This window comes from Varroa destructor, unplaced genomic scaffold (genome assembly GCF_002443255.2).
Source record: "Varroa destructor unplaced genomic scaffold, Vdes_3.0 BEIS01000001.1, whole genome shotgun sequence".
NCBI classification, from domain to species: Eukaryota; Metazoa; Arthropoda; class Arachnida; order Mesostigmata; family Varroidae; genus Varroa; species Varroa destructor.
Window position 1 is genome coordinate 17,641,734 of NW_019211454.1, and position 61,510 is coordinate 17,703,243.

The window sequence follows — 61,510 nt, forward strand, 5'->3', positions numbered from 1 at the left end:
TTACGGGTATTCGTACAACTAAAGATGTGCTATTATCGAATATCAGCTAACTGGCCTTATCTTCCAGCCCCGAGTTTAATATGTCATAAGAAGGTTGATGATGATGATCGTAATTATACTGATTATTATTTCTAGTATCAAACTGAGTGATAGGATGGGAAACAAAAACAAGACTATTTCTCTAAGCAATGAGGCAACGTAGCTTTGAAGGCGTTACGACCGGAACACGCTCTTACACTACTACATTTATTTAAGAGGGCTATTGCAGTGCCCGCTGCAATTTGAACTGCTAAGTAAAAACTGAAAAAAAGTTTACGAGCAGTGAGCGTGTATCAAAGGTATGAGATCTGTCATGAGTAAATTTAGATATAATTACAATATTTAGGTTATACATAATACATGCATGCTGTGGTACCCGAGTTTGAACGATAGAGAATTTGTTGATCGATTCCCACAAAGGCAACGCTCCCTATTGGTTTATCTCGAAGGGCTTAAATGCTTATTTGACAGTCCTAACTGTTTCGTTTTTTTGTATTCTCGTTTCACTGTTGGATTGAATATTTCTATCACTAATAGCCAATACCAAACCGAAACAACATGGGTACCCTATATTTTGTGTTTCGCTACATCTGCGGTATTACGTGATGTTATCGGAACCTGTCACTATCGTCGTTATATAGGATTTGAGGAAAACAACATTTATTTCAAATTTTGGTTTGTTTGAAGGATATAAAAAAGTTCCAATAGTGACGATATAAAAAATTAGTCAGCTACCAAATAATGACCTAGTAACATTACGCCTGTCGTCAAAAAGACCCTTGTCATTGTTTAAAAGGTATATCACGATATTGGCATATCGACGAAGTGTACCTATCTACGACGTGTTCGATTACTGAATAGTTAGAGTAGTTGTGAGGAAATCTTTGTGTCTTCCGGATGACTCATATACTGTCAATGTTAGATGCCTATAAACGGGAACTAGAATTGGTTTAGAGCTGTTTAAGAGCTTTTCTTTTTTCACTTCGAAGAACGAAATCGTTTTATATAATGGAACGCAAGATGCCCCTTGATTACAGTCAAGGTAGTACAACAACAACAAATGCTAGCGCTCTTCAGTCTTCAGAGTGGTGCGTTCGAAATAGAGGTTTGTTTCAGAAGAAGCTAATTTTTGTCGGTTTACAATTGTGACTAACCAGTTTGTTTTTTGTTGTGCGTAACCTAAATGAACACTTTTTTTGATATATAGTAATGCAATGCAAAATGTTTTATAAATGAAAAACAAAACGATACGCGAAGTATTTGTCAAATACTTCGCAATATCATACTTGCAATATTGAACCGATTTGATTGAACCTCTCAATACCATTTAATGCGTCGTTTCACGCGTCGGTTGACAAGTTACTGCACACCTCCTGAAACAAAGCGTTTGGCCGAAGTTGGCCAACGCGACAGGGTTGCAGACTTCCAAGTTCCTAGAATATTTTTATCGATGTCAACCGTGTCGTAATCTAAGTGCCTGTTTCGCGTGGCATTAAAAATACTAACAAATGAGCCGGGGGGTGACTATGCCGAATGATCTTAATCACTAGTCGTATACATGGTTCAGTGTGATATCGACCGGCCAATAATATACTAATTAAATAGCTGGGTTGTCATGCGATAAGATGGGCGACAAAATTACTGTGGGATGATTATAACGGAGTTTCGTTCGTGTTTGAGACGCGGTAGGGCAATGGTCTCTGCAGTAGAATTTTGCTGAACAAAAGTCATTCGTAAGTGTATCACTACATCGAGAAAAGAAAAACAAAGACGGCTGCAAACTGCCTGAGTACGAACACTATTTTTAAAATTAAGTTCACCTTAGCGTAATAATCATCGTAGATAAATGACAATTGTAACTTCCAATCAACACGCTTTCGTGATTCGTAACTATCGCAAATATCGTCAAGTTTTTTAACCAAAAATCTAACTTGACTTCAATTATGCAACATACATGATTTATAGTCGAATCATATAACTTACTTCTTTTGAACAAAATGCAGCCAGGCGTTGGACTGTTCGAAGGCAATACTAAACTCGCGTGCACTACAACAATATACAAAATTTCTTATTAAAATACGGACAAGCAAGCAGACATCTTTGAAATACATAGGAACTGTCTGCACTAGACAAAATCCATCAAAGAGAGATAAAACCTGCTTGATGCTCGGTCAACAAATGAAAACTATCAAGCTTATAATTCACCTTTATTTTTTTAGAACATATAGCTAATGTCAGTCACCTATAATAACTTCAATCAACTGGCGAGTCTTGGGACACCTGCGAAACCGCGATACAGCCATAGCATGCCTTTTGAAAAGCTTTATTTTGTAAGCATCTTCAGCCGACATTAAATTCATTGTATTTATTTCATGCACAGAAAGTACTGAAGAGTTTAATTCTTCAGTTAGTAATATGCAAGTGAGTAGCAGCAAGGAAATCATTCAGTTTCTTTTTTCTAAGATCCTTTTTTCAGAAAATAATGACTCAGTTGAATTCCAGGATAGCTCGTACGTGAGATACTATACACTAAATATGCTACAACAACGATGGACAGTTTTTCGGAAAGATTTGTTCGTAAGTATAATTTCACGATAAGTTACAAATGGTACCGATTGTCCAACATACGTACGGAAAAACAACGATGATTCACAATAGAAAGCGTCCGCATATTATATAGGATGTATTACTGAGTTCGTACATCTCCAATCTTACATAAGGTTGTCTCAACCGTGTGCTCGCTAGTGCAGCGGTTGTACATGCGATTGCCGATTTGTCATTTTTTTTACTTGTGCTGAAGATGGTGAATGCCCAAAATGAATTTCATACGGTACTCTCTTCATAGAAAACCTTGTTCAGTGACGAAAAGTTATAGTCCTATTATGAGGCTGTTTACGGAACGGTTTAGCAGGGCGTTACGAACTGTTCACAATCGGCCGCTACACACCTACAATCGATTACAAATATCTGTAAGTCATTCGAGAAATCGCTAATGCATTGCATGTGTAAATAACAGATTGTATGTATAAGTGCGCCATACGGAAAAGGCACGATATCTATTACATTTATCTGATATGAACACGGTTGTCTCTATAATGTTAATTGGCTATGTTAAAGGAAGAACCGTAGGCGTTTGACCCCTAACGGATGGATGGATTGCAGGACGTTAGAGAATACTTATTCACATAAGTTCGCCACGTTTACTTATAATTACCCTATAGGCAAACGTTTTGTGACGCGTAAGTTCGTGCGTTTTGGAACTGTTCTTTTTACATGAAGACTATACGTATAGTTGGAATCAATACTGCCCGTGGTCGGCAGATGAATTTTCTTCTCACAGCTTACCCACATCGATGTTAAACTTTCCTGCAGGCGTTCGTTGTAGATCTTTCTCTTTGAGCAAACCCCGCTGCAGGCAATTTTCCTTCATGTTTGCTAAACAAAAGTTACCATGAAAAATTCACAGCGAATACAGTAGAAGCAACAATTCATACCCGGGGTCTTATCTGTGGAAGGAACAGGCTCACTAGAGTTGCCATCACTGTTCCCTCCTCGCTCTTGATTTCTGTTTGCATCTTCCTTTGCTAATCTCCGAGCCAAGCATAGCCGTAGATACTTCACACTTATGAATAAAGAAGCTCTTGCTGGTGAAATCTAGCCGTGTCAGGCTGATTCCGTCGGATTTCTGCAATCAGGTTCGGTAGGCGGGTTGCCTATACGTTAAGTGAGATGCCTACTATATAACAGCTTACGGCGATATTCGTGTGTTCAAGATTATCATCTTTCGAAGATTGTCATTACGGTCAACCGGCATGGCGGGAATCCGTTTCTTCCAGTTAACGTGTCACTCTCATGTTACTTTATTTTGAAGATTTGTTATTTCTATCACTTGATGACCTTTATTTACTACGCATGGTGCACGTCGATGTTTCAGTTCAATGACAGCTGAATCTAAAGCTTGCCTAGTAATAACATTAACCAAAGCTGTCACCATTGTATTTGCGATGGAAATAAAAAAAATTGCGACATTCATTTGTTTATGCGAGTCGCAAAGGAATACATGTGCCGTTGCATTATCTAATATGATAATCTAATATGAGGTTATGCCTACTGGCTTACACGCAATAATATATTGAGCTATTATTATTATATATAAGCCGTTATTCATTGGTTATAGCAGCTGGAGCGAGCATCCACAGTACAAATGCGACATCTGTATCTAGACAATGCGGTAAACACTCCAGCAATGAGCGGTCTTCAGCCGTTTTATTCTGAAGATTTTCTCTAACACTCGAGCATGAAATGTTTTTCCTCGTTTTCATTTTTTTATGATCTGCTTGAAAGGGTTCTACCCGACAAGTGCGACAAGTAAATAATTGGAAAAACGTCAGCGACAACATGATAGATTCCGACGTGACAAATTTGAAATCGGGGCGAACAACGGTACCAGCTTATCAACCATGTTAGTAAGCTAGTCGTTGTCACTCACTTCATTGATGTTAATTAGCCCACTGTCAGAAAGGAAAAGAAGCTTATTCTTTGAATTATCTATTTCTTGCTGCAGTGTCACTCAGACTAGTGGCAAGAGTAAGTTCACAAGCCACGAATACCACAATAATAACAACGTAAGAAGTTCACTGCATATTATATAATACGTTATCGTATAATTATTGTGTACAACTCCCCCACCCAAGCGATAACTGTTGTTGTCTTCGTAATAGCGGGGTAATCACGTCGGATGGTCTAGGCTTCAAGCTGGGCGTGAACAGACGTTGCCTAGCGCTGGATGAGGGAGCAATCGTCTGAATTAGTGCAGAAACGTAAACATTGGACATAGAACTCGAAGCACTATTTTAGCGTACCGAGCCTGCATTTCAATTGAAGTTTTTTTAAATAGTGCGAGAGTTCGCTGGCCAGTGACCTATACGTATCGGTACCTCCGACATAAGTCAAAACAAAAAACAAAAGGTTTGACTAATAATGCAACCACCCGAAACGCGCGCGAAAAAATGTTAGCATCTACAGGATGTTGAATGCAGAGTAACATCGCCAGACGAATGCTGACACAATTTTTTTTTTTGAAATACGTTACACTATGAAATATGTTGAAATATGTGGGTATAAAATAAGAAGGTGATGATTGTTCTAAACTATTACAGTTAATAGAGAGTGTAACATTGTTTAGGTCACTATTGCAACCGGTTCTTGTCCAACTTAAACGATCATTGAAAATTTATAATATAGTAATCTGAATGAATAGATCTAGCTGTAAAATCAGCTTCCGACCGAAAATTGATATCTGTTCCTTTGCAGGCTTAGACATTTCACTGTGGACGGTGGCCGCTGAACTGTTTTCTACGCGCATGTACCACGTGGTAGGTGATACAGCTCAAAGTTAGGGATGATATAGCGTGATGCCACGACGACTGCATTAAACCGTCAGCCAAGCAGAGCAATTGGAGCAAATAGGTGCATACGGCTCCTGATTATCGCCTAATAGCTAAAATAATCAACGTTCTTATCGGAAAGCAACAAAGCTCGGGGCTCTGGTGGCCTTGTCGATGAAATCTACGGTAAAGGGCACGTGGCCCTTTGTGCATAGTACAATTACATTAATGGTGATTGCGATTAACAAAAAAGTCGATTCATAACATATCTGAACGATCAATACTCAACGTTCGAGTCAACCAAACACTGTAAAATTAGGTTTGCTTTCCTGTGTAACTTAGAGAAGTAAAATTTGAGTTTTCCGAAAATTGTTCGAAGAGCCTTAGAAAACGATTGTCACTTATGTTCCTCGTAAACGATGTCTATTATGGCTAGTACAGGGCGTGTTCCGAGCAAAAGAAAAAAAAAAATGACTATTGTCATCGGAATCTTCCAGGAAGCGTATAAACCGAGTACGCCGATTTAAGCGAAAAAGATAGCGTAAAGTCTCATCAGTGAGTACTGGCAAGTTGAAATAATTTTGCCTGTCCACTGTATATTTTTAGACCTTATGGACCAGTTTTATTTTTAACAGTGTAAGGGTAATACGGCATTATTTTGTAAAATGTAAAAAGTAACTAAGATTTTTTTGAAAATATAATCACTTTAAGCGGAATTAACCCCATTTTCCAACTCGTAAGTAGTAGATATTATATTACAAAGAACAAAAGCAATCCCTAGTAACATACAACGAAATCAAGAGTTGCCACGTACTTATTTTGCAGTGTCAGTCTGTGGCTTGATTTGTAGATATATAGAAAGTTGGGACATTTTTCATTTGACGTAGGTATAATCGTAAATAATTAAATCGAAATAACGGATAGAATAAAGAATAAAGAGGAACTGAGTAACAGGAATAATCAGATTACTAAAAATACGTGAAATCTAGAAGTCGGTTGAATACAATGAAGCACCCGATCTTCTTCTTGTCGATAAGAGCAACAGAAATGGCATTGATATTAGCGGAACGAACTCCTAATCGTTTGTTGCCAAAAGTCGCATGAATTTACAAGCGGGCCTAAATATTCCGATTTCATTCGTATAGGAAAATTATTGATCTAACGACTAGTTTGGTGGTATATTTAAACTGTATCAAGTAGTATATTAAAGCAGTGGCTGCAAACTAAGGACCTCTTCTGTGACTTGAGTGCAAGCAAACACCTTTTCGTGACGATATTATTATTATTTTTATTGGTTTCAAATTAAGTAATTACGATTTTGCCGGTTCGACAACAAACATGACGAATTCCTGAAGTTCAAGTACCGAAATTTATTTTACATCTCAAACTGATCGTTTTATGTTTACATGTCATTCGTATCGATTTAGATCGCAGTTCGTATAGAGTAAAACAAGTTATTTACGAAGGATTTATTCAGCTCTTGGTAAAATCGCCTTGGGTGATAAGAGCTGGATAAAAGCGCATAACTGCTCGAAGCTTTTTTTTTTCTAGGATGAAAGAAGGATATTCAATCGAAGGAAGGCAGCAAAAAATGCTCATTTAGAATTACGGTATATACTAGTGCCTTCTGAATACGGTGCAAATTCTGTTTTTCACGTTTAATATATCCTAACGTCTAACCTTTCGAAAGTCTGCGCAGTCACAAATAGTATATGGTAAATCGCAGCCAATGCTAATCGTACAAAAGCTACTTACGCGCAACTCAAGTGACGTCTTTGTCACTTGGCATATTATATAATACGATGTAGTTAGCATCATTGGCATAATTAAATTGGCTATTCCATTTCGCTAAGACATGGCCTCGACACACCCTGCTCATAACGGTTGTTCTTTCCGGCAATTGGATGGTCTCTCATAGTGCCCAAACTTTAATGCCCTTATGAGACTGTAGTGGTAACACATTTACCTAAAACCTGGGGGCATCTAAGGTGGCTTGGAATCAAAATACCGAGCAGACACCTCATTTCAGTCGTCTGAGACAATGCATAAAACGGCAGTAAAAACATCTGGCCAAAATCTCAACTTATCGAAGCTACTTCTTAAGATTAACAATCGTATTCCTACTGATAAATATGAAATAGAACAAAAAATGTTTAATCTTCTTTGTCACTGTTAAACATACTGCGTGTTTGGGTAGTCAGAACCCTTCTACCCAGCCCTATAATTCCAACCAATAGCACTAAGGTAAGAATCAATAGCATAAGTTTATTTAGTTATAATATATATTCTACTTTATTTCACTTTATTATCGCCACTGTAATGATCGATACCGATCATCTTTTTCATCTAATTTGTCAAAATTCTCCATATATTTGTCATTATCATTCACTCAGCCCTCTTCCGCCATTGCTGTGCTTCCAGTATTTCTACACTGATGCGAAATCTATAGCCCCTGTTGCTTCTGGGTCGCATCTCATTCTCAATTTACTTGGAATAATAATTATTAGTAAATATTAGTATTACTTTAGCATTATTTTCTAGTTTTCGCATCATATAGGCTTTTTCAATGTTACCTAGGCTCGATTCTTTCTTAGAATCAGTTGATCTGCTCCCGAGGAATTAATATCACAAAATATAGACACGCTGCTATATATTGAGTGAGCCAACATCCTTTCTTTGCTCGCCGCCATATAAGAACTAGGTTTTGAAACGCGTTCACGTGATAATCGGCTGCATTCTGTGTTTCTTTAGCATCCTGCTTTTTCTGCAGCTGTAATTATTTTCGCCGAAATTGAGAGCAAATCGGCGATACAAACGTGTCTCGGCGCGCTCACCTTCGACTACAGCAGTCACTGTTTTCAGTCGTGCTATTATTATTAACCGTATCTATATATATGTTCAGGCAGATCTTGTTGAATCGCTCATCAGTATGCGGACTTTTATCAAATTCATTTTTCGTCAAAGCAACTAGCGATTCAGTTTACGAGATTCAGCTAACACTGAAACATTCACTGAAATTTGCCGGTCTACAAATGTTTCGTCGTTTTTATCGTTCGTCCTATCAAGTCAACGCGCCTCTGTTGTAAGATCGACGTAGTTTGATCCTTTTATATTTCGATTTTATTTTATTGCCAACTTTTATTCACTTGCTCTCCAGTTTTCCCTCCTGATTTCACAGTTCTATAAATGTACTATGTATTTCTCCTTTTCCTACTCCATACTCACTCCTGAATTATTTTTATTGTCATATGAACTATTCTCGTACGCCACAACCAGCCACAGTTCTTTTACGACATCTTTCGAGCTCGAACTCCAGTAACGCGCAACCACGCAACTGATTCACGTCAGCTTTCGCAGCCCTCCGTCGACACACAGACAAAACTATCTCATGTGCACCGAAACGCTCAAATTTTTAAAAGACGCTTTCCTTAACCATCCGCAGATTTGATCATTAATACGAATTTCCCTTTATTATACTATATAGCATTATATATGCGTATGTACTTATGCTTCTCTAGGACCATTGTCAAATCGATGGGCTCTGTTAGAATCTCAGTAGAACCTGAATTGTTCATCCAGTTCGAGAAAAATTAACACAATTAATTTTGCTTGATTTTTGAAAGGCAAGCGAGTTTCCATCGCTTATGAATAGATTATAGGCTTTGCTGTTATTTTTGCCTACATTTTCTAAGATACTAGACAAATTTAGCCTTTAGAGGTAGCCCATTATCTTAATAGAATTGTTACTAATTGTCATTCTCCCTAGTAATACATGTTTACAGTAATGAATTTTTGCTTTGTCTTGTATCCTCCTTTCGATGTTCGCTGTAATAACATTGTGCACCGATTGTTATCATCTCATAGGAAATTACCCATGTAACTTCTCGTCTAACTACGGCCATTGTTATCGATATGTGCAAACGAAGCGGGTACGCACCCCACCCCAGCATTGATTACTGATCGGTCGAACGCATCCGGCAACGCTCACATTGTAATCACTGCATCGATTGATTAGCGTGTGATACGTGACAGGTTCCATCGTGTATATATAGTCGTGTTGTCTTTTTATTATTGTTAACATAATTTTCTTTGTCAAACTGCTAACAATACGACTCTCTTTCATAGTATTTATTTACACCGCTCACAGAATAAACCTACATTGATATAGAAATAACAAATGAAATCAAACAACCAGTAGTGGTAGCTTTCGTAGTACAAACACTAGCATAAAAGACCAGGCTGTGAAGACTTGTCAAGAAAACTATTTCGTTGTTGACTGATTGGCAGAATTCGTTCAATCCATGATAAATCTGTCCATATTCGTGAGGATTAGAAATGTGTGCTCGGTGGATTATCAAGGAAAAAGAAATAGCCATAAGATATGATACGCAAAACAAAAAAGTTATTTACCTAGCAGGAGGACAATTCGAACTAATCTACTAAAAATTTCAAGGAGGATCGACAGGTACAATGTCTTGTCATTACAATCATCACCATAATCACAATAATATTCATTATTATTATTATTATTGATTGCTATCATTGTCGCCGTAGCAGTAGTTCATCGCTTGTTTTTCACGCTGGTTTTCAACCGCTCGATCAAGCTATCGTATGAGATATGTGAGCAATCAAGAGTGCGACGTGACTATATTTCAGAGACACTTCTGCTAATACCGCGCGTGCATTTCGATTACTACAACGAAACTTAGCCGTGTCGCAAAATACATGCCGAATTTCTCTGCCAATATGCAACCGCTGAAGAGGGCCTGTTAAGTTGCATTTGATTTAAACGTAAGAAATTTATTTATCGGCGCCAAAGATTCAAGCTATTTTCAAGGAACACTAAAATAAGCAATCACAGTAAAGAATTCGCGTCAACTTAATAATGGCTTTTTTTTTTACTCTGCAGTTTGAATCTTGTCTTCGAAAACAGATCTATACGGTTTGGCTTTTGTTGCCGTTTTTAGAAATGCATCTGTAAAGTAATACAGTTATTTATCATAATTTATGTTTTTAACATACAGCCATTAGATATAAGCAAATGACGGGGTTGTCTCGAACACCTGCCACCGTTCGTGTTACGAAGCGTCTTTTTGCGATTTTTTGATACATTATCCATTTAAATACATTGCTGTTATCCGCTATAGTCCCGCATGTAGCCGACGTTGCAAATAATACTACCGCACGTAGTCGTATATAACTTATATATCCATTTCTTTGTGAGTGGTGATGATGCAGGTTCCAACTACGACGACTTGCCTGCTTTGCCTACTCGTCATATTTAATATTTTGTTCTCCCTGTGCCTGCTTTATATTTAGTAAGAACAATAAAATATGATAATCACAATAATATCACCTACGACGTACTACATTGCTTGTTCTTTGTTTTTGCTGTTGTGCCCACTTGTAACATTGCATCCCTAATTACACGAGTCTTAGGTCTGGTGTCATGAGGTAATAAAATGTTATGGTTCGCCTTACCACAGGCTTTTCTGCTTTTGTCGTTTCTTTTCCTTTCCCCTTCTGCTCATCCTTCATCAATATCGATCAATAAATCGCCTTACAACGCCACTTCCCCTTCTGATTAACTATTCTTGCAACAGCCTCCCGACTGTGTCGCAGGTACGATCTTGATGATAACCTACTTAGTTCACGGCACGCAATTCAACCCATCCTTCGCAGGTCCATGTGTTTCGTCCCGTCGAAATCGTGACAGGCACAGCCGGAGCCCTGGGGGACGCCTGACTCGTTCCTTAATCGGCCCGCGCTGGCTGTTCGAGCTTGCGTTCGTGGCATTGTGATGGTGCCCGGCATCGATATGAGTTTTCGTCTGTAAAATCCCAGCACGGACGGATCGATGAACGCATAGCAGCATACGCAACTTATAAGATCCTTTGTTCGTGCGTACATTAACCGTTAACGGTTCTCATGCGGCTACTTCACACGCATTAGTCGACGAAGTCTGAGCATCAGTTGTATCATGCGGCGTAATCATAACCTGTGCGATGCAAATTTCAATAGAAACATTGACAAATCATTACTGACCAATACTATTAATTACTGGAATTAACGAACGCAGCATTGACGACGAGTATAGCTAAACGAAATAGGTGAGTTCGCAAACTAAGTTACTCATTAGACTGATATTATCGTTTAGTTAGCACATTAACTGTACTAGTTAGTGTACCAGCTCAGTCACAGTTTATAAAATCGTGCTTGCAGGTCAACAACGTACCGGTGTTTGCAAGCGTTGGCTAACTATTACTTGCAGGGACTGTTGTGCCAGCCGGCCGCCAATGTCAAAGCTGCAGTTCATGCTGAAGCGGTCGACAGCGTTGGATGCCACTCGGCGAACATCAGGATCCTTGTCGCCCCAAAGTTTGTCGAATGCGTCGGGCAGGTACGAGATACCGAGGACGGCTAGAAGTTGACGACGTTCGGCCTCATGGGCGCTCGAATCGCTGTCCTCAGACCCGCCCCGGTCGGTGTGACCGTGTTTTAGGCTTGTACCATTGCTCCCTTGATTTTCACCACTACTACAGATGTTTCTGTCAGCACCTGTGGTCTCATCGGTCTTTTCCTGCTTGTTTCCATCCGGCTGGATGTTCACACGAATCGGACATTCAGCGGGAGCAGACGACACCTGCTTAGCAGACACGATAATGGTTTCTGCCGATGTAGAAGACGTGTCCGTTGCTGTTGTGAGGGTTTTTAGGGAGGCGGTCGAGGAAGACTCTTTTGTTCCTTCGGTAAATTTACCTGTCATCTTGCTGGTATCTCCTATCTTCTGAAGACGGTCACGAATTTTCGTGCGCGGCGCAGGCTTGACTTCGGTCGCGTTTACACAGTTGTGGCCCACAAGCAAAGGTTCTTTTTCCGTTTTGACAAGCTTTGTCGACACTGTGTCGTTCTGAACGGTGCTGCTATCGTCTTCATTGCTCGCTTGCTCGCGTGCGGCATCTGTCCCAATTACTGGCTTTTCGCTTTTCACATTGTTGTTATTATTCTTGCTGTCTATCGCCGGCTGTTGCGTGTCGTCATCATACTCAACATCACCGTCATCATCAACGTTGTCATCTGTATTATCCGTTATGCTGAGCTGCGCCCCACACCCGAATGCGCCAGATAAGTTTGACGCTGCCGAACCCAATTCGGGATCGCCTTCCCGATTTTGTGGATCGCTGAACTGATTGGGAATGACGTCGGCTCTCCGTCTGCGTCGCTTTCGACGCCGTAGACGCACGCTGTCAAACGACTTGACCGCGTCGCTAAGTCGGGCTCGGCAGGGTTCGCACGTCCTCCGATGTTCCATGAGCACATCGGCGCAGCGCGCCGCCGTGTTCGACAGCAGCGCCGCTACCTCGAGTCGAACGTTGGGGACGCGATGGTCAAGCAGCGCCTCAACTTCCGGCCTAATCAGCTTCATCACCAATGCCATATTCCGCAGTCCCACACTTTGACTGCACAATAGGGTTAACCCTTCAGTGGCGCGGGCCATCGTTTGCTCGTCAGCGCCCGCCAAAATATCAATAGAATCAGGAACCTGCTCGACGATCGAGCTCAGAAGTCGTGCGAACGCCTGCCGATGTTGCCATTTTGCCCACTGGACATCCATGTTCAGCTTGCGAAATACCAGCTCCATTGCGTCAAAGTAGCTGGGTATATCTCCAGGATTACGATAACGTTGATACTGCTGCTGTTGTTGTTGCTGCTGCCCCTGTGTTTGTTGTGCCTGCAGCTGCACATCGCTCTTGATACTAGAAGTAGACAAAGATACCGAAATCGCCGAAGCATTCATCACTGAAGACGAATCACCAATTCCCGTAGTTACCGTTGCTCCGTTTGTCACGAATGGATTTTCACACCAGATAATAGGGCCAAAACAGACTGCCGCCGAACTTCTTACCTGGGCGACTTTGTCTTGCAGTAACTTCTCCAGGATCGGAACAAAATAACGCAGGCGATCGCCAAAGGAGAAACAGCCTGCAACAAGGGCAATTTGTCGCGCAAGTTCGTCCCGTAGCCGCCACACACGTTCATTTTCATTGCGCGCAAACTCATGGAGAGCTTCTAGCAGCAGGCGGCGCGATTGCGGTTCAAGATGTATACACATTTGGTGAAAGTTCCGCAACAACGGAAGTCGCACCTCATCGACGTCGCGGCATAGCGTATGGAACAGCGGAACCAACAGTTCGACCGAGTCTCTATCGCCAACGATGATCACCAGGCTGTGCAAACTCGACGCCACCGAATGGCGTACCTTCCACTGGACACACTGGCTCAACTGCGTAATCAAGCGACGCAGGTGACGCTTCCAGTTTCGAGGGCCCAGGGCAAGTGCGACGGCTGGCAGCGAGTAGGCACAGTTACGCGGCAGATCAATACAATCAACCTGTCGAGCGAGCTGGGGATCAAGCATCCGCTGAAAGTGTTGTAAAAGTTCAGCTGGCACGCCGCAGACGTTTGTCTCGTACAAAAGCATATCGCGCTCCGTAGGCGAATCAGTATTTTTATTATTGCTGATGATATTATTTTGTTGCTGCTGTTGTTGTTGTTCCTGTTGCTGCTGTTGTTCTTGCTGCTGCTGCTGCTGCTGCGGAGGCCACGACGCATTTTTCTGCGCGCGATACCGCGGCGACGTCGTCGAGTCCGTAGCAGCGTCGAACATAACACTAGCCCCGCTTGGGCCGGTAGCAAATGTAACGGACTTTTTCTTTGGGGAGTCATTGTCCAACTTTAAATTTGCTAGACCTACAAGCGTTTCGTCTAAATCCCCATCATTACAAGCGGCAACCTGACACCCCTCGGCTGCGTCGCATGCAGAAGTTTTTTCGCCTTGGCCGTGTTCTACTACGACGCCGGCGTCATCGTCATTGTTATCGTCAACATCCGTTCCTATGGGAGCGACGCCGCCTCGCTCGATTACGGCGCCAGCGGTCACAACATCTTCAACTTCACCGTCGACCTGGAGCTCGTCAACGTCAGGTAACGGTGAACGCCAAAACATAAAGCTGTTGAAGTTCACATCGGTCGAGTTCAGATCGCCGGCAGCGTTGCCTTGGCCTAGTGGTAAGCCCCTACGTGGCGGAGAGCGCTGCTGTCCAAATACCAACCTTCCAGATGAGGCGATCGTTGTTGCCGAGCTGAAGCCGGCTGTGCCCGCTGTAGTCGATGAACCATCAATAAGAACACTGTTATTATTCGTGGCATCGTCGTAGCATCTACCATCCGCTGCCATTGTCGATGAGGACAACTGTGCTGCGTAGATCGATGCCCGATCGCTTCCACTAGACATTCTTTCTTCAATACTGATTTCTCTTCGACACTGAAATCCGTTGTCGGGACTGCTGATGTTGCGCATGAAGTTCTCGTGCACGACGCCAGGTTCATGTAAGGGTGCTTCGTAGTCGGGCGTACGCCGGACAGCAGCCTCCTGGTTGACCCCTTCCGGCCGAACGAGCTCGAGACCTGTCCGTTTTGGGTCGGCGAACGTTGATATAAATGGGCCCAGGTTTTGGTAGGCGGCGGCAGCCACCCATTTCGCGGGATCGGTTAGTAGCGATACGAAGCGCGGGGCTAATGCCTCCAGCCGAAGTCGAGGTTCGACCACGCAAGAAATTGCCATAAACGATTCAGTGCAAGCCTTTCGAACAGACCAGGCGTCGTCCTCGCAGAGGGACAGGAACGTAGCTAACTAATGGATCAAAACAAAGAAAAAACACGTCAATGACTGTGAAGTGGAAGCAAGAAAAAACCACGTGGTACACCAATGCATTATCTTCATTCGTGCCGTGCATGGGCCTGGAAGCACGAGGGTCCCTACACACTATAGGGTATATCTTGTGCCAAGCGGAAAGGGATGTGTCTAAATTCATTTAAATGTAACTGACCAGTGAGCTAGGTCGAGTATGATTATTGCCGCTAAATGTGAGCTTACTCACATTTCTGGCGCAAATAGAAAGCTAACACATTCGTGTGTCCCCAATTACTAGCTACCTAATAACGCAATCACTCTTACCAAACTGTTCTGGATGCACTGAGCGTCGAGCACTTGGCACAACTCGACCATCGCGACAGCGCACGCCCTCCGTACGTGGAACGATGGATCGTTGCAAAGCTCGAGAAACGGAGGAAGTAGCTCAGCTTGAGCTTGTTCGCGGTCCACGTACGCTATCAACTTCGGCAGCAACTATTCGAATCGGTAGGGCCCAGCGTCGAGCAGTGGCATCATAAGGCAAAATTTAAAATTGGAATGGCACAGCGGAGTAGATGCACCGCAGAGGAATTGAACCACACAGTGATAAAAAAAGAAACAAGAAACATACAGAAATGTTTACGTTAGGTAGGTACAAAACTCGTTGTCGTTACTTGTTGTTGATGTTATAAGGAATATATCTCAAAAATGCACTCATACAAATCATGTTCATGTGTCTGGTCGTACGTCCATCTAGATTATACGTTCCGCTGCAAGGACACATGCAATGTCCGACCACACAATTGACATAATTAACTATTTCGAAATAATTCATTCGCTGCATGCCACACAACTCAATTTCAACGCGGAAAACTCCTGTAACCCCGTCAAAGACAGGCTAGTGAGACGAACTGATCCTTATAAAACATCTCACTACCCTTGTCTTTCACAGCGTTAGCAAGTGCCATTCATCATAGTACTCTTCATAGACAAATCGGCATTAATAAACTGACAAGGGCGAAAACATCTAGCTCATTGTCGGGCACACCAGGCTAACTGTGCAGCCTTTTCTGGCGTGTCTTATAAAGCACAAGGCAATGATGTCATTCGAGCCGTCCACCTCATCAAAGCTGGCTGTGATACGAATCTTTGATTTAGACGTCTGCACAGCCACTTTGGTGAGACAGACACGGGCTGCGATCTTATAGAAGCAGCGGGCGACGTTTTGTTTGTTGATCGGAGCTTCTGCAGTTGGGATATCCTATGCCAATTTCTCTCTCTCTCCTAACGCAGCCCCTAATCCGTGGACAGGTACCTAATTATCGGTGAGGAACAACACCGATTTTAACAGAAAGGAACTTCAGGATAAAATTTAGTGGATATGAATGCTTGGATTATACCTGTTTGAAATATAGTTCACTGGTCGTGTTCGCAGCTTACCAGACAAACGTATACTCTACGCGCTCTTCCGTAAGTAAAATTAAAATGTTGAAATATATCAAGCAATAGAAACTGCATGTCAAAGGTTTGCTGTTTCACCTAAGGGAAATAGCTAACAAAAATGTTAATTGTGCTGCTAAAGCCGTAGATGACTGACTTCTTTCGGAGAATGCAACCACCTCCCAAGTCATCAAAGATGGCTGTGATATGAACGGTTCTATAGGTACAGACCACAGCCAACTCGATGATTAGGCGACAGTCCAGAAACTTTTCATCATAATCATCCTTGACTACTAAAAAACAATGTTATACGCAATAAATGAAAATATCCGTTATTACTATCACTGTATTACCACAAGGCTCAACTTAGTTCATGCTATCAAATTCCACTGGCTAATATTTTAGCAAGTTATCATATAGCAAACAATTATAATTGTTTATCGTATATTATATATATATATATATATATAATTGTTTACCGCATGTTTGCAGTTTATAAATGGTCACGAAAACATTAGCTAGTGGACCTTGACGGTATAACAGGAAACACAAAAATAAAATTGTGTTCCACTACTTCCAGTATTCTTAGTTGAAGCTTCTTATTCTAATTTGCTTATGTTCATAGTAGAAATGTATTTAGACGGGCACTACTCGCTCATCGCTGTCGATATACGGCGCCGAAAAGAGCTCATCAAAGGTGGCTGTGATGCGAATGACTTGCATGAACGCTGTCACAGCCACTTGATGGCCTCTTCGACGTCAATCTACCCTAGGCACTACCATTCATTGGGAAACTCGACGGAGTCCCTCGGATACCGTTGTTTGTAGCTTACAACCATAACCACAGAGTTAGTCTGAGGTAGTTTGGTGGTAGCACACGTTATCTTCAAATCGATGACATGAAGCGGACCCTCGTCAAAGACAAGGTAGTGAGAGGATTCAGTTCGTCCCCTGCGGTGCGCTGTAGGCCCCACCGTGTTCAAGGGGCAAAACCTAATCTTAACGACGACATCTCACTACCCATGTCTTTCACGTCAGAACGCTAATACGACCTCATCTTGCTATTCACGGGGTACTTGACTAGTCAGAACCACGAGTAGCACCGATTTCCTGACACTCTGCTAGTAACGCTCATCAGATTTACGTAAATACTGCCGCTTCCTGTAAACCTTAATTATTGATATCATGCCGCTTTCCGCATGCATCATTAGGGGAAAAGCCCGCTGCATGAGCGAACGTGCAGATAAGGTCACATACCACTTTGAAAAGAATTTGAATGTTTTCCTATGTATTGTATTTTTTTCTACTCACCGTAGCGGCTTCCTGCCGTTGGTCGTGAAGATCTGCTGAAAGTGCCGATTCGCCCGTGTTCTCTAGCGAAACTCGAGCCAAATCAAGGATCGTCGGCAGTAGTTGACTCGATATCGTCGATGGAGTGACCAAGCGTGCGTCCAACATGCGAAGTAAGACGCACTGCGCCCGCTTACGGACCTGTAAAGTCATATCACGCATCAGCATGGCCAGGCACGGTAGAATACATGCACGTTGCAGGCGAACTAGTACCGGGCTTGGCGGGAGCGGTGGCATGAATGGACCAGAAGGCCGGAGACTTCCTCCAGAAGCTGCCGTTCCATTAGCTGTCGTCATAAGCGCAGGTCCGCCTGCTCCAGTAGCGGCATCGGGCCGATCTAAACAAATTCCTGCTAAAAGACTCAGCTGTTCAAGAAGTTCAAGGCGGACGTTCTGCTCGGAATCGCGCGTCAGTAGATCGATCACCTTTCGTATCTGTTGCATTTGCTGTTCTGTGCAAGCCTGACCCAGTTCGAATAGGCATTGCGGAAGACAGCGTGCTGCTTGTTGTCTGGAAGAAATTCAAATTATTCGAAAAATAGTTAGTGTGAAACTGAATAGTGAACTTTTTTCTAGTTACGTTCCCCATACGCTATGCTTAGTGCTGTACATATGAAGCAACGTAGATTACCTGCTCCCCCTTTTCAATGTGTTTAGTATTAATAATAGATTTTGATGTACACAAACTGAGTCCAAAGAAACTCTGGTTAATTTCTACTTTACAAACCATTCTCAAAAGATTTCCACTGGCTCATCTAGAAGATGGGCACACTCGTTACCGCTCATTCATTTCATACATCTTGCTACCACTTTGTATTTCTCTCTTCTTGCTATCACTTTATATGTACTCGCATTGTATTTTTAGATATACAGCTGCAAAGCTACGTGTACGCAAACGACCGGCTCACTGACTGAGTGACTAGGCTGTTGACCGGAATGGTGGTTGTCGCGTCCCAATGACCTGACGCCAAAGACCATTCCTGGTACGGAGCTGACTTTTCTACCAATTGCTGTCTGTTGCTGCTTCAACATTTCTACCAGTACAGACATGAACTGGCTAATTCTTGCGACGCAATTATTCATCACGTTATCTTGGGCTCAAAAGCCAACTCTGCTCAATCGCTGGATTACAACAATGGCCGACTCCAGCGCTCGTTGGCAAGCCATGTTTCAGCAACCGAGGCAAAGCTTGCATGGGAATCCGAGGGAAAGCAAACCGAGTCCATCCATAAACTTTTCTTAGCAAGCGACTTTTTTTTGCGTATTGCAAGAGCGTCTTGTTATTTGCTTTGGTGCAGTTCGTCAAGTCGAGCTGCCAGTTGCTGCTGACGAGGCTGTTCTCGTTGCTGCTGTGGCGAGGATAAACGAAATCGAGTACCATAAGATGAATAGATTAAACGGGCAGCAAACAACGAGTAAATATTAGGCCACTCTTTGGACCAAATTATCATCATGACGTCGTAGCTTAGGGTTGGTTGTACAGATGTGTGCTATAGAGGGCAAAGTTCCCTCATGTAAGCTTTTGCAGGGCTGTTTGGTGTCTGTTTAGGATCGGGTGCCACGTACAGGATACGGCCGGATTGAACAGACGACACCTGCATGACGATGACTTTTCCCTCCAACAATGCTTCACGTCAGAAAGCGAGTTTGATGACGCGCCTTTTAATGTAATTGACGGAACAAGGTCATCAAGGGTTAAATAGTAAAAAGTACTCACAATGCACTATTAACTATGAAACTACTGTTGCCTCGACTGCCGGTTCGAAACGTATAGGAGGAATACCCTGAATCACTCTTTCGATTTCAACCATTTGTTATTTCTCCCTGCTCCTGCGGATTTTTCCTGGTGGCAGTAGTCTTCATTCGCAACTGCGACAATTACCCGCGTCGCCGAAGCTTCCAACGGCCGTCAGCGGAGCTCGTGTGTCTGGTAGCTACTGAACGTCACAACTTTATTAGCAGAAACATCAGCAGCTATGTCAACAGAAACAAATGGGCGCCGTTGTTATTAGCGCGGGTCCGTATCTTCATAGTCAATCGAAAGGCAGATAGATATAGACAAACATAAAACGAACGGCGAAAACGCCAGCTGCATCGAGCTGTCAGTAAACACATAAATTTAACCGAATGGACGGCAAGAAGACAAAAGTAGGGAACGAAAAGATCATCGATCGCTACAACGGCATCCAGGTGCTTCCACATACCCCCGCAGGAAACTTCAATCACTGAAGCAACAACGTTCGACTTGACGATTCAGTGTTCAGAGAAAAGTGCTAATACAAACTTAGGTAGCTGAAAGGAGCCATATATACACGCTCGCATTGGGTCGCATCTTGCGTAATCGCGCGTGCTGAAGACATAACTAATAATGTCCATAATATTCTGCACCAATAGCAGTTTGACAACAGCCAGCGTTGTTGTCCCGAAGGCGTGTGCGAACATCACCGACGGAATAGAAAGGCTCATGCCAGTGGAGCAATTGAAAGTCATGTCAGGAAAAAGTATACAAGACAACTTCAGGAGAAAGCATCGTTTCCACCCAATGAATAGCTTTCTAGACGTAATAACTAAGCATGACGTCAATTGCAAGATATTTAAGTTAACGGACGGAAGTTTTGTCAACGTTGATAAGAACACATAACAGACAGGAAGCATTAGAAGCTACGGGTATACAAACGGAAAAAAAGTGAAAAGGCCGCTTCTAAAGCAGCCGACGAAATCTCGGTAGATTCGATAATAACAGCTCGATCTTTCAAACGTTAGCTTATGTACTAATGGAACAAAAAAGTGCATTTTTTCTTGCTTCACACAGTTGGCATTAAACTTTTCTCTATCGGCAACAACACGGGCATATTTAGAAGCGAAACAAAAATTGCACACCCATTCATAAACACTCGCTTCTTGCCTGAACCACATCGCACAAATTTATATACACAGAACTAGCCATAAGCACATTTTTCATTTCGATTGTTCCGACCAGGTGACATTCATTTTAACTTCTTCATTAGCCCATTCATTCCCCGTCACACACTCACACAAACATGCCTGAAGAATACTCTTCCCAAAGAGCATATCTTAAAAGCACAGCCTTCACCGCAACTACCAAGACAAAATATCAAAATCTGAAACACAGCATCGAGGTACCATTTTTGTTGTCCAAAAACAGCATTTCCTTGCATGAAAGTTCCTTAACTGCGTCTGCGTGCAGCGCGTGGCCGCTTACGCGATGCGTCCGTGGGCTGTGTTGCAGCAGTCGCCACTCACTCGTTTTGGCGGGCTATTTCAATATAAAAAAGCGTTGAAGCGATCGTTAGGCGGATCCACAGCAATCTATTCTAGGATCCGGCCGTTGTTCCGTATCGTATCGACAAGCATCGTCTCATACGCACCATATCGCGTAGACGCCACTTCACTTCGTCTTCCTTTCACGCTATGAATGCTTCTGCTGCTGCTATTGTGGCATTTCAGGTTGCCCGCCGCCGTCTTGCGGCCCCCCGTTTCCAGAGATTCAGCACCGCGCCGCCATTTCAGCTAGCAGCGGGTGAAAAGAGCGCGAAAGAATAGGAATCCAGAAGATGATGCTTTTTGTTGTCCGGGGAAGGGCCAGAAATAGGAGAGGTGGCTACCCCCGGGAATCGAGTCAGGATGTTGAGATGGCGGCAAAGCACTAACCGCTCACCACTAACCATCAACCTTCCTCCATCACAGTATCATCGTTTCTGGTACGCTCTCTTTTTCAATACACCCTCGTGCCTCTTTTCTTCGTCACCCTCCTCCCCCCCACCCCTCCTTCGCCTATGACCCCGTCAGCTACTAGCTCTTCTGATCAAATCGATTCTAGCACCAGACGAAACCAGTACAAGAATCAACACAACTGAATTACGAAAACGACTTAAGAACGAGCGAGATCCGAAATCTGGTTTGCGGTGCTAGTCGCGAAGACTGGTAAAGCCGGCAGAAGCAGTAAGAAATAGGCCAGCAAAAAGCTGGTCTTAAGAAGCACGAAAGAAAACCAGGGGCGCCTGCATTAACACCGTCACCTTCGCTAACTACCGTCAGCGAGAGAGCAAGCCAGCAAAGCCAACCCTAGCCTAACGGAGCCCCTTTCGCCATACTAGCATCAAGAAACTTCCAAATGCAGTTAGATGCATATCGACGCAGATCACGCCAACCTGCTAGGGCCAGTTCCGCTACAGCTGCTTCTGCCTATAAACCTGAGATCTGCTGCTAACGATTCGTGCGCGCGAAACAAAGCAAGAAACGATAACGACGATACATAAACAACCTCACACTACTATGATCACCCCGCCGAAAAGTTGAGGAAACTGGAGTCAGAGCTCCCGTTACAACCAGTTTCGAACGGTCCATCTGGTTTATTCTGTGGGCCCTGCAGACGAATACCAGGCGACAAAACTCCTCGGTCGCCTCACAACGACAGGACATGTACACACAAATATACATGTGTCAAACTGGAACATTAGGCATTGGCGCTTCGATGTAGCGACCCATCGTTCTGGGGTAATATGCATTTCCGTGAAGGGTAGTTGCAAGACAATGACGATGCCCTGCCTTGGGTTGTCCCCTGTCTGGCGAGCACACCAAAACAATAGCAGGCTCTTCTCAGTTTTCGGCTGTCGGTAGCATAAGCTATACTTATGTCTTCGTTCACCACACAAATCAAAGTTCTGAGGAAAGACTACAACATTATTTCTTTTTAGCGTCGCTGTCCGCCAACAGGAACAGGGACGGTCAATAGCAATTCAAGAAATCAGCCAACATCTTCGCGCCAAAAATTTTGCGCTGATACTCGGTGACCGACTAGTGGTTTCGGCCTTTTTCTCGTTTTCGAAATCGTCGTCCTTGTCGGTGATGTTTCTTGAGTTCATCGCTTACAAAAGAAACACTTGATTGTGCAAGAGGTCGTGAAAACAGCACCCCCAATGGAACAGTAGACTAGGTAGCAAGTCTTCTGTTTCGAGGCGAAAAGGGCTAACTTAAAATGCTGCATTAGGTTCGAAATATTACGATTTTTATTGATTATCGGCAAACAGGTTGGTGGATCATGGCGAATAACTGGCATTATTAGCTGGTATACCTTACTACAATCCTTAAGTGCAGAACAATCGAATAAACTTCGAAACAGGCTGTTACAAACACTATTTTCTAGCTAAGAATACAGTTATTTAAAGCCAACCTGATTGCACACAAAAAAAAGTACTCTCACAGCGATCCCGAGCCGATCAGAACGAGTGTTTATATATGAACGCGATACTCAAAATTTCATTTTCGTCATCACGTTTATTAGACGATGACTAACGGATTAGGTACGACCCACAAGTCGATATAGCCTGGCTTTACTATTCAGCCCCTTCCTATTCTATTAACTCCCTACTTATGCGTATATCTCAACCTTGTGTTGTCCAAAGCGTTTAACATTGGCAGGCTATAGATTTGCCTGGCGATCGAACAACTCTTGTGATTCCAAGTACGACATGCCAGCGTGGCTCACCATGAAAATCTCCCGCCTGCAGACGCTAAAAAGGAATTCAAGACCGGCAAGTCGAGTAGAAAAGAGCTACCTGTAAAAATCCAACTTAGAAAAGCAACAATGGCACCCATAGCGAATTACAAAAAGACTTCTCCGAGTCTTTTTATAGTTCGCTAATATTTTATTTAATTTTTATAATAATTCTTATAATTTATAAACTTTTTTATAACCTTTCAGAAATTGGTTCATGTTCAAAACGAAATGTGTTTTCTTATCAAAGGATATCGAAGGAGATGTGAAGTGATAATCACTCCCTATCTTTTTTATTTGCTCTTATGTAGAGTTGCTTAGTTTGCGCCTTCGGCACCTCTAGATAGTACTGCGATTCATACAGTTAGAGAGACGTTATGAAGGCATTTTTAGGGCAAGCATCTCATGTAACCTCGTCATTATAAAGTCCTTACCGCATATATTTGAAGACACCACACCTTGAGAGGGGCAGTCGAATCTACTAGCATGTAAGTAACAACTCATAATATAAAAATATGACTAAAATGAATCCTGTTTACTCACAAACGCACTCTAGAAATTTATCGTACAGTTAGCTCAACGTCCCATAGCTTTAGCTATAGCCATTACTGCGAGTCTGCTTCTGCTTTGAAGTAGATCGAAACCTTGGTGCGACCTGCTTTGTTATAGGGGGCATTTCCCTTTGGTATCTTCACAGCTTCTGTGCACAAGCCACAGTGCTGCCCCTTACCTACTAATATCGGAATGTTGACCTGTTGAAGCATTCATTTGCTTTACTTATAGATTTGATATACGCTCTTTCCCTGCCCGCGCAACACACTGCGCAAAGCTTACGCATTCGATCTACGACTGTCGGCCCAATGGATAACCACATGGTGATTACACACCTAAGAACTATGATAAAGCACATTTCTCGATGGACGTTTAGCTTTGAAAGAACCTATCCTGCAACACCACTGCAAAGGCTTGTGCAGCAAATCCCCATTTCCATGTGTGTGCACTCTTCACATTATGAAAATATAATTTCTGTCGAGCGCCTTATGTGTCAACATAACCGTATACTGCCGTATCTAGGTATTCAGAGAGCCAATATATTCGTTGTCGAAAACAGTGGTTGCCCGTTAGCTTTGATTTTTGATTTGATGTCTCTTTCTTTCTAATAGCTTTGTTTGAGACATCATGATAATGGGCATAATAATTTACGCGACGTCTTTGTTGCCGTGGCTTTTACGTAATTGTTTCTTTTTATCGCCGTACTTAGTTTTCCCTTTAATCATTTCGTTATCATGATCGAGCGCGCTCACGCCCATCCGTACATGCAGGTGCTTTCAGACAAAGACGACTTTATACCGCCTTGCTCCAGTTGTCGCGCAACAAAGAAATTTTAGAGTTCAGTTGACTTCTTAAATCTCGGTCCACAGTTGCTTCACCATTATGTATAATGACAGCCGTTCGGAATTTACCGTACGGAAGTGACGCCGACCACTTATTCAACGCTGCAGTTACGACTAACTCTCTATGTTGTTTGTACTTTCGCATCCAGCAGTTTTGCATTTTCCACTCTCCCACCGTTTCGCTGTCTGCTGTACGCGCACATCGCTAGTGTTAATGGCTCTACTTGTGCCGCTGTTTGCGTTTGCCCGTCTGCTTCTGCTGTCTGCTACTGCACTGCACTGCATTAGACAAAACATCTTGTTGACGCCAGTCGGCAAAGATGCCAAACGTTTAAACCTCGATTACAGTTAGCTGCCTTCGCCTGAATTGGTCATTTTATCAAATGACACACAAGTTCATGCAGTTGTGCGCTGCAATAAGAGCACCATGTGTCTCCATAGGACAACGCAACATACAGGCTAACAGACGACAATGAGAAAGTCTCAGATAGAGCCACCCGGTTACAGCAGCCAATGACAAGTGGCAAGCACGTCGCAACCATTGTCTAGTGAACGTCCATAGAGACGCCTGGAGTACGTAATTTTCTATTCTCGCCATTGTCCTTGTTGTTTGCAATGGGCAGTGTCCGACGTGTGACGCGACAACGGCGCGTCGGGTCAACACGTGACCACTAAAACTCCACGAATACCAACGATGTCACCATTGTTGATTTTGTTTGCTATGCCGGTATCAAGTACTAACTACGTTGCACACTGATACGGTGATGAACGCAATAGAAAGAGGCTTTTAGCAACTTGTATCTCGATTGTTGACGATTAGGAGGCAACGGAGCTATGAAGGTACTGTCGAGCAGCACTAGAGCATCGTAACGAAGTATATAGGCCAAGTAAAGTACTTTTCTTGAAAAGTGGTAACACGGGGCCTTACGCGGACAGAATCTCTAGGTAGGCAGAACTACATCATTATTACTGTTGCTGGTTTACCACAGAATCTTATAATATTCCCGTTAGGATAATGTTCTCTTAATGATTTGCTTTTTTCTCCTTTCCGCTGTCAATCGACGAAACCACGCAAGGAAAAGCATCGTCCCACGTTCAACAGCGCGGGCCTGTCGAATTTGACACGGAGCAGTAAACCAGGCGCTCCAAGAAGCATGTTCCATCCTTCACATAAAGGCAAACACACACACACACATCCCAAACAGATGCGTACTCGATTAGCATAAGGGTCCGTTTTGTGGACAGGGGGTTCAGTGTTACGATGTCGGTTTCATCCTTCTTTTGAGAGCAGACTATCCACATCGTTACGGTGCTTCGTACTTTACCACATCTTGTCTTGATGTTCAGCTCCGCTAGTACTGAATTGTCTGTTCATGTATTCAAGCGTTACTCCGTTGCGCATTACTCCTTAGCTCGTAAAAAGAAAAAACTAACTCCCTAAAAATGACGTAGTTAACCATTATGGAGACCAACAAGAATGCGCGGACGTTAGATCAAGGTACAACGAACACCCGTATGGCCTTCATATATATTCTATAGAGCGTTGTACACAGGAAAAAAAATTCGAAATACTTAATATATTGATAAATACACTGTGGGGCGACAACCAAACAGCAGTCCTAAATCTGAGTGGAGCCTTGTCCAGAGGAAAGTTTACATCATAGAATAAGCAGAACGTCACTGGTGCGCTAACTGGCAAATATAGTCGTAGAGTAGTGTAAGCAAATAAGAAAACGAACCAAGTTAACCATACATCATTATAAATACATTTTCGTGGTTTTGCTTTTCGCTAGCGGATTTGCGAGAATTTCCGAATGTCCCCATCAACACGTGCGATGTCGTATCATACAACATAGCCAGCTGAATACACTGCAGACGCGCCGCATGCCACGAGGGACATATGAAACACTCGTTCGTATCTCTTTGATCCTCCAAACACAGCAAACCTGCTTTCACCAGAAATTCTTGAAATCGTTGATGAACCTTATAAATGTTAGCATCTATTTGTTCGAGCACGCTTGGTTTGCCGCGCTACTATACACCACGAACGCAGTGGATGAGCAGCCCCAGGAATTGTTTGGGTGAAGTGCAGCTCGTTACCCATGAAGGGTTCGCTCACATCGTTCGAAAATCAAACATCGAAAGCGAGCTAACCTCGTATGTCTCTGATTGAATTTCCAAAAAAATCGCGTCATGGCACCGCTGCGGTTAGGCGATGCATGGCCCCAGAAACGGTGACTCACCTAATATTATGGCTATGCGGGGCAACATAATACACAGTAGGACGAGTTAGCGAGTGAGCTGGTTTTCCAAAGAAATTCTGACTCATAGATGATAACACGTTACGCCGCCTACGACGAATGAAGATTATTACGACCCATCGCGATCCAAGTCGTAGAGCAAAAGATAGTGCGACCCACACCAACCGGCAAGATCACTGTACCCGCATATGGTATAAAACACCCGACTGCGGTGCATGAATAAATGAAGTGACAGCGTGCTTCGTTGTCAAGAAAGCTGTCGAGAACGAATAAATACTAGAACATACAACAGATATAGAGAGAAAAAACTTATTGCAGTTCTGGGTGGCTGAATAGATTGAATGAAGAGGGAAATACTACGGTTAGAGATCAATCGTATCTAAGAAATGGCCTCACAGACGTCAAACATACATGAATTGATAGCTGATTCGAGTACTCAGTTTCCGAATGCATCAGCTTTATTTAGCTAAGTCCAGAAATCACCCGGCAGAATCCGAGATCAATCACCGAAATATCTTTGTCGTGTAGTCAAGCCTATTAAATCCAGCCGATCAAGATTGTCGTCACTGAATCAATCCGTTGCTATCCGAGCAGCGCAGTCATCGACCACGGTTGCCGCCATCGACTACCAATCCCTAATCAGCAGGACCCCCTGATGTTTCTCATGTCAAGCAAGCGCAACCGACCGGTAAGTCGTTTTTCTTGCGGGTTCGTCTCCACATACTCTAAACTCAACCACTCACCAATAGAAGAACGCACACAGATTCGTATAGACATACCGAAACCGACGCAAAGAGCCGAGGAAGCCTGTTGGAGGTTCTAGCTTCCCTGATTAGGCTAGACTGAGTTCGACGGGCAACTGAGTTGGCTTAGCCGATTCAGCAAACCGACGAAAACAGCTGGTATCTCCGCAACACTATACTTTCTTTCTACTGTGACTACTACACATTTCACTACTGGGCTGCTGGCTCTACAGCTTCGAATATGTTTGTTGGGGACTGTGGAGGAGCACACCGACGAGGGGCTAAAACAGGCAGAGAAAGTTGCTGCAGCAGGCCAAACTGGTAACTAAATTTATTAAACGCTTAACGACTAAGGTGTGTTTTACCCCGTTTTTTGATCCTACCGAAGTGCTTTTTGACCTACATCAAATGCAGGAGACAACCGACCACAGACTGGCTGAATCTAACTGGCCATAAAAGATAGATTGACATAGTTCGCGCGAAAGTGCTGCGTCTTTGTCGCCGACTTGCTTGTTACGACCGTAAAGGTCTCGTAGTATCTGCCGCAGCTGTTCCTGCAAACGGATGCTGGTCATAATTAAGACGAATGACAATAGCTATTGGTTGTGCTGATTAGTGTAGCTAAATTTACTAACAAAGGTAACTTTCTATACAATTACTAAATCAGTTCTTTACGCCAACAAATGCAGGGACCGGTGTTCTTTATGTCTACAGACTAATAGAGTTGCAGATCTTCAGATTGCCCTGACCTCTTAATCCAACGCGACCACGTGCTTTTAACAGTATAGAGAAACAGAGCGTTTTCCAATAAACATTGGGTAGTGCATTATATCTTCGCCTTGCTAGAAAACTATTGTTGATCAACTACTTCATGCAGCAGCGATGATATTAGTCACACGTACTGAGATCGCAGCCGCCAGCGTGATACTATACACGCTTTTGTTCGTAGATTTGCGGACTGTCGAATGCGATAACTGGCTAACTATCTGGCTTGTGTTTTATTAACAGTGATAATTAACTCTCTGCAGGCTGCGTCTTGTTCCTGCCATCTTTCCTCCCAACTTCCTTAAGATGTTCATATTATTTGTTGGTCAGCAGTCGCCCGCTGTTTACACGGTATTACGCAAGTGCTTCGGGAACAGCACATAAAAACTGGTGTGTACGGATAACCCGGTCTGGAACCTAGGCCTTATCACGCGGGCTAATGTTAGGAATTTAGAAGGTAGTTTAGAACAGCGTGAGAGTTTTTGGAGCTCCACGTATACTTAGAGAGCTCAATTAGCATTTATTGCTGCGAAAGGCCAGTCATGCCAAAGAGAGAGAACCATCACCCATGAGTTTAGTAGAGTATTATTATGATGAATCGCTACGGCTGTAACGGCAGTCAGGCGGTTGATGACGAATCCTCGCGGCAGTTCATGACCCTCGAAGAACCTAGGCACTCAAGCGTTAACAGCAACATCGTGCACTGAAAGAGTGTATGTAGGTAGAATGAAACCGTTTCGGTATGTGACTGCACGTGAGTGGCGTTGAGGGGTGTTTCGCTTGAATTTTTCAAACAGCGAAATTAAAATCAGGGATACAGGGCCCCAGCCGATATCAATGAATGGTCTTTATCATAACAAGAAACGGCATGTCGGCAGAGACGCTTTCGAGTTGTGGCACACCAAGTTATCCTAAATGTTTGCTTCAAAATATTATTAAAATGACAATTGTTCGTAGTCCATTGCGACTGTTTCATGTGCTCCGTCTTCTGGAAGCCTCCTGCTCTAATCTTCCCGCTTTTCAATGTGACATGATATGCTTTGTTTTAACAACTACATTAAGACCGTTTGATTCTCGTGTACCTTCAGGTGTTCACAGCGTCACCACCTAATGAGTCAGTTATACTTAAAACTAAGTGGGTCCAATGAGGAAACATCAGAACTAGCACCTTAAACGACGCAGTGATCTCCACGGCAGCTTCGTTGTTATTTCTAACTACGGTTAGGCGATCGCATACCGATAAATAGCTACCTTACGATAGCAATGACATTGTAAAGCTGTACACAAGTCTACGAACAACTCCAGAACGTCGTATACAGTACCAGATTTGTATGTCATTATCCATACATTATTTAATAGACATTTTTCTACGTATACTATACTACGTACTGCTATTCACGTTCAGATATACATATCTGAACGTAAATAGCAGTTCATCGCCATAGGAGCGCATGTTACCCGCGTGGTTCACTCCTCCGTTACTTTCACAGCAGCAGATCGTCATCAACACACCCATTGTAAACCGAACTTTCGCTATCAATAGCGCAATCTACATTCTTTCAGCAGTTACGTCTTATCTACACAGACATCAATTTTGTTAGTAAAGCCAGACCCATCCAGCCCAACTCCCCCAAAAATCTCTTACAACCCCAAATAATGCGTTGAACTCCGGTTCTTTTCCGTTCGTTAGCAGCCTCCATCTCGGTATCTCTACTTAGCAGCACTTGGCTGCCCCACCATTGTGGCCTGCTCTTTCGCCTGCTGCATCACTGTTTACTATTCTATGTATGGATTGACACGTAAGTCGTAGCGGCATGGCCCGTTCGGTGCGGCTACTGCCGCTACTACTGCTGTCCCCGTACTGCTCACTTTCTCCCGACTCCTCTCTGTTCCTTCTTTCGTCCGCATCGGTGGTGAGGGCGCCACGGCGCCGACAGCAGCAGCGGGAAAATCCAATATGGCGAACGGCTGTAACGGAGTCATGTTCGTCATTTATGGCGGAGCCACCTGCTCCCTTCGCTACGGCTATCATCTATCCTTGTAGACACAGAGCGTATTCGTCGGTGAAACCGCTCGCTACGGCAATCATTTATAATTACAAAGGCAGAGTGTGTTCGTTTATGAAAACATGTTATAGTCAAGCAACTTGGTCCAGTCAGGCATCGATGGTGATGACAGCCGCATCGCCAATGGCCCGCTGCGAGTACCTATAGAATAGTACAGCTATATTCTGCCATATGGGCGCCTCAGCAGCGGAGCTCCGTTGCTATTCAAGCCGCCATAGCAGCGCACAACGGACAACCGGTAAGCCGCCAACCGCCAACAGCACTAGCAGCAACCTACAACGATGAAAAAGACGGCCAGTTTCCAGCGATTCAGCTTAACACTGATGTCGTCGCTACTACTGCTGGAAGTGTTCACAATGAGCGGCTGAAAAAGTACTGGCGGGGGCTCGGCAGCACAGAGCGGCGAGACTTTCGTGTTGGAGAGAAACGGCGCTCTTTCCGTCACTGCCTCCCAATACTCTCACCGGTAGCAGAAAGAGGCCACGCGCACCGGGCTAGCAACTGGCGGCCAAGTAAAAATATGGTCGCTAGTTCCCTTGTTTTGCTGCTGCTGCTGCTGCTATTGTTGTCGTAGCGCACAAAAGCGACCAGTAGCAACAAGAACGCTCAGGAAAGCCAAACACGACAAAAACAGTGAACCACGAAGGGGGATTGAAAAAAGAATAAAGTTTACTAGACAACGGCTTCTTGCTGGCGACTATCTTGATGTTCGTTTGCGTTCGCCGCTGTCCCTTTCTTGGTCGCTGGCATTTCTTCGGTTAGTCCTTCCTCAACAACCGTCGCGCAGTAGCAGCTGCTGGTGCTGCTGGATGTTGCCGTCGCTTGTGTGTCTTCTATGACCGCCCTTTCCAGTCGAATGCTATGATGACGGTTGCTACTCCTGCTTGCATCGAACGAAAGCGTTAGTAGCAATAGCCGCCTGACCGCCTCCTTCTCAATAGTCGACAATTACACACAGACAAAGCGTCAAATGAAAGGCGAGAGCAAACGCGAGAGAGAGAGAGAGTGGTGGTTGGGGGAGTAGTAAGCTACTCCGTTTGAACGAATGCGGAGAAAGTTGGGGCGCGCCATGGTCGAGAGGGTTGTCTAGGTTCGAATCGGGGCGTAGCCACAGTTCGCTTAATGCTGCGAGACAGCCGTCTAAAGTGATGCCTACCGCCTTAAACACAAAAGAATTCGGAATCGTCAATTGCGACCGTCATAAAATAGACTGCCAGAGATGGACAGTCGGCGACACACAGCATCAAATCGCACGACCTTCTTGCCATAAGGTAAAATAAAATAGAGCTATTGTTGGCTGTTGGTTTGTAAAGCCAAGAACTACCGTTACTGTTACTGCCACAGCGATGGGGGGACACGCGTTGCTCCGTGCGCTGACCGACGACCCGTTCCTAAGTTCAGTTGGTTGGGCAGTTCATCCTCCTATATCAACGTTGATTCTTGGTATGCTAATCGAGCAGTGAGAACACTTACCGATTCAGCAAGAAAGTCTTGCCTGCTTCTGTTTCTGTAACCGCCCTTCTTGTGCCCCTCCATCGATGGCAGCAGGTATCCTGCCAGACCCGAACCCAACCAGGTCAGTTAAGTTTTAGCCAGTGGCGTCTGACTATGGATAGTATGTTTATTAATGCACGTAGCGTACATATTATATTTAGTTGGCAAACGATGCCGATCGTTGCATCGCCGCTGCTCCACCGAAATCGCTGCTGCTGTCGCTGTATCCAGAAAACAGGGAACGCTACTGTAATCTAAAGTAGTACCCGAAACAGTAGAACCTACAACACTTAAAACAGTATGAAGCGTAATGGTTCTGCAAGCATTACCAGCCGCTGAGGTAACAGAAAGCATTCGAGGCAACTGCTATCCTTCACAGAGCGGCCACGTTCGCAGTAAAGCGGTATACGATAATATGACAATCTCGGAACGGTATTTCCACCCTCTCCACGCACTTTTCTGAGGCCGCGAATTAATGCGGACCCTGCCCGCTGTTGGGGTTATCACGATGAAGAGAACAGGGGTGGCGCTTATAGTCACAGTAACATAGGTGGCGATAGCAGCAGCACACGGCGATGGGACGGGTTCGTACTGCTGCTGTTCCTAGATTAATATATGAGAGCATCAAAAAAACAGAAACGACAGCGAACTGATGTGTCAACGGCGGTACCAAGTGTGCAATCGCCGCAATGTCGAACGTCGAGAAGTTGTTGCATATGTATTTGCGCTACTCTTGATAAGAATTGGTTCAAATTCTAGTGAGGGTTGTAGTAGGAAAATAGTCCGTCGCAGACGATTGAGCTGGCGCGATTGTGTCTGTCGAGGCTGGTTAAGTAACTGACGAGCTAAGTTTTGCCATTATAAAAATGGTAGCAATAACATCAATAACTAACAAATTATTTCGACGGCGTAATTTGTCAGTAATCTAGACATTTGTTCGACTGCCAAGCCGTTTGTCCTAGTAACGCGTCTAAGTCTCAACCTACTGGAAATCGACAAACTGATAGACCAGACGTCAGACATGGATCGACTAACAAAAACCAAGCAAGTAATACGAAAAAGAAATGGGCTGCAGCAAATAGCTGCCGCCCGAAAGAGTCAACATGTTCAAACGACTCTCAGCAAATAAACAAGCTCGAACAGTGAATGTCCGGAACTTATCGATCCTGGGCGGTACAATGACATCAAGGAGTCCCATAGCGCCTACATAACACGAGTGCAAGCACCAGGCAGAGTCTGGCAGCCAAAATAATCGTGGCACTCAGTCGTCGATGCTGTGGCTGTTGTTTCATTTGTACGCTCGTGTTTCCATGACTGTACAGTGAATAGCGTGTTTGCTTGCTAAATCTAAGGACCCATGAGCAAATAGAGGTTCGAAAGCGGCCGTAGACATTTCGTTTTGTGGGACCCACTCGTTTGAATCCATCGTCCGGTACCGTACGTAAATTTTGTATACCCTTGTACATTTACGCACAACGTTTGTATATCAATTTTCATAATGTGAGTGCTCTACTCCGACGAGAACGCTGTTATTGGTCGTTGTCATGTTGAATAATGGCTGCTTTCAGACACGTAAACTCCCAAGTAAGAGAAAGGATACCATTTGGTCAGGAGAATAAATTGCGTAAAACAGTTTCTACAAAAAGCTAGCTTACCTCGTCCCCTATGACTTGTAGCACCGATGATCACTAGACGATGAATCGATTAGGCAGACAAAACACTTGTTCTAAATGATGTGTGTTCAGTGGTTATTACAACAAAAACTACTAATCAACTGGAGAAGTTCATCATTGAACTGCAAAGCTCGGCGACGCGTGCGACAACGTTCATGGTTGTCATCGTAATGCTGCTGTCCAAAAACAACGTGGCGGGGGTAACGATGGCACCGTTCTTAAACGTCATCGGTGTAGATGGGGACGACGTTTTCGTCTATTTTTTTGAGCATGAAAATTGTCAGTTAAATATAGGAACATGTACAGCATATCGATTCATTTCATCATAAGACCTCGATTGAGGCCAAGATCCATACCCTACATAAACCCTCTCGGATAAAAAAAAGAGGTACCATTCAGTTAAGGGAACAAATCTTGCACCAAATGATAGTTCACCTCAGTAACTGCGACGTTCGAGTTATTATCTAATACAGAAAATACGACGGACACTTCGTCCTTTGGTCTATATGCCAAACTCCTAACTAAACTTAGTACGTTGGTCCGATCATTTGCTGCTGCTGCTGCTACTACTACCACCAGCGCCATTACTTACGTTGTTATTATTGTTTATGTATAATGATAATTACATATTATGTAATTGTGACTGCAGTGCTGATCACAGCTCTATACCGTCTACGATGCGATAACAACCACGGCAACCAACAAAGTACGGACCGATCGTACACATGCTCCCCTGTTTCTTTTCTTGCCTCTATGGCTCGTATGAGTCTGCCGTCTTGATCATCCATTTTTTCTCTACCCACACCCCTCTCTCTCTATTAATTTGTACCGCGTCCTCGTGGCCATTGTCTGTGATCGAACTAGCCAACCATCGTCACCGCCAGCATCGACACAGCGGAGGCTTGTCGTACCTCTGCAGCGGGAGCAGCCTCCGGTCGTTGTACCGATGCCATTCGTGGCTGCCGGCCCGCCGGAATCCCAGTAGTGGCATCACATCACACCGTCTCTATTCCGCGCATACGTCGCTGGTCATTGACCGCAACGACGGTGGCGCCTGACTGCTAGCCCAACGTCGTGGCAATAGTCGGCAATAACCGCGCCGCTACAGCAGCTGCCGTGCAGGGAGGGCAGTAGCAGCAGTAAACTCGTTGCCGTGCTGCCAACTACTTCGGTTTGTTTCGTCTTGTTTAGTTTCGTTTCACCGTAGCCATTTTGTGCCACCAAACATTGCATTCGTTTGGGTTGCATTCGGGAGCCTGCTGTTTCCGAAGCAACAGCAATAGTACCGCGTTAACGCTAAGCTGATCAAGTGTAATGCTCCGAGACACCTTGCGGTCGTCTTCGGTGTGGCTGGTGACAGCGCGGTAATCGCCTGCGTTCCTCTCTCAGTGTTGACCGGTCGTTCGGCCTGCCTTCTTCTCTCTATGGCCGTTTTTTTTTCATTTCCGCCGAATGTCTGTTTACCGGGTGTTGGCCGATCGGGAACGTCTGATGGGATAGGGCTGATTCTGTTGTTGTCGCATTCGTCATTCGTCGCTCGAATGGTTCGTTAGGCTGGCGGCACGCGGTCATTGAGCGCAGCACCGGTACGCTGGAGCCAACACTAGCGTACCGGTGCTGCCGCGGCTGCTATAGCTAGCCAACTTGCTGTAGCTACTGCTACTGTTCGCCGATAATGTTGTTGTTGTACGCGATGTTGATGAGATGTATCGGAGGGACGAGTAGGGCCAATGCGTGGAGTTGGCTAGCGGCTAAGCAGGAGACACTGACGGATGAACGGTATGCCGCAAGGTGAATAAATGTGGCATTCGACCTGCAGTTTGCAGTAAAGCAAATATATACTTTTTTAACTTTTTTTTTTTCAGTGAGCAAGCGTAAGCTCAATAGGCTTTGTCCGACCACTCTTCGCCCAAAAGTTAATTTTACCTTATCACTGTACTTTCCTAGTATTCCTTGTTCCGGCAAGCTATGATGACGTTATGCGATACTGACAGTGCCACCTATCGGCAATGACTCAACGGTAAGTGCTCGTTTTTGGCAAAGTGGCATAGTTAACCGCAATTTGCAACGGAATGTTCACTCTCATATGACAACAATGCGGCGGTGAAAGCCGGCGACGCCCGATGTAAAACACATTCCCCAAGACAAAATGCGGAGGCGTGATTTTGACGAATAAAAGAGTGTGCCGTAACGAAGTCTATCCTTGCGCTATCATCAATATTCTACAGTAATACTAGCAGGAATCATACTATCAATTGTAATAGTATACCGACCACTACTAACGGCTTTCGTCGCCGCCCGCCATAGCACCCTCTCCATCAACCCTCCGTTCCATGCCACTCATTCATGCTGGCTATTACCACCATATGACCCACGGGGAGAACTCCGTATGAGCCTACAGCGCAGCATGAAACAGCCCTTGCGATCCCCACTTACAGTGCTATTGTTGTAGCTGCGGCACGAGGCAACACATGCCGAAGAAATGGAGGCTCGTTAGGATTGCTGTCGTTGTCACAGGCGTCAACGTTGTCATTCCTTTTCGCCCTCTTGGAGACAGCCCGACCAATCCTCGACCCGCTGTGAAAAGGGGCTTTCACCCTGCACAGATGCTACAAGCATCATGGCTTAACCACGAACTCTCAAAAGATTTCATGGGATTCGCAGACGACAACAGTAGCAGTACTGAACAAACAAGGGCCAATCGAACAGGCAACGCCTGCTAGAAACTGCACCAAGTTAATCGCACGTTAATGGCAATAATTAGTTAACGCGCGGAAAGCTCGCATGGGAGGGGCCATCTGTAATACTCGCGCTGAACTCTGAATGCGTCCGCCCATCGTGAAACCAACCTACGGTGAAGAAACGGTATGGATGGCATTTTTAAAAAGCCCTAACAGATGAAGAAAAAGAAGGAAGGCCGAGGGCAAAAAAACCCGATACCCCAGAGAGAGGGGGCCTCTTACGAAAATATCATAGCTGCTGCTGCTACGCTTAATTAAGAAGCCTTTCGTCATTTACAGTATTTCGGTGAAAAGCCGAAACTCAAATTAGGGTGGCCCGCGTTTCATTATGGAGAACAACTAAACCATCAGTCTCAGTACATAAAACATGTAGATTGATTTTACAAAGTATGACATATCTATTTTTTTTTTCGCCTTAGCGTAAATTTAGCCCTAGGGCCGTTTTTATCTAACATGGAATGGGCAAATAATTTCCGTGGTTTACATTTTTATCTTTGAAAAACTTAAGTTCTCGCGTGCGTTTTCGTTTATGTCGTTCATTCCATTTTACCGTGAACTCTGCTCGACCAACCTCCTGTCAACAAACGCGTTCTTATTCATAGTGTTTGGTAAAATGCGTTTGTTATTGTTATAGGTGTGAAATAACAACAGGTGATACTGCTTTTACCGAGAGCTTTATATTGTTCATACTGATACTTGCGCCTACAGTAGCAAGTCGCCCCACCCACCATAAAGTGTGTTGACGACAAATCAATAGATATTGTGGACAGCCGCATAGAAGCCGACGGGAAAACGCTACTGGTCGGTTTATAAGCACAGTGTCAATCGGAGTCTCGTACCCGTTGTCAACACCAGCGAAGATGTACCACGCCCTCACTGACATCGTTGGTCGCACCAGCAACAGCAAGCGGACGGTAACATCAGAATGGCGTCGAATACGACAATTAATTCGGATTCTGGTTGCCAGCAGACATGATCATTCAACCAGCGTTTTCACCATTGAATTGCTTTTTTAGAGATTATGCGATGTTCCCTTGTAGTTCGATACAACGCCATTCAGGCTGCAGCTTTGTTGCTCACGTTCGCACGCCTGTTAACCGGCTTGGAGCACTCCGTGTTTACCCCCTTTTCTCACTCGGTCCGAGTTAATTCGATGGTCGTTGCAGCCTCTACTACCACCCGCGGCAGCAAAATGGTCAGCATCAACGAGTTCCGTCGTCTGCTCACTACGAAGCGAACGCCGCAACAAAACAACGTCAGTCATTCCTCTTCGTTCATTCGTTTGATCTCCATCGGCGTCGTAATCAGTGACAATAACAAAAGGTTGAGAATGGTGTCCATCTCAGCGGCGGCAATACAAGTCGCCCCACACAGCACGACAAACCTGACTGGGTAAAGGAAGCGAAAAAGAAGAAACCCAAACCTTCGCGACCGCGCCGTCTGCGAGCTGATCGCTCACACCTCGAAGCACGATGGTGGTCGCTGGACGTCTGCTTGCTCGGTTAACTTTTTCTCGGTCGATCGGTCTATCCTCTTGTCCGCCCCGTCGTTCTGTGCAAGAGCAGCACACAACGCGATGCTTGCTGTCGACAACAATAGCTTTCGATACGAGTAACTGTGGCTGGGTGGCTGAGTCGCAGTAGACCGCTATTCCTCAACAGCTTTGTTGTTGCTGTTGCTGACATACTGTCTTGACTGAGCTACGTTGCTCTTCGGCTGCGCGCGCGCTAATGTTACTTTGCTACATTTCTTCCCTGAAGGCTCGTCACGACGGCTGCCGACGTGCTAATAACCGCCTGTCCCTACTGAGTATTTTTGCAGTCACTGCCACTGACGTGACGTCGCTTCCACAGTGACTAGCACATACACTTGGGGACATCAGCAGCAGTCACAAAGTGCTGACAAGCTAACAGACTCGACTAGCAGCTGCCGTTGCAACACGAGCCAACGAGTGAGCGCCAGTGGGGCTATTACCACACGAATAGACATAACAGTATCCTACCTTTGCATGCCATTTGAACCGACAAACGGCATGAAAATACGTTAAAATTGACGACATGATGCCGACAGAGGCGACAGGGTTCAGTAGGAATCGCCGATGCCGGAGCAACAACTATGGGCTGACGGGCACTGATTCCTCGGCATCGCCCCCTACCTTGAAGTTACTCGCCTGGCGTCCACCGTACAATCTGGTCTCCATCGAGTTGTTTTAGGGTTAGTTGGCAGGTCGAAGGACTGTTGGCGTATGCTTGGCGGTTACTGTTGCTAGTGGTTACACACAAGGCATGGGAAGTCAACACATGCTAGAACACAATCGCAGCCACAGTCGAGCTATGAAAAATACGATATGGCTGAAATATGTAACTTCGGCGTCGTTTATAGCGTCGAAATTTATAGAAACAAATCGCGAGAACGTGAAACGAACTGTTGTGAAATAACAGCAGAAGCAATAGTAGCAGACAATAAAATAAGCACAAACTACGCCGGTTACTGTTCTCCCTCATCTACTGTTGCTGCTTGCTACAGTCGTCATAACGGCAACAACAGCGTTGCCTTATCCATCTTCGTAGTGCTGCTAAATATGTTTCTGTGTTTAAAGTTTATTTAAACCGTCTCCGACGAGTCGTGGTTAGGTTATGCGGCCGAGAATGACGGAAAAACAAGTTCTTTGCTGATCAGACAATGTTTCTAGCTTTCACCAGGCGAAGCGAGGCCCTTCAGTCGTTATACAACCTGCAGTAGTAACGATGCGACGGTTATGGCAACGCAATGGATGATCGCAAATATATACACACATAATACAATATTCAAGTTGAGAAACTTCACTATGATTTGGCACGACGTTGCGGCACGAGAGGCTAAAAAAGAGAGGGTAACTCTAAACCGCGCGTCATCGCGCGGTCGTTCAAATTACGAATGAAACAGGCGAAAATTGCACAGACACCATTAAACGCAGACGCGAAGCCGAAATCATAGCCGATTCCACGGCCATCGCTCAGAGCGGCGTTACGAATTTACAGGATGTTGTTTAGCACACCAATATAGTTTTATACCTGCCCCTTTCCGTAAAAGTCTCCGTAAATCTAGTCTTGTTGAAAAACAAAATGTTTTTCTTGAGAGACCATTGCTGCATTAATCAACTGCCTATGACAAGCAACATCCACTGTGGCACGGCATTCACTGGCCGGTGCCCACTAGTTGATGGCACTAATGCTGCCATCCTGGTACAACCAACCAAGCTGATAGTAGTTCATTTAGTACACATACAGACAATTTGGCGACGCTCAACCTTATGTGGCGGATTGTTCGCCAGTGTCCATATTTAAATAGCCTCAATATTAGGTGTATTGCCTCCCATAAACACACTAGCTAAGCTGAACTCGGTCGCTTATATGCAACTGTATTTTATAACAATCTGATGTGAGTTAGAACATTTTAAACACCTCAAATCACGCCGTTATTTTTATTGTTTTTGTTAACAGGCAAAATCATATGTAGAAAGTGTGCTTGCCGTCTACTCTGTAACTGATGTTATGTTTTCTTACTCGAGCTCATTACTGCATTTAGTCACCACTCGCTGACGCTTCACGCCAATATCAAACTACTCATTATTACTGTTATGAAAGCTACGACTTGTAGCAGAATAGTAACTGAATCTAACAAGAGGCTGCAAGCTTCCAATCATAAGCTATAACCCATAGTAGAACGTCACCACCACAACCACAACAACGCTGTACTCTGTTGGCCTCCATCAACATTCACTTTTCCTGCTTCATTTGCTGCTCCTTCCCATTGTTCACTCTGCGTTGTGTTTTGCGGCCTCTGTGTTGTTGTTAGTTTTATTAACGTCTGTTGCTGATACTTTCGGCCTCTATTCTTAGTGCTGTTAGCGTGTCTGCGTCGTTAGCGAATGGATGAGTTGGAGGCGCTAGTCGCTGGCCCAACCCAGCCAGTCCTCTCCCGTCTATCCAAAGTGCACTTCTCGCGCTCCCGGCAAAACAGGCGAAGTGACCCAACGAGCTTTCATCATCAAACATCTAGCCGCTGCCACTGTATAAGTTCCTGAGAGCTAGAAGCACGGATCGAGCTTGCAGCCAAGCAGACAGTCAAACAGATAACCACTATTAACCCGCCACAGCGGTGTGCACAGGCTCACACAACTAGGCCCAGTACGACTTACGCATCTATGGCAGCATACGACAAAACAACGGAAGGCACAACACGATTTTTTGATGTTGCTGACGTAACTGAGAACGTGAATGACAAAGCACGTTGCTTGCAAATACCATGTCGCTCACGAATTTTAAGCGGATGTTCAGCGTTTACTTTTTGGTTATTTCCTAGAATTTTAAACTTACATAGAGAAACTTGCAAGAAAACTATATGAATACCTGAGAGAAGAGCACCTAGAGTAGTAATGATCCATTGAGAATTAATGATCAAAAAAAGAATTTCCGTTCTCATTGAATAAGATATGGTATTGTCTAGCAATCAAATGCGTCTAAATAGGACTCAACAAATCAAGAACCACAATATGTAAGTCAATGTTGGCCTATAAAGATGGCATTTTTTTCTATTTGATGGGAGAAAACCGGCCTCTCTATATGATTCGCAATGCATTGGATCTGCTAATGGCGTTCTGCGCCTCTATATAACGGCGCATCAGTTAGGATAGCGCGCAAGGAAGTACGTTTTAATGGACAGTCGTCCAAGCAATGATGCCATCAATATCAACATAAATGGACTATCTATCCAATGAAATCCTTCCCCCCTCTATATTCTCTGCTGTACACTATTGCTCCCGTAAGTAGCGATCTTTGCCTTGAATTCGACGATAGCGTTACGATCCTCGTAGTTGTCATCCGTGTCACCGCCGCTGTGGCTGGGGATTTGATGCCGACGATTCGGGACGCATCGAGTCAATGCGATGTGACACTAACGCTTACAACATGTCGCTGCTTCATGACATACCCGAAAGAAGCCAGCAGCAGCAACGTGTATAACGCGGAATACGCCACGAGGCGGGTTAGCATGCTAGCACACTAAACATAAAAGAGCATGAAAGACTAAAAAGGACACCTAAAGAACCGAATGAACCTGAACGAACCTAGTCAAACGCCAACTAAGACAGCAACGGTAAACGCGCCTATAAAACTAACAGCGCCAAGAGCACTACAACCGTACCAGCAATAAAAACAGTGGACTACGGTGATCGTCATCGAATCGAGATAGTCGCAGCGACAATGGCAGTGCAGCTGTGGTGGTGGTGGCAGTGGAGGTAGTGGTAGCAGCAGTTACGCCAATGGGCCGACAGACCGTTGGCTTGCTATCCGGCGCCGACGCTTTGCGTTGCAGGTGCTCACCCCTGCTTCACCCGCTCTCCAACGATTTCCATTATTACTACAATTGCTGCTAAGGCTACGGCTCCCACTGACAACGAATGTTTATCGTTGCTAATGCTCTATATATCTGCTTGTTAATGTTGCCGCTCTTTATCTGTGGTGATCACAGCCATGACTTCGCGGCCCGCCACGCCCGACCGACCGCCCACCCAGCACTCCGCCACAGCGCGACAGCCATTACAGCGAGTGCGAAACGTAAAATAGTAGTAAGCGGTCTATTTTTCACTTTCTCTTTTTTCTCTCATTCGCACAGCTCCGCCATGCACGTACTCGACAAGCAGATTGGCATGTACATAAATACACACGGGTAACGGAATGAAGATACCGGGTGAAAGAGAGCGGGAGCGGGAAAGAAAATGCTGCCTGGAAGAAGCGAGAGCTGGAAGCAAACCATCTAGCAGAAGCTTCACGGACACTGTTTTCTTCTTATTTGCACCGCTCAGCCGCACCACTCGCGGTAGCGGCGGCGGCGCTGTCGTCAGCCATTGACGGAGAGCGAAAGAGTCAAAAAGGAGAAAGAGAGCGGGCGGAAGAAAGATGGCAAGGGAGAAAAAAGAAGGAGAGGGAAATGAAGAAGACAGACGACGAGATCGTATGGATCATCATCATCATCGTTATATTATGTATACATACATGTATATATATATATATATATATATATATATATATATATAAAGAGAAGGAAGAAATATTACGGGAGCAACGTGTATAGGGCCATCGTTTGCGCCCGCCACCAGGGTTTAGTGCCGTGCTGACTGCTGTGCACGTGCAGCCAGCCATGCTGCTACTGCGGTCTCCATTGCTACGATGATGATGCTGAGGATGATGACGATGATCACTGTGGTGATGGCGATGATTCTGCTGCTGGTGCTAGCAGCAGCAGCAGCAGCATCGAACATTGGCTGTGGCTTTCGCAGCGGCAATGGCACTCATAGACGACAGCAAAGAGCCAAGAGTTGAGAAGAGCGCGTGCACCACGCCCCATGCCCATCCCGTCTTGTTGGCCTCGTGCACGCTGGTGCCGCTACAGGGCTTTGCTTCGTTTGGCTACTAATACAAATAGATAAAACGAAACACCGCGCGCCAACGTTTCGACATTGGTTGACGGCATCTCAAATATAGATCTCAAAGATCTCATAGATAGGGACAATTAAGTAGGTAAATAGTAAGTAAATAATGGTTAGTTCTGCATTCGTGTAGGTGCAATACTTTTGTCGTGCATCTGTTCCTAGAACTTTTAAAAACGTACGGCTACCTTCGCCGTGACCGTTGCCTCAGCGCTACTCAACAGTTTTGCGATGTGGTGGATACACATACTTATATTACTTTTGGAAAATAGGGGCACTTAAGCCCCGTGGTTTTTAGCGCGCGACACACTCAAATCGTTGCTATATGACTAGAGAGCATGCCGTGCCATGCCATAACAAATACACGCCAGGTCTACCCTTAAACTAGCTGTAGCCTCATACTAGCCACATGGCGAGGGAGGCGGCGGTGATCCACTACACCCTGATCGAAAGCGCCTCGATTCTTTCATCGATGCATCTCACATCCCTGACGAGCAGCACGAGCGCGGTTCCTCCAACAGTCTTTTCAAAGGCTAATACAGACAGAGACGCTTTACGCTGACGAAGCCCCGTAATAACGCCGCCACCCACCAGCTAATAACTATTTGAAGTCTGGGTGAACCTGGTCGGAGAATAGATGCTGCACCGTTGCTGGTTGCCGTAGATATTACCAGTGAGTATGGATGGGCGTATTCACACAGCGGACATTGAGAACGCCGCCGAAACTGACGGTCTCCCCTAAACGAACGATTATTGACATTCTCATCGCACACGCTAAGCGACATCCTTAAATATTCATATATCTGGGGCTATCATGTCCAGAACTCCTCATTTGTTGGTCGGCTGATTAGATGGCTACCCTGGTAGTATTTGCATTTGCAGCAAACTATTACTGGCTAATAATTACGCTCGTATGAAGCTTCCGACGCGTCATGCTCGTCGGCCATATAACCGACATTGCGGTTGAACGAGCCGAGACCTCATGTGATGCGATGTCAGAGATACTGTCACACCGGCGTGTCGTTCCGACGTCGTCGACTTCTCATCGTACCACAGCGTTTTCTCCGCCAACGCCGATGCCACCGCGATCGACGCGGTTCCCCACTCCTGCCTCCAGTTAGAGCCACTGTCACAGTCACGAAACTACTTCCGCTTCTACATTTCACACTATGACTAGCATATACTATACCCACACGAACACAAGCACAATGGCGCATCTTATACGATACGGCATTATCGCATACCGATGCACGCGAGAGACTCCCTCCCTGTGTCGAGAGAGTGTCGAAAGACTCACCTCGATGTGCGGCGCCAAAACGCCGTTTTTCCTGTTCCTGCTGCCGCCGATTCTGCCGCTGGTTTCCCACGTTTTGGCGTCGTCGATTGCCGCTTTGGTGAATTCGTTGAGTGGCGTTGTGCAAGCGCAGCTTCCTGCGTTCACCTCCGCCCTCAGTACCGATGGTGATGAGGCTCCTTTTGACCTCGGTTCGCGTCGCCCAAAGCTACATCAGTACAAAACGGTTTCGATGAGGATGGATTGCCTTTCGTTGAGGACGACGATCTAAAGATGATCATATCACCATCAGCACCCGCTCTGGCGGACACCAACACCGCGACTTTTGGCTGCATGCGTGCTGATGCCGCCATCGGACCGCTACCACGGCTGCTGCGGCCAACAGCGCCATCGAAGTGGCAGCAGCAGCACCATTATGGCAACGTTGGTCACCACGCGAGCGCTGATGGCAGCGGCGCGACAAATGCCAGTGGTCGTTACCGTTGTAAGCCACGATTAGCGGATGCATTTTCGCTGAGGTCGTCGAGCGTTTTTTTCCGACTGGCTTTACACGTTGGTAGCGTCACGCGTTTTGCTAGTCGCGACCACATACAATCTATATATATGAACATTAAGGCGTGCCGTGGCCGCCGGGACGCATTCCTTTTCTTGATCCGTCTATGCTGAGACAGGGCGACCTCACTCACATTTGTTTTCTTATTATTGCGATCGCCGATTGGGTACGCGGCAAGCAACACACGCCACAGACACTCAATGATGTCCACTGATTTCGTTGTCCTGCAGCATCACCACGACGCCACTATTCATCGACAGTGACTACTACTTATTGCTATTGCAAGTTACTGAATAGAGAATCGACGCGCGATCAGTGCAACCTTGCACCAGCGCCAGTATATTCACATTTCTTTCACCACAACGAGCCTCGAGCAGCAGCACAACGACAACGATCGTTCGTCTAGGCTCGTTCACCAACAGCACCGCACTACTCACGAGCCTTTTTCACTCCGTTGACTCGTCGTCGTCGGTATGTTCTTCCGCTGGCTCCTTAGCCACTCGCTAGGCCAAACCAAACCTGGCCACAGACAACAGCCTCGCCACCGCTGCGTCCGGCTCGTCGCCACCATCACTATTGATGCTGCTGCCACAAGGGACAGCGGCGGCGGCGGCAGCTTAGATGCCAGTAGAAGCGGCGAAACGTTGAAATCACTTCGCTATCGTTGTTGCTGCTCACTTTTTGATGCCGATGGCCGAGCCCGATCTTGCTGCTGATGCAGTTCAACTCAGCCCAGCGGGCCAGCACTAACAGACAAACGAGCCTGTGAGCGAGAAGGAAGCAGTACCACCACGACCAGGCTTTCGTCGAAAGGGCAGCACAGCACCAAGCCTAGCCCCTTAGGCTCACTGCTGGGACTACTTGCCTTGTTGCTGCTATTGCCATACGAGTGCTGGCCTGGAGGCGGCAGTAGCAGGCGGAGAGTCAACCAGCCAGTCAGTCAGCCAGCCAGCCAGAGAGGGATCAAGCGAATAACAGCAGCGGCCGCGGCAGCAGCAAGAACGCAACACGACGACACAGACCTACCGACATCTACGAGCAGCACGCCAACACTACCACGAAGACTGAGTTGCAGCAGCAGCAGCAGCAGCCTGCAACAGCAACACTTCAACAGCCCAGACTGCTGTGGTGGTGGAGGTGGAGGTGGTGGTGGCGGAGGTGGTGATGGTGGTGCTAGCGGCGGCAGCGGCAGCAGCCATGCTACGCTGGTCCTAGCTAGCTTCTGGCTGTCTGTGGAAGTACGACAGCTTGTCTGTGTGCCACATAATGAGAGGGAGAGCTGTCCGTAGACGACGCTGCGCGGGAGCATCGATCGATCAGAGCGCCGTCTATCGGAGCCCAGTGGACTCCGTCCGGAAAGAGCACCGCGCGAAAATTCAAATAGCAACAATGGACCACAGGTTCTGCTTTGCTATGTTGATGTCAACGATTCTGCCGCGACGGCTTGTCTCGTCGTAAAAATTCATTACTGCATACATTTATTAGTATTAGTACGACTACCAACTGCTAATCGCACTAGCTATCGAGCTATTGCTTACTGATACTGGTAGCTGGAACCAAACGTATCTAAGCTGCATTATTATACCGTTCCGTGCAACGATGATAATAATGCACCCACCATTAGAAAGAGCGGAGTAGTAACATGAGAACACTAATAGGCTGACAGCAACACCGCGAGACAGCTCGAGGCGAGTGCTTCGAAGCGGCATATAGAAACGGTAGAAAGAACAGAAGCAGTTGTAGTCGTATAATAGAATGTGTTGTCACTGCCGTTGTTGGTCCTATTATTACTGTTGCTGTTGATGGTGATGGTGATGGCGGTTGTGGCAGTGTTACGAGAGGCCTAGTTTAGAGGTCGCTAATGGGGAACGGGAGGGAGTGGGAAATACAACTTGCCACCGTCACCAGTGGCTAAAACTTAGGATGGCTAGGAGTGGTGCCACTAATCCATAGCGCTCTGTGACACTGCACGCCGTGAATCGATAGGCTTGGCCGCTCGTTACGGCTGGAGTATTGGAAATTCGACTGAAAGCAAAACCTAGCTGGTGCTGGTTGCCCCAATGGAGGTAACATCAAAAGAAACATCAGCATGCGCGTCCTACGTAGGCAAATCATTTTTAAAAAGAAATAGATAGGACAAAAACGTCTAGAGCGGTCGCTGGTTCTTATGAATGCTACAACAAAAATGTCGCTCTAAGGAGCTCAAGGGACCACAGTCTGCCAGTTCATGGTTGTTCTTCCCTGCCGTTGTTGTTGTTGTTTTCTCTTTTGTAGATAAGGAAGTTTGGCGCAAATAAATTGTTATTACTAATTAGCGTTCCGGTTTTCATTTACTCATTGACTGGCTTTATTAATTTTTCAATTTTGGTGAAATCGTGCTCAATCTTGTGTGGCAGGCAGTCTTCGTCCGAATTCGCTATTAGGGATAATCCGCGCTATGAATTGAGCCTAATTATAACGTGGCATTCGATAGCTTCCATAACTATTCGTTACGTTTGAGCTAGTCCTGGTGAATGGAAAAACATAGAAGGAAGAGAAAAAAAAACCTTAATTTGACACATACATTGTATAATTCTGCCAAAAGACGACAAATTGTTCTTACGAAATTCTGCCAGTTTTAATACTAGATCAAAATTATTTTCGTCTTTTGATATGGATTGGGCAGATAGATATATCTGCAGATTTAGCCCTCGCAACCTTGGAGTAACACTTAGTTCAGAATCAACTGATCTATAGGACAAGCACTGATACACACACACACGCTCAGGACAGAGGTGTAAAGATACATGCTAGCTGAACTTGTTGTAGAAACAATAACAACACAATCATTGATGGCAATAATGCACGGTAGTTGCTGCTTGACCGTGGGTCTGCAACAGGCAAAACTGATTTTTCGGCTCCCTGATTTGTCTGCGAATGCAAAATTACTCATTTGAATCTTTTACGTTTAAGTCGTTACTTCCAACCCAAAACCTCACGCAGTTATAGCACCAGCGATCGGACAACGGCAACAAAACACTAAATACGGTTACTACAGAATCAATGTTTAGTATCTTGTTAGAATCAGGCTGCTGTACCACCACCACTGCGTCGTTTCGACAGTTATGAATCAACAAGCTGCATCGAACCCAGTGAAACGGTCAGTCACCAAGCAACAGGGAGTAACCAGTTTGACGACGAAAACAGTATGACGTTACAAACGTGCTGTAGCCACCAGGTACGGTAGCATTAACAACAACAATAGCAATAGCAGCCTCAATGAGACTTCCCAGCCAAGACGCAAGATACTACCAGACGCAAGGTAAATCCCGCAGCGAATAGTGACTGGAACGTTGTTTGTGTCATGGCTAACTGGTAGATACACAAGCAGCGATCGCGCTCATGACAGGTTTACGAGAAGAGGCATGGCGACCTAGGTCTGGTCTATAAGCAGTGAAACGAGGCTGCGACAAATACAGTATACGCGGCTGCAGTGGCATTTATCGCAATAAGCAATACTGGGTAGAATGTAGTTAAAGTTGACTGATTACAGCATCAGTCAACTTTAACACTCGCGACTCGCGAATCACTAGTCGGATTGGTTGGCTTTGCTTCATTGAAATAGTCAATTGTTATCAAACAGCGTAGAATCGATCGTGGTTGTAATCGTAGCAAGAGAAGCATTTAGTAGCAGGTTGACGGTCAAAAACGAGACGGGACGCAACGTAGGAAAATCACGCGGTGTTACAAAATAATGGTTGGCACTCACGAGGTCGAGTCTGGCAAAGGTAAAAGAAACTGTGACGTGAGCAATGACGTTGCAGGATGAGCTCAACCGGTCACCACTGGCTATGACCGAGACTAATAAATGGCATATTGTGTCGTCTTCGCCGTGTCCGCAACAAGACTTAGGTGTTTAATTTTTAACGTTTGTCTGTCTGTTTATTATCCGGAGGACAACTTTGTCTGTGCACGACAAAGTACGATTGATATGTGACGTATAACATATCCAATGCAAAAGACAAAATTTCAACAGGGCTGATACACGACGTTGACTAATAGAGGTAATGCAAAAATTTCACATTCTTCAAAAGGGACTGTTTTTTAAGTAATATATGATGACCCAAAACTCATTAAGTCACTTTTGTAACTCTTTACTATAAAATATGTAAATAATTTGGTTTCTAAGCATCATTAGTCAACTATGGTTATCCCGTACGTCTTTTTGCTGTCCTAATAGTATCGCGAAAAAGGTATTCTTTTCGATCTAACTATCGTACTAGTTTTTCAAAACTGGTAAATCGTCCGTCCAGATCGAATTTCTCAAGTGATAAAAAAAAGAAACAGACAAGCAACAACAAAATATAAACTAAGTATAACATCTTGAACTGCAACATTTATTGCGGTACCTAGCTTGTTAGACTTTACACATCGAATCCTCTTACTCTATGTAAATTAGCAGCAACCACCGTTTGTTTAGCTCACAATGTTCTATTAGATCGACTCCTAAAGCAAAAGCTTAAATTTCATTTCAGCGCTGAAAAATCGTTTTTGCTACGGAATCGAGCATTCCCCGACATCACACAGAACAATGACGACGTGTAACACCTGTGTGTGCGCGAGTCACTCGCGCCAAGCAAACCACGATACCCACAAAACGAACACAGGCTTTGAGGTAGTTGGAGCGAGGCAGTAAACGAGCGATTATGTCACATCGCACGGTAATGCTGCATGATACAATCATTCTTTGTATCTACTAATATATATGGCCGATTGCGCACGCAGCTAATTTCTCGTTTTCCTTTTTCTCACTTTCTACAAGATTCGTCTGCTGAGTGATAAACACAGTTATCGTTGTATGACGTCGCCTCAGTGAGTACTGCAACAACAATGTGCAGTGTGATGTCACCCAACAGAACCACCCCTGCTGATGACGTCAGTTTACGACGACGGCCAGAGTGTAGCGGAATACAGTGAAGAGTGCGGGAGGTTTTGCTTGAAGCAACGTTGACGCAGTTGTGGACGTAAAATTCGGAGTATTCACTTTAGTTTTTGCTTCCGATCGGGAGCACAAGAAAGGGAGATCGGTGACATGGTTTTTGAGAGGCATCTGAAAGTACAGATAGGCCACTCCAATTGCTGATATCAAACAAGAGAGCCAGTTGCGAAAATGGATTTCGCGCACCTTATATTCGTCATAGTGTATGGTGCGTGATAAATATGTACCGTGGTAGCGTAACCCGGTCTCGGCGCTTCGAAATGCTTGAGGTTTATTTTAGAGAATACCATTCAACTTCATATGACGAATATGTACAGGTTTAGCGTAACGATTTAGCTTTTTAATTAGTAATAATCTACCTATTACTCAGGTATCATCTGGAAGTGCAAATCACGTTTCGTATTTCGTTATAGCAGATATTTTTGAACAAAACACGAAATTTAGGTTTCAATGCTAGGAACGGAAAAATGAGGACTGAATATTCAATTACACATACAGTGAAAGCTTAATAATCACTAATAGTCAACGTAACAGCTCTCATAACCTATTATACATGCAGTGGGACGCGCACATACGTGAATATTGAATAGTTTTCTTCCGTAATATTCCGATTCTGTTTTTCATCGGGAAAGCGTAGCTTGAAATACTAAAGCATCGCATCCGAATAACATTGCTGTTTGATTACGCAGTCAAACATAGGTGCGACCGTCGTTCTGTTAATGTCATAGGTACCGTAATAGATTATCGATCTTTTACCAGATCTCGAGATCATTTGATACCATGCTATAATGTATAACAGATCTTGCGGTTCTGAAGCTTTTTAATTCTCATAGCAGACGAGCGTAGCAGTTGATATTGATGCGTCCTTCAATATGACCTCAGTTCACAGAAGGGAGGACTGCTGAGCGCACCAGTAACTGAGCTTTCATCCTGCTTATCAAGTATTGTACAGCTCAGGAGCGAAGGAATGTAACATAATGGTACCAGTAAGAACTTGTCAAACCATAAACAGCATATTTTTTGTGAATTCATTCATTTTGCCAGCAACCCTCTTTCATTGCAGATGCGTCGCTTAATTTGACACACAAGAGATTCGTAACATAAAACGTTCACGAAATGATAGTCACATTTCATCGTACAAAAATAACAATTTTCCTAAGCTTACAAGGGAGTAGGCATCGAGACTAAAATGTCTCTACTGAAAACGACAAACGACGCGCTACTATCCGTGTTTGCTAATAGTAGGATAAATTTGCAAAGTTGTGCTATTTATCCTGGTAGATTACTATCTTCTAGCAACAGTTTTCGACTCATGCGTGCGGTTGTCCTGCCTCCAAAACAAATGGGGTGGGGTCTCGGCAACAGGAACGAAGCGTTACAGTGCAACAGCTCTGCACAAGTATTCATAAACTCCCTAACACTACGTTGAAGACCCAAACATTCGCAAAGGTGATTTATGCAGCGACTTTCTGTAGGTAGAACTCAATTCGATTCCCCCTACGCGTTTAGCTATATATGAAACCTCTGTCTCCATATAAAGATATGCATATCTTATACTAACCTCGCGCTGCACTTTGATGAATAAGCTAGCCTGATGAATTTGAAAAGATCGTTCCGAAGATCGTCATCCTCTTCGCCGACGTAACCCGCATCCACCTGTAGACTCGAATCATCATCGCCGTAGGAATTCTGAGCGAGCCCGCAAAATACAACAAAGGCGTCAATAAGACTTAAGAATTTGCGAGATTAGTCACGAGAAAAACGTTCTGTATTTATTGTCAGCCATAATTAGTTTTCATTATTACATTGAACCGCGTGAACAATGACTTACAGTCTCCTTTCTTACGGTCGCAACAGATTTACACATGGTTATACTTACGGTTAAATTTTTAAAAAGGATATTTGATGGTCCGAAAGATGGTTTCACACTAATAGTTTTATCTTGATATATACATTATCGGGGTATAGAATACATGCTGAGCCAAAAAATATAAAATGAATCAAAACGGGCTCGTTTTTTGTATAGATTTATATATATGCTCCAAATTTCACAGGTTTTGAACGCTCTCCCATCTATAGATCACTGCTTGAAGAAACTACACAACCAAGCAGACAACGCGACAAAAAATTTGATTAATCCTTGTCGTTGTAATGCGCACGGCTCAAAACACTTGTTAGGTTAACTTTGCGTCCACCTACTTTTTTCTACTTTTTCTTACCATTGAGAAATTAAAAGAAGTAACCAGGAATTGCAAGGGGTCATTTGCAAAGAAGCGGATTTTAAATTGTTTTCCCAATTCAAAGCCTAGTTTTCCTAAATAAACAGTAATATATGAAGGCCGAAAATATACGAAAATAAAAGTAATTTCATCTTGAAGCAGCTAACCTGCGCTATTAGCGGGTGATCATCGTTGTTTACATTTCCGTGATCCCTCATCGATCCTCTGACCACCCACGCGAGCTCTGGGTATAGATCTTTTTGAATACTGAGCGAACTACCGAAATCTGTTTCGGAAATAGGACAGAGCTCTTCATCGCCACCATCGGTAGCTACTGCCTCAGCCAGTTGGCCTATACTTTCTCTGAAAGCTTCCTCAGCAGACGAATTCAACAAGGGGTCGGTCACAGCATTGGTAGATTGTTCTTGTTGTTGTTCTCTTTCCTCCATATTAAGTTGTTGGTAACTGTGACTGTTATTCGAGCCCGCATATGCAAGAGTAGATTGTTCGTGGTTTTCCGTTGGATTACACGTTGAATGACTGCAATAACAATTGTCCGAAACGGTATGTAATTAGGCTTATTGGTTTGTCAGAGAGATCGTGGAAAATTTTAGTGGTACTTATATTATTATTATTACAGCCGTAGTATGTTTAGATATTCAGGACAACACGTTTACACGAATCTGTAATTCAGAAAACCTGTGTATTGAAAAATACCTAAAATATAGATTTTTTTAAATAACAGCACAGTGCTAATCCTGTCGCTACTGAACCGCTGTGAAACGGGACATCCAGGTCAGTTGTCATCCTCAGTCTGATTCTGACCTGGTGACCGGATTAGAACCCATGAGTAAAACAACCCCGTACGTCGGAGTCATTTACACGTCTCCTATTAAAGCCTTTTATTCATACCCTATGTGGACATCACCTTGTTTGAATGTATGTCGGTCTGTTCGTAATTGTTTATATATTTATGCGACACAAGGTGCAATATATTAGCTTAGCCCGATAGGAAATGCTTGTAAGTAACCAATGTCCAAGTCTAAAAACTTTACATGTTTATGCACACGTTTTGAATTCAGAATTTCTGCTGCAGTAGATATCCAATTGACCGGATTCAGCAAAATGACGCAATCCAAAATAGTGTTAAATTAATAGAAACTCACCGTCGTTACCACCGATCTCCTGCTCAATATATTCGAGTTGTAAAATAAGATGACAGAAATCATGTATGAAGCTGATCCGAATAGCAACAAATTCGTGGAATAAAGACAAACGGCAGGCTTAATAAGAAAAAATCTTAATGCAACAGCCTCAACTATAACCGCGTAGAATTGCGGATTACATATCGAAGCAATAATCCAAAATCTACTGAATCCAAATAGTCATCATTAAACATTTTACTGCGAAGCAGGGAGCAACAAAAATCTTCATTTCGTTTTGAATTATAATTTGCAGAATTAAAATTGACATGGAAATCGTACCATATCCAGTTCCGTTCAGGTCAAAATTGAACTACATTATATGGTCATACGCACCAGATATCTAATACATGGTCGTAGATAACAAAAAGGGTAAGAAAACATTTTTTATAACTTCAGATTATTTCATCATATATATTTGTAATATTGCGCTGAAAAAGCGCCAATTTTCTCTGTACTGTATTCATTACACAGTGTTGAATTCATTCATTCAGTTCATTACACGATTCCTTGCCTACGTAAAGCCATCACCTTTTACTACTATTAGAGACAACCGGTCGCGATTAACAAGGCCAAGATTCATTTGTTTAATTACGCACTTCTTGCACTTAATGCCAATGGGCTTTATGAGTTAGCCGTATGCACTTGAAATGCATTCGACCTCGTTCACTCTTGCATTCACTCGCCGTTTCATGCTTCAATAGGGTAGCTGAGTAGCTAGTCCTTTTTTATTGCCGTGTGCTTTCAACACTCATACGGGTCAGATATCGCTACTGAGCTGGATTTATAGTAGAATTACATTTGCGTTTCCTTTTCTATGTTATTGTGAACGTATAGTATCGTTCAATATATCATTTCGGCGAAAAGTTCTATCCCTTTTTAATTTTAGCAGATAACTGCTACGGGGATTCATAGAACACTTTCGATTCCTGATAAGGGGAACATCCGTATCATCCGCACAGGTTCACGTGTATTGGGTGCGCCCGTATGATATGAAAGCAAAAGCCGTGACGAATTTTCGATGAAAGATTCTAAACGTTTTCCTTTTCTTGCATAGATCTATTTTACGCGCGAAGCAGATACAGTCCAGGAACTTGTAGCGCTCTCTGTCAAATACACTAGAGCCTGGCAGAGATATACACTTAACAAAAAGGGTAGCTTTTACATCACTTCATGGGCGCCAAAAAGGCATTCAAATAAGGTAGTATTTTTTTTTTTTTATAAACGAGCATGTTATACTGCACAAGTTAAAATTAAATGAGTACGGTAGTGCTCTTGGCATCAGCGCAATAGTTTGGACAATAGCTTAGCTTCTTATTATAAAAATGCCAAAGTCTATAAAATTTATCCGCGCGAGGCAACAAAACATCCTTTTAAATAAAGGCGTATATTATGACTGAACTGAATATCTTAGCAGAGCGTATGCAAAGAAAATATCGTTCGACACTCCGTAGTCGTCTAGCCAGTGAATGAAAGGTCAGATATGGCGATTCTGAGGCTCAAAAATAACGAGATTTCCTCAATCTAAGGGACTAGTGACAGCACCGACGCATTGAAAAAACGATTTGTCACAATGCGGTTCGCCGATAATGTGAGGTAATAAATACTAAGTCGCTCACACAGGCTGACATTTAGATTTCGCATTTCACAATCGCTAGATGATACACAAATAGGCGAACGTTTATTCCAAGTGGACTCACAAGTTCGACATTGAAATACAAGTGGTTTTCTTAACAAAGAACGACTCTTTCGCTACAATTGCTCCAAGTACCCGTGTCACCTTGCATAATACTGTGTGCGGTTCACTAATAGGCCCCCACCGAGCTTTGAATTAGCTACGCATATCTCTATTTTTTAATTATTTTTTTTAATCTTTATTTACGATCATGAGGTTAAGGGACATTTGTTGGTATACATCTAAAAGTAGCATACAAACAGCTAGTCCAGAGGTCCCTAAATCCGTAGGTTCATCCCTTCACTCACTGCAACTACTGCTATTTCCTCCCACTTCCAGCGGCTATTACAATATTTGCCATAGTTGTTTACTAAATGTTTAGCCCTGCAATTTTTTTTAAGTACAGCGAAAATAAAACTTAATACTATTGAGATCTGTGTTGGTTTGAAGTGGAGCATGAGAGATATATATGACAATTCGTCATGGCAGTCTTCGCGACAGAACGACGTGCAATGGGCTGAATCTCATACTCGACAAACATGGAATATGTTTTGCCCTGGTGGAGTCTTCATGCAAAAGTATTACTCAAACTTCCATAAAAAAAAAGGTACGGTGAGATAAGAACCACCAAAAAGGAAACGGAGAAAAAAATCGCCCTGACAGGTAAAAACGTTGCGGAATATGCAAATAGCGGCACCACTGTTGTTCTTTCACTTCAGAACGTTTCTCAGACTCATCGCAACGGTCGTCAATGTTCAACTTAACTAAAAACATACTTCATTTTAACTAGCAGAATCTGTAAAGTTCGCAAGACTCTCCATACATCAAAGGACGAGGGTCCATCTATCTCCATGTGCCACTCATCCTTCTGTTTGATTGGAGCGATCGTAGAAACTGCAGCCGCCGTGGCATATTTGTTAGCGACAGCAGCAATTTTCTTAGCGGCAGCTAGAACACAACGCTTACCTTAACAGGCGGCTGGTGCTATCTTCGATGTCCATATTGCTATTGCTGCTCCTGTTACTGCTAGTCGCCCCGTTTCCCGCTATCGACGAAGCGCGCAACGACGGAACCACGATTGTGGCCTCCACTGTTATCGATGTCCGATCTACGCTATCATCATCGACTTCTGTGGCCTCCGTTCCTACTAGAAACTGGGAGTATCTAGCGGCATCCGCTTCCGTCTGCGACAGTGGCGCAGGTAGGGGTTGTGGCGGTGGTTCCGGAGCAAGCTCCGACCTATTCATCGTTCTGCGACACGCGAACAAGCAGAAGAACAAAAAGAAATAAAGCCACAGAGCACTTCTTCATTAGAAACCATCATGAGACGACTAGGTATTCCGTGGTTCATACTAAACCTAGATCTCCATATCTTTCTCTCACCATATATATATATATATGCCTAATTTTTTTTCCTGTTCCTTAGTATCTTATAGAACAGAGTCTGAACGAGAGAAATGAGTGGGACAAAACAGCAGTTCAAGATGGCGGTCACCCCCAAGTGATATAGAATATTATCGCTCTTAGTTGTATTATTTAGATTGTGCCTATCGTTATTATTAATACATTATGAATGCACCGTTACCATGAATTGTGGGCCTATTAATGACTTTGTTGTTACATCGTATGTATTGGCTTTGGCAGCGTGGCTGCCGTCTTATCTGCAATCCTTATTCACTTATCTGGAATACGTTAATCTGCTAAGTTTCAACATTATCCGTCCTAACCGCATCAGAACAACGATGATTAGCATTGCAATACAAAATATTTGTAACTGTTGTTCAACCAGAGGTTTAGCCCGCGCAATATGAACGCGACGAATGGATACGATGAACTACGCAAGAACTTCGTGCTTCAAACCACGAGGTAATGATGAAGTACAGCCCATTACAGGATCATACAAAAGGGTTTCAACCTTTTTCGATAGATGGGTGTTTTCACACTCCTTGGTTTGAAAGGAAATGTTTGTAAAATATATGACATTATTATTAAAAAAAGTCTTATTAGATTTTTTTGTTGAAGGACCTCGTGTTTTCCTTATAGGCAATCTTACTGTCACCTGAATTGTTTATGAGTTTTACAGGCCAACACACCCATCCCATCGTATTTGCTAATGAACAATAGTGACGAAAAGTAAAACACGTAAAGTATATAGAGGCTCCCGCGTACGTGTACCTAGTCTTATCGAAATTTATGTATATGAAGAAAATCAACCATAAGCTTCAGAACATCTTTCCGTATACAACAAAGTGGTCATATAGAAAAAGTAAAAAAAACAAGGCTATACGTGACGAATTAGTTTGTAGCCCCTAAAGAGTGCTGACTGTCCCTCCACCGTAAGCACATGGACAAGCATTCTCGCTGTTGATTGGAATGCATGACGTTATTGTCAGTATCGATTATATACAGTGTTACACTATTCCGTAACGGCTAACGGTAAGTTTTGTTCGGTGCTTACGGCTGAAAAACCTATTTTGACGTTAACGACGTCTCAGTTGTATCTGCTCAAACCAGTCACGAAAATCTGTGAAAAAAAAAAAGCAAATATGAGCTGCGCGATGGCATACCCCCGTCGTAAGTACTACACGCACCATTAACAATATGTGCACAGAAAAACGATGAAATGCCTAGGGAACACACGTATTGTAGAAGTAACCTCATTAAAACGCTGGGTAAATTCCTGCACAACAACTCTGTATGAGGCATCAATAAATATCAGTAGCAAAACAACGCGACAGTACTTGCTAAGCTCATACCATAATTCGCACTAGTAAGTGCGTCGTTTCAGCTGAATAAAGCTTAAACGAGTTTTTATGCTGGATCTAAGCTTCTGTACCGTTCTATAAAGTTATGACAAATAAAGCCGTCAACAGAGATGGGTTGGTAAAAACTGATAACCGGTAAATTTAATAATAATAACACATGAGTATTTCAAATTTCCCAGCATTCACCTTCCGGTTTTTATAAGGACACCACCATATTCGAGTTACATTTTTCGGCGCCTGTACCTGTTATTCGTCACGTTGGTACTACCGCTATCACAGTGTTAGTTTTGTGATAGCACTATTTATGTTATCGTATATGTTATTAGCGACTTTACGCGCACACAGCCGCCGCGAGGAGTAACTCAACAGCGCGCCAGTTTTCAGTCGCTGAGTGAACGAGCGCTCGTCAACGAACGGTATGAACACGCCAAGCTAGTTACGCGGTTAGTAGCTCTGTTTAGCGTTCCACAGCTCATTCGGCATCCCAGCGTATCGCCTCACCGCCACCGTCGTTGAGCTATTGTGTGCCCTCCCCCCGCCGTAAAGCGTAGCGGAAACAAATAGCAAGCAGTTACTAGCGTAACAGTTATGACGCCAGCTACCGCTGATGTTGTTAATGCGTTAGCAACGGAGCTCTTCCCGTACGTGTGCATAACGATGGCCGGTGAACGATGAGTCTGCTACTGCTATGAGAGATAGAGCGAAGTGCGCAGAAGCTACGCATCTGACATCAAATACAACATTCAGCAATAGCTAACTACAGCCGCAATAAGGTCAAGCGAATTTTGTGTGTGCACAAACACAGCAAAAACACTCTCAATCATTGAGATCATTAGTCAGAAATGCCTTAAGCAAGCAGTAGGTAAATAGTAGTATAAGCCTATCTAACATACAGGAACAACTTTATTACTACTACTACTACTATATATATATATATATATATATATATATATTAGTAGTAATATACATATATATATATAGTATTGGTTGCAATACTATATATATATATGTATGATATACATGTATATATATCATATCAATTGTTCCGAATACAGTGGACGGCCAGAAGTTGTAGAGAGAACATGTAATTTTCTCTTTCATTCTGTCCCTCGTGAACTCAACCGCCGATAAATGTCGCCCTTCGCTGCTGATTCTACTGGGTAGAAACGCTGGAGAACGGAAGGGGAAGGGGATCACCCTTGAAACATCGGTTAGCGTCAACCATGTCACAAGTGTCTGTCCGTTTGCGTCTGTTTGTGACCTATCTCGCCGGCGTTGGATGTCTCTCGAGAATCTCAGCTCAATGGGCAGTTAATGGGAGAGTTTAAGGCACATCCCTAATGAGGAGTCAATCTACACAACTACGATGAGGACGGCGATCTAACACTTGAACTAACACTATACAGATTGAACACACACTATGTGAAACGCAGTGTGTACGTAGACGGCAGCGCAGGCAACTTTCCGTAACTCGCAATTCACTTTCAGTGACGACAATCGTTTGTGACTCAAGCACTATCCGGCTGACTGGCTAAATCAGCGCATCTTCTATTTGTGTATTGCAAAATAAGTTGACGATACGAACAAAAGCTGACATGGCAGTGATGGACACTTGCGGGTGGATGGACTGACGAATGCGGACAAAGTCACGCAAAGAGCAACGCATAAATGAATGGTTGCCAAAACTACGCCGTGTGACCAATAATAGGCTGACCAATGGAAGAAGCGTTGGCAGCACGGCCTAGTAGCGTTTTTACACCAGCAGCTCTAGTACAGACAACATCGCGATGGTAACCTGTATGATCTCACATTTGCTGTGGGGTTTGGCTATCTTCCATTAGTCAGCGTTTACTGGTCTCGAGTTCGTAACTCGATGGCATTATTTTACTTCTTTGATCTCAGGATGTCTGCTTATAAGAAAAACGATCTTGGTTTACGTTTATCTGATGTATACACACACACATATCGGATAGAACCGCCACACGGGACCAGCAATAGTATCACGCAGCGTTAAAAACCATCAACGCAAATTAACGGAATGGCACTAACTCACTTCATCGAAAGACGTCAGGAAGAGAGACGCTCCTTTCTAGGCGACTTTGATCACAACGGCGATAACTGAACTTGCCGTTGATCGGGTTAGCTTTAGCACAAATCAACTCTGTATCGAATGGTGATATCATCTATGGAGACGACAATCGCATGGGCCCGTACTCGATACCCACACTGACTTAGTCACAGTCGTAGTAAAACTAGCACATTATGGCCCAGGCCAAACCGGGTCACACGTCGCCTACCTAGGAACCCATATTGTTGTCACTGTTTTACAGACTAGGCTGACTCAACAAATACGGCCCTAGCGATAACGATAAAATTATCGCTAATTTACCCTATCTTGATACCACCTTTCGTGTCGAGTAACCACTCAGTATTGCGCTTCTTGGCTAGCTGTCGCCATGTTGACACTGTTCGGATAGAGTGGTGATGTGGTTGATGATCTCTGTGTGCCAGTAGTCGAATAGCTCGCGAACTAGCAAGATGAAACGGGCGGTCCATGGACGCTGACAGAGTCGCTAATATACATTAGATATAGCAGTGCGCTTAGAATAAATGCGAATCGTAACTTTATTGTGTTGCTACGGCTCGTATTGCAGCAAAAGCACTACTAGGCATTCGGCATAGTTAATGCCATTTTTAGATCATTTGAGTAGGTATACAACCGAGGATATCTCGTTGTGGGGTGGCGAATTTTCAGTTCATCCCAGCTCGTGCTTAATTAAATATTGGCTAAGTCGAAAAAGCACTGACGGTTTTTCTAGCTAGATAGCTTTTAATTTACATATCTCAGGTGATACGAGTCGCACCGAATTGGGGTTGGTATTGTTTGAATATTGAGATTTACAGACAGTAGTAGATGTACTATAATTGTTAGAAGGTCTTTATTCAAACTTGAGATAGAACGCCTCGAAGAGAAGAAAATTCGCCTTATTTTACAATTTTATTGCGATAAAGGTTCACTGTTCAAGCCCATAAAAGAATTGTGCTGTTTTTGGTCAGAATGTGCTTTCGGAAAAAATAACCCAAAGATGGTTCTGTTGAGGAAATTTCGGTGCGAAAGGTGCTCATTATGGTGGCCAACCAATTCCGAAAGAAGTTGATGAATTTATTACGAAAGATGAGCAGAACCAATACCTAAATAATCATGACATCACCAATGAAGTAAACAAAATGTTTAAAGCTGTTTGAAGCTGTGAACCATCAAGCAGCTTTAAACTATTTAAAGAAAGTCGTCTAGAGAGAAAAAGCTTCATATTTGGGTACCACACGAATAAATATATAGGAATTTATTCGATCATATTTCTGCATGCGAGTCTTTGCTAAAATGCTACAATATCAAACCGTTTCTAAAAAAAATTAATCATTAGTGATGAGAAGTGAATTACATACGTAATTACATACGTAGACAGTAATGTGCATAGAAAAATCTGCTTTACAATATATCGCAAAGCCCGGATTGACATCAAATAAAATGATGCTATGTGTTTGGTGACGTTAGGAAACAGTCGTGCATTATAAACTGCTACCGCCGCTTGGAAAAGCAATTGATCTAGACTTCGACTTACAACAATAAACAAGATTACAACAAGTCATTGAAAAAAATCGACCAAAACTACTAAAAAAAAAGACGTCGCCTTCCAAGACAGCAATACCAAATCGCATGTATATTTATCTATTGAGGAAAAATTGGAAGAGCTTAGAAAGGAAATATTAGTGCATCTGCTGTACAGCC

General features: G+C 44.0%; 1 protein-coding gene and 1 long non-coding RNA gene across 13 annotated transcripts; one reads left to right on the plus strand and one right to left on the minus strand.

Annotated features, from left to right (window-relative positions):
* Window positions 1-7,686: 7,686 nt before the first annotated feature.
* Window positions 7,687-60,263, minus strand: LOC111243380 (uncharacterized). 12 transcript variants are annotated; one of them, XM_086976925.1, is made up of 8 exons: window positions 59,774-60,263; window positions 55,922-56,206; window positions 52,246-52,618; window positions 51,421-51,548; window positions 17,872-18,421; window positions 15,445-15,615; window positions 11,662-15,120; window positions 7,687-11,256 (listed from the first exon to the last, which is right to left on the minus strand). In XM_086976925.1, the coding sequence occupies exons 1-8, from the start codon at window positions 59,776-59,778 to the stop codon at window positions 11,077-11,079; spliced, it is 5,151 nt and encodes a 1,716-aa protein (XP_086833051.1). In that variant the 5' UTR covers window positions 59,779-60,263; the 3' UTR covers window positions 7,687-11,076. The 12 variants fall into 12 exon arrangements, with proteins under 12 accessions (XP_086833051.1, XP_086833052.1, XP_086833054.1 ...); XM_086976926.1 differs by having other exon boundaries at window positions 60,126-60,232; XM_086976928.1 differs by lacking the exon at window positions 59,774-60,263 and adding an exon at window positions 59,140-59,753.
* On the plus strand, window positions 46,713-52,619 carry LOC147758331 (uncharacterized). Its single transcript, XR_015318723.1, has 2 exons — window positions 46,713-48,924; window positions 49,396-52,619. It is a non-coding gene; the product is annotated as an uncharacterized LOC147758331 (long non-coding RNA).
* Window positions 60,264-61,510: the final 1,247 nt, after the last annotated feature.

Excerpts from the sequence above, each read along its gene's own strand:
- LOC111243380 (XM_086976925.1), bottom strand. Across the intron at positions 51,549-52,245 it reads ATCACCCGCTAATAGCGCAG|AATTCCTACGGCGATGATGA; the intron begins GTTAGCTGCTTC and ends GGGCTCGCTCAG. Across the intron at positions 11,257-11,661 it reads GCCAACGCTTGCAAACACCG|ACGAAAACTCATATCGATGC; the intron begins GTACGTTGTTGA and ends GGGATTTTACAG.